General features: G+C 37.2%; 1 protein-coding gene across 1 annotated transcript; it reads right to left on the bottom strand.

Moving 5' to 3' along the window:
• Positions 1 to 21,349: 21,349 nt before the first annotated feature.
• LOC150087546 (uncharacterized) lies at positions 21,350 to 37,141 on the bottom strand. Its single transcript, XM_090371250.1, has 4 exons — positions 37,007 to 37,141; positions 35,224 to 35,448; positions 30,947 to 31,736; positions 21,350 to 22,250 (listed from the first exon to the last, which is right to left on the bottom strand). Exons 1-4 carry the CDS (start codon positions 37,055 to 37,057, stop codon positions 21,937 to 21,939), a joined length of 1,380 nt encoding a protein of 459 aa, XP_090227376.1. The 5' UTR covers positions 37,058 to 37,141; the 3' UTR covers positions 21,350 to 21,936.
• Between the last annotated feature and the right edge of the window lie 30,869 nt (positions 37,142 to 68,010).

The following is a 68,010-nucleotide window of genomic DNA, read 5'->3' as shown; positions in this document are numbered from 1 at the left end:
CTTTCCCTTACGTAAAGGTCCGATCTGGTTTGTCCTGCTCTTCTTGGCATTTATATATGTGAAGAATTCTTTATCCCCCCTCTTTGCTCTGTTTGGTAGGGCTTTCTCATAAACTGCCTTTGCCTGTCGAACCTTTTCTGTGGCTCTATTACACATCACCTTGTAGCTGTTATAGGCTTCAGTACTTTTTATTGCTCTGTAACGTTTCCATGCCACCTTTTTCTGCTCAAGTATTGTGGCAACTTCACTATTCATCCAACTTGGAACCCACTCGTGGAGTATTTTTTTAATGGTATATACGCATTCAAGGCATCGGTGATTAAGAAATATTGTTCAAGGTTTAGGCCTAAACGGTTATCTAATGAACTAATGAGACTCGTAACAGAAAAGAAAAATGCATGGGATGCATATAAATTATCAAGCGACTCAGAAGCCTATGGCAGATATAAACTAGTCTGTAATCAGGTCAAAAAGGAGGTTAGGCAGGTGAAGGCAGATTTCGAGAAATCCTTGGCAAAAGATGCTACGAAAAACAGCAAGGATTTCTTTACTTATATAAACTCTAAAAGGAAGGGGATGAATCTGATTGGTCCATTTGACATTGATGGTTCGACTGTTGATGATCCTGCTCAGCTAGCAAACAAAACTGAATGAGTATTTTGCATAAACATTCACGCATGAGAAATTATTAAGGTTTGAAAATGGCAGAAGGTTATCAAATTGTAGCAGGATTCTTGATGATTTTGTAATAACTGAGAGCAAAGTGGAGGAGAAATTGTTGAAGTTAAACATAAGAAAAGCACCTGGAGTGGATGGGATCTATCCAGTTATATTAAAGGCGGCAAAGCAACTAAGCAAACCCTTAGCCATAATTATGAGAGCATCCTTGGACTCAGGGGAGGTTTCCACGTGCAAATCTATCCCCAATTCACAAAGGGGGATCGAAGGGTGACACGAGTAATTACGGACCAGTTAGTTTAACTTCTGTTCCGGGTAAAATAATGGAGTCACTGGTTAAAGATACATTGAAGGATCATCTAGACAAGACTGCAGCAATAATTCAGACACAGGATGGGTTTGTTAAGGAAAATCTTGTCCGACAAATTTGATAGGATATTATGATGTGGTTACAAAGGAACTGGATGCAAAAAATAATTTTGATATCATATATTTGGATTTCAGGAAAGCTTTTGACACTGTTGCGCATGGAAGACTATTGTACAAATTGGAGCAGAATGGTATTAAGGGTAAGTTGCTACAATGGATAAAAGGATGGTTAAGTGGGAGAAGGCAGAGGGTGGTAATCAATAGGCGCTGCTCTCCGTGAACTAATGTTATTAGTGGAGTCCCACAGGGTTCGGTGTTGGGTCCACAGTTGTTTTGTATATTTATCAATGATATTGATGAAGGTATCTCAGGCTTAATGTCGAAGTTTTCAGATGATACAAAGGTTGGCAGGGTTGTTAATGACAGTAATGGCAGTGTACTACTGCAATAGGATCTATATAATTTGGGCAAATGGGCTAAGAAGTGGCAACTAAATTTTTAACCTTGACAAATGCAAAGTACTGCATATGGATAGAAGTAACCCCAGAGAAATGTACCAACTGTGTGGTACCACACTTAAGGTGGTATAAAATGAAAAACACCTGGGAGTAATTGTGCAGTCAGATATGAAGTTTTCTGAGCAATGCAGACAGGCTGCCAGGGCAGGTCATGGTGTTTTGTCAATGATATATAGGAATTTTGCTAACAGGGAAAAGGAAGTGATTGTCCCTCTGTATAAGGCAATGATCAGGCCACGGCTTTAAGCACTGTGTACAGGTCTGGAGGCCTCATTTTAGGAAGGATGTAGATTTACTTGTGCGTGTACAGAGAAGGGCAACAAGATTGGTGAGGGGAATGAAGGGATCCTCTTACCAAGATAGGCGTAAGTTCTGCAAATAGCAGTGGCTGGAGACTAGGCACCTGCGCGGTGATCTCATTGAGGTGTATAAGGCCTTGAATGGGATGAGCACGCTGAATTCTGATGGGATCCTTCCACTTATTCAGATTGCGAACATAAGGGGGCATAAATTCAAATTAAGAAAGGACAGATGTAGAATAGATGTGCGGAAATTTGCCTTTAGCCAGCGGGTGGTTAATTGCTGGAATAAACTTCCATCCGTCGTTGTGGAAGTTGATAGATTGAATAAATTTAAGGAGGAACTCGACAGGTATTTGGAGGGAATGGTGTGACTTTTTTTTTTTGTCTGATGCTGCATAATCCCTACACTTGCTTTGTTTCATCACATGCCACTACTACTATTACTGCTTGAACTGCTACTACTACTACTACTACTATTTTTACATACTTTGCCAAAGATTTCTCATAATCTGCCTTAGCTTGCCTGACAGCCTTATTGACAGACTACTCTATATCTACCATAGGCTTCTGTATCACCTGATAATTGCATCTACATTCACACATGAGGAGTTATTCAGGAAGGGGAATGTCGTAGGTGAAGTAAACATTGGCAGTGAGCTAGATAATTTTGTAATAACTGACAGGAAAGTGTAGGAGAAATTGTTGAGGATAAACATAAAAAAGGCACCTGGGGTGGATGGGACCTATACGGTTATATTAAAGGAGGCAGCAAAGGAATTACGCAAACCCCTAGCCATAATTATGAGAGCTTCTTTGGACTCAGGGGAAGTACCCACAGACTGGAGATGTGTAAATGTAACCCCAATTCACAAAGGGGCCTCAAAGGCTGACACAAGTAATTATAGCCCTGTTAGCTTAACTTCTATTCCAGGAAAATTAATGGAGGCACTGGTTAAAGAAGCATAGCAGGATCATCTAGACAAGAATTCAGTTATAGCTCAGACACAGCATGGTTTTGTTAAGGGAAGGTCTTGCCTGACCAATTTGATTGAATACTATGATGTAGTCAGAAAAGAACTGGATGCGGGGAATAACTTTGATATTATATATTTGGATCTTAGAAAGGCTTTTGATACTGTTGCACATGGAAGACTGCTGCACAAATTGGAGCAGCGTGGCAGCGTTGAGCAGTGTCAATGGACACTGCTCAACGTGGACTAATGTTATTACTGGAGTTCCTCAGGGTTCAGTGTTGGGTCCGTTGTTGTTTTCTGTATTTATAAATGATATTAATGATGGTATATCAAGCTTAATGTCCAAGTTTGCAGACGATACAAAGGTTGACAGGTTTGTTAAGGACACTACTGATGCTATGCTGCTGCAACAGGATCTGAAAAGGTTGAGCAGATGGGCTGAGAGGTGGCAAATGAAGTTTAACATTGACAAATGTAAAATACTACATATGGGAAACAGTAACAGCAGAGCAACGTATCAACTCTGCAGTACTACACTGACAGTGGTAGAGAATGAAAAGGACGTGGGGTAATTGTGCAAGGAGATATGAAGTTCTCTGAGCAGTGCAGACGAGCTGCAAGAGTAGCTCATGGTGCCTTGTCAATGATATACAGGAATTTTTCTAGCAGGGATAGGGAGGTGATTATTCCCTTGTATAAGGCAATGGTTAGGCCACACCTTGAGTACTGTATATAGGTCTGGAGGCCTCATTTCAAGAAGGATATAGAGCTGCTGGAACGAGTACAGAGAAGGGCAACAAGATTAGTGAATGGAACAAAGGGTTGCGCTTACGAAGAAAGGCTTAAGTTTTGTAAATTACAGAGTCTGGAGATTAGGCACTGGCGAGGTGATTTGATAGAGGTGTATACGTCCTTGAATGGTTTGAGCATGCTCATTGCCGATGGGATTCTTAATGTTGCTCAGAATAATCACCTGAGAGGGCATAAATTCAAATTGAGGAAAGACAGATGTAGGATAGATGTGCGGAAATTTGCCTTTAGTCAGCGGGTAGTTGGTTGGCGGAACAGACTTCCATCACTTGTTGTTGAAGTTGATAGCCTAAACAAATTTAAGGCTCAGCTGGACAGGTATTTCGAACGAATGGAGGGGTGAAATGGGAGTGGTGTTTTTTTTTTTTTCTTTTGACCGATGCTGAATAAGCTTGCTTTCTTGCATCATATGCCTCTACTAGTGCTAATGCTAAAGCTAATTAGTTCATGTGACATCTATTTAGGTGTAATCCTTGAACAGTATTTCTTAGTTGGTATGAAAAGCCTAGTAGCTTATATGTTTATTTCATTGAATACTTCCCCTTTAGAATTTGCTGATGGTCATGTCATCAGTTGGTCCTGCTGCATAGAATTTCAAAACTGTCCAAGACTACTCTAGTCATCTTTACTAAAGTAAAAACTCTTCCATTTACCCCTGATGGTAGTTACAACTTTAAGTAAATTTTACATCAATACACTATGATCACTGCCACCTAGTACTTCTTTTATCTGCAGATTCTTAATGCAAAAATAATCACTGCTGATAATCAGATGAAGATTATTACTCTCTCTTCTTGCCCCTCTAATATGCTGCTGTAGAAAACATTCATTCAATAAATCTACAAAAGTCTTGCTAGTGTGTGTGAGACTAACCGAAAAATTCCAGTCAATATCTGAAAAGTTAAAAACCGCCATTATAAGACATTCTAATTCACTTGCTCTATTTCTCTGTACAGTTGATCGTCGTGTCATCTTAATTAGGCCTATAACACATTCATACTGTTATTTTTGTTTTCCTGGTGCACACCAAAATGACTCAACATTGCACTGTCCGCCTATGTTAACTGAATGCACTGCTTTAGATTTTATGTGCTTCTTAACTAAGAACGTAAATCCCTCCTCTCTCTTCTTCCTCTATACATTGTACTCCCCTTAGTAACACCACGTCTCTGATATGTCCACATCTGCATTTAATTACTTGATCACGCTTCAAATTCATCAAATTTATTAATTTTGCTTATAGCATTGGTGTACATTTACCTGTTATTTAATTACCCTAACACAGTCCATATATTTACCTGTTTCATGATGACCCATGGCAAGTCTTGTGATCCCCAGTCTACTGTACGTTCAACATAAACATCACTGTCACTTCTGCTTGTGAATATTGTTAATCTGTTAAAATAAACTGAAGTTGATGGAAGTAGTAGTTCACATTTCAAGGAAAACTAAGTTTTTGACATTGCCATGTATGAAGGTATATTAAATTATAATTTTATCATAGATGGCAGTGCTACAGGTAGCACGAGGTACTTACGACTAGTAATGCATATGAGGTAAATTTGAAGCATTTTGTAAGATTTTTAACCTGTAAGCTTAAAAAATAAACATGTTTTTATCATATTTTGAATTTCTTATTTCCGTGGTTCAAAGCATTATATCCATGCTTTTGTGCATTAAGCATTTGCAAATTATTTTAAAGAATGTGACGTATGTCTTCAAGATCCCAGGGGCTCACATCTGGTGAGCTTGGGCTTGGCACACGCAGGATCCTCAGCTGGATATCATCATCTTTCTCTTTCTTGGTGATTCCCTTCTACTTCTCTCTCAGGGTAATCGGGGAATTTTTTTTGGCTGGTGCAGCATAAGCCTTAGGCTTCCTTGCACCATATAGCTAATAATAATAATAATAATAATAATAATATTAAAACTCGTGCAATGAAAGCTTAGTTATTGACAGTTTAAAATTTCGTGGCGTTGATAATAAATTTTATTGTATTAAATTATAATATACTTTTTTATTATAATAAACTTATTACTGAGATCTACTTTTGTGATGAATTTTATGATTACTGGTTGTACATATTTTTTTTTTTTTTTTGTATTAATGTTTATTTTTTATGGCAATATACACTACTAATTATCACCAGTTGGATATTTTAAGATTAACAATTATTTTAACAATACAATTAGAAGTTTTAAAGCATCAGAAACAATGTACAGTAAATACTCGATTTTATGGACCTATATTAGTGAATTTAAAAAAAAAATGTGACTAGCAACCAAGTGTATCTTAGTGTGTATATGAAATAGGGGTTGAAAATGTGAAATAGAGGAAACTGGGAGCTCATGAGTCATGGTAGCCAACATCAAGTATCAGGTGTTTTTATGGATACGCTTGTTGTCATATTGTTAAGTGCTGTCAGTTTTCCTTGTTTCTTTATTATAACCTCATTTACAGTGTATCATTATGGGTCCCAAAAAAATGGTGGAATAAAGTTTTTCCAAACACCAGTATATGGTCACAGCAAATGGTTTTCTACTAATTATATATCAACCATTAAAGACAAAGTAAATACAAAAAATAAAAAAAAAACATGGATAAAAGCAAGTCACTGGGACAGGAAGTTTCCAGTAAGTTTCATTGACAATTATATTATTAAAAGATTGAAATAATATATAGATAATTAAATCAAAGCTAAATGAATACTGCCACCAAATTTCTTTAATGTTTAAATTTATTTCATTGTTTCTAATACACACATGTACAGAGTAACTGTTTAAAATTTCAATTATGTGGGGTACAAATGGTCTTGAAAAATTGATTTAACAGATATTTGGCATTAACAGACACCCCTTCCCCATTTTTACCTTACAGTTATTAGTATAAGTGTATTTTTCAGGTTGGTAGTTTCTAAAGCTTGTGAATTGTTACTTATTTTTAAGTTAACCAATATAGACCAGTGGTATTCAACTTTCTTTATTGTATTATACCTTTATATAACTTTTCTGCAAACTTTATTTCCCCTGAATATATTTTTGAGATAATACACATTGATAACATTTATGAATTAACCTGAAACTTAATTAACACAAATTTAACAAACAGATATTAAAAAGTTGCATTGTTTCAGTAATGCAGACTTCACATGCCAGTGTCTTGGTAAAAAGGGGTTCCTCCTTCTCCCCTCCCTCCCAGCAGTATGTTTTTTTTACTGGTCTGAATACCACTGATACACACTCAGTGATCACCAAATTGTGACCACCTACCTAATACCATGTTTGGTCACTGTTTTTATGGATAAGAGCTGCTATTCACCTAGGCATCAACTCCACTAGATGTCTTAAGACTTCCATAGGGATCTGCAACCATGCTGCCTGTAAGGCTTTTTTCCACAGTGTTGGAATAGATGATGGCTGAATGTCCATATGCCTCACTTCCCTTTCCAAAATATTCTACAGGCATTCAATTGGATTAAGGTCAGATGAATTTGGAGGCCAATCAAGATGGCTGATATGTTATACTGTTTCTCGAGCCACTTGTGCATAGTGCGAGCCCAATGACATGGCACATTATCGTCTTCAGATATACCATCTCTGTCTGGGAAAGAATGCAGTATGGCAGGGTACACATGCTTTCATAAGAGCTACTAGTGCACCCATTAGTGATTGCTTAATATGGAGCATGTTTTGTTAGCAAGAACTAAGACCCCCTGGTGCGTTTGGATGAATGTTTCACTAGTGAGGCATTGGCAAGTTGTACTAGGTATTTGGACTCATTTCCAGTCTTTCAGTATGTTTTTGACTCCGCAGCATTCACCATCGATGATGATCAACAGTGAGAGAGGATGTCTCTTGTGAAATTTCATACGTCTTACTGTGCAGTGCGTTGTCGTTTAGGATATTGTTCTTCCATTTCCCATTTTTTATTGTAGTGTCAACTGCAATACAATCACCATACAGTTTACCTGCTTGAGCCCATACAATGCACTGCACCCAGCTGTGCTCTGCAGTACAATGACCTCACGGTGACCTGCTTGAGCCTGCACAACGCACTGCACCCTTTGCTTGCCAGGAACATCTGCCTTGTGTAATCCTTTACATTTCTATCAATTGGAGATAGTTTGACCTATTTGACACCATTCTTTGTACACCTTAACCACAGTAGATCTTTAGCAACTGGCAAGATGTGCCATTTCCAATACAGAAGGATCTGATGCATGAGCTCCCAAAATCATGCACTTTTGAAACTCCATGATATCTACATCATGTAATTTTTATTTTATTGCTTTTACCTTGCATGACCAGATGCAGTTACCACTAGCCTAGTGTACAAAGCTGTTTGGCTTTTAACACTGCGAGCTGTACGGAATTAGGCCATTATGGATGGGTTGGACACAGTTCAGTGATCACTGGGTGTAGATAGTTAACAGGAGTGCACAGTGCTTGTAGAGTAGTGTTTTGGGTGTGACATAAGCACTGGGAAATCAAAAATGAGAGTAGGTGTGTGTTTGTCATAGGCCTAATGACTCTAATGAGTACACCGAACAACTATGCAGAGAAATAGAGTGGACCAGTAAATCAGAATGTCTTATAATTGGGGATTTTAACTTTCCAGATTTAGACTGGAGCCTATTGGTGGTTGGTCGCAGACTAGCAAGACTTTTGTGATTTATTAGATCGCAGTTTTCTACAGTAGCATGTTAGAGGGAGTAATACTCTTGATCTGATTATCAGCAGTGATTATTCAAGCATTAATAATCTGCAGATAAAAGAACCACCAGGTGGCAGTGATTATAGTGTATTGATTTGGGATTTACTTAAAGATGTAACTACCTTCAAGGATAAAGGGAAGGGTTTCTGCTTTTGTAAATGTGACTACAGTAGTCTCAGACATTTTTTTAAATTCTATACGGCGGGACCAACTGATGATGTTACCATCAGCAAATTCTAAATTGGAAGCATTTAAGCAGTTAATCATGGAAGATACTAGGCTTTTCATACCAACTAAGAAATACTCCTTAAGGTATAGGCCTAAATGGATGGCAGATGAACTGATGAGACTTTGTGGTGATTGTCCCTCTGTATAAGGCAATGGTCAGGTCATGCCTTGAGTACTGCATACAGGTCTGGAGGCCTCATTTTAGGAAGGATGTAGATTTGCTTGAGCATATACAGAGAAGGGCAACAAGATTGGTGAGGGGAATGAAGGGATCCTCTTACCAAGAGAGGCTTAAGTTCTGCAAATTGTAGTGGCTGGACACTAGGCACCTGTGAGGTGATCTGATTGAGGTGTATAAGGCCTTGAATGGGTTGAGTATGCTGAATTCTGATGGGATTCTTCCACTTGTTCAGATTACAAACCTAAGGGGGCATAAATTCAAATTGAGGAAAGACAGATGTACAATAGATGTGCAGAAATTTGCCTTTAGCCAGTGGGTGGTTAATTGTTGGAACAAACTTCCATCTGTCATTGTGGAAGTTGATAGGTTAAATAAATTTAAGGAAGAACTGGAAAAACATTTAGAGAGAATTGTTTGGTAATTGTTTTTTTTTTTTTTTTTGATGCTGCATAAGCTCATATACTTGCTTTATTGCATCACATGCCACTACTACTACTACTTGTGACAGCTAAGAAAAATGCATGGGATGCCTATAAATTATCAGACAACAAGTCTATGGTAGATATAAAATAGTCTGTAATCAAGTCACAAAGAAACAAAGAAATAATGCAAATAAAAACAGCAAACACTGCCCTACTTACATAAGCACTAGAAGGAAGGGGATGAATCAAATTGGTCCACTTGATATCGATGGTTCGATTGTTGGTGATCCTGCTTAGGTTACTGACAAACTTGAGTGATTATTTTGATATACCGTATTTCCCCATGTATAAGACATCTTTTTTCGAAAAATTTGGGGTCTAAAAACTGGGTGCGTCCTATACAGTGGTTGTAGATTTTTTTACTTGCATTTCCTACTTTTTCACCCTTGTTGTCTTTGTGCTCATTGTTTCGCACTTGTTACCGGTATATTAGGTTACATTTTGCTACGTTCTGCCCAGAAATGGCTCAGAAAAGATTTTCGTACAGTGCTGAATTCAAGTTAAAAGTGATCCAGTTTGCAAAAGTGAATGGAAATCGTGCTGCTGAACGTAATTTTGGTCCTCCTCCAACTGAGAAAACAATCCGAGACTGGCTATGGGAAGAAGAAACCGTATTGAAAATGCCACTTCAGAAGGCCATTAAATAAGTCAGCAAAATGGCCTAATTTAGAGAGGGAATTGAAGATATAGATTGAGGAGCAAAGGGCAATTGGAATTCCTGTGTCCACAAAGATGGTTCAGCATGAGGCAAGAAGAATTGCTGATGAAAAATAAGTTACTGATTTCAAAGGAGGACACAATTGGTGCTTCAGATTCATGAAACTGAATGGACTAAGCATGCATACACACACCAGACTTGCCCAAAAGATGCCTGAAAGCTATGAGCAGAAGGTCCTTGAATTTCATCGTTTTGTCATTCAATGTTGGAAGACACATCAGTTTGAGTTGGGACAGATTGCAAATATGGACAAAGTCCCCCTTCAATTTGATGTCCCAAGTAACAGAACTATTGATAAGAAGGTGGTGAAAACTGTAACTGTGAAGACAAGTGGACATGAAAAGAGCCATTATACAGTTCTAGCTTGTTGTGCCGACGGAACCAAGCTGCCTCCTATGCTGATTTTCAAACGCAAAACAATGCCAAAAGAAGACATTCCTCGAGGAGTGATTGTCCACGTTCATGACAAGGGTTGGATGGATCAGGATGGGATGAAGATCTGGTTTGAGAAAGTTTGGAGCAGGAGACCATGTGGGCTCTTACGCAAACCTGCCCTATTGGTGCTTGATCAGTTCAGGGCATACATAACAAAAAATACAAAGAAGATTGCTGCAGAGCAAAAAACAAAACTTGCCGTCATACCTTGACATCCCAGCTCCAACCACTTGATGTCAGCATTAACAAACCCTTCAAAGGTGACATGAGAGACGAATGGAACCAATGGATGAAGTCTTCTGGGGACAATTTGACACCAGCAGGAAGAGTGAAGAAACCAACTATAGGAGAAGTTTGTACCTGGGTGAAAAGATCCTGGGGTAATATCAAGATTGAGATCATTGTCAAGTCATTTAAGAAGTGTGGCATTTGAAATGCCATAGATGGAACTGAGGATGGGGCAATATATGAAGACAGTCATTCGTGATCAGACACAGATGAGGACAAGCTAATGGATGGGAGCTTTGACAGTGATGAGTTGTATGAATTTTATGGTGAATAAAACTTGAGTTCAATAACTTTATGTAATACATTTTTTTTTTTCAAATTTTGGGCCCCAAAATTAAGGTGCGTCTTATACATGGGGAAATATGGTACATTCACATATGAGGAATTCTGTAGGGAAGGGGAATGATTTTTATAATTCTCATGACTAGAAGTCATATGGATTGGGATCATTTCTCCATGAGCCCTTTGGAGGGTTTATATTATTTATTCATCTTATTTTGATTCTTAATTTTTTTCTTTTTTGAGATAAACAGCAAGAAGCAGTTGAAAATTAGAAACTTTAAAACATTTTATTGTTAATTGTGTCACTATTTTGGATGATAAAACAAAAATCTTTTGTTCTTATTATATGAACAACATAGCCTCTGATTGTTAACCACTCTTCTCACTTTCAAATCACCAGCAGACTTTGACAGCTTCTTGTGGATAATACTTCCATCGCTGAACATTAGAAATAGGAGACCATTTAAGCCAAATTGCTATGGTCGAGAAGTTGGTGACATCTAAGGGCATCCAAAATTCTGTGGAAAATTAATACAGCATGCTATTTTTTTTAAATCCAAAATGAAGCCTTAAAGATTATTTTGCAGCTTTATTTTTCCAATTAAAAAGTAATGATGCAGATTAGGGGTGCTCATTTGAAGATTAAAAAATCACTAACTAGGAGTATTATAAAGTTTGGCAGAAGAATTTATTTATTTAGCTTTTATTTAATTATCTATATATTATTTCACGTGCTTAATAATATAATTAGCAATGAAACTTCTTGTCTTGGTGATATACTTTCATCCATATGGTTTTTCTTTTTGTATGTTATGGTCTACAGTAAGGAGGGGAAAAATATATAAGTAATGTCTAGTAAAATGAATAAAAAGTGTAATCTGTGCACAATTTTACCTGTAACATAAATAATTTATCCTACTGTGGAAACACCTAAAAATAAGTTTCCCAAATGAAAACCACCAGAGATTGGGAATTATGGCATTAAAGCAACTGAACAACAGTCTTTAATTGTTAACTGTTCTTCTCACCTTCAAATCACCAGCAGACTTTGACAACCTCTTATGGACAATACCTCCATCACTATCATCTTGTGAACGTTAGAAATAAGAGGGGACCATTTGTGGTCCTCTGTCTCCTGTCATTTAGCCAACTAGCTATCTAGCATGGGATCTTACCAGTAACTCCAACTTCTTCCAGTTAGTAGCTTTCCAAAAAGCGATGGTATAAAAAGCTTTACTGAAGTCTAGATATATAATGTCATAATTGTTATGTACATCCAACTGTTAAATGACTACATCAGTAATTTAACAGATTGGTCGGGCATGACCTTCCTATAATGAACATGTGCTTGGATCTGTTAAAGATACCATCCTTGTTGAGATGGGCCTGAATTGTATCCTTAACTGTACACTCTATGATCTGCCTTACTACAGAAGTCACTTGCTGGCCTGTAGTTACCCAACTCCTCTTTAGTTCCACGTTTTTTGAATTGCAAGACATTAGCATTTCTCCAAACCAAGAAGGGTCTTCCCAAAGTATGATACCCTTTTTAACATTCCTAATAGTTTGATATACTCACGTGCAACATTTTTAATTATAACAATATATACCATCTTCCTTCTGGAGACTTACTCTTCTTTAGTGTAAGTAGCATTTTCTAAAAAATGCTTCTTTAAGATTACACTAGCCAACACAATTTTTACGTCCAAAGACTTAAATGCTGTTTTTAACCAATTTTTATACGTAGATTTCGAAAATCACCATGATAGTTTCACATCACATCACAGTTATTAAATATGGAGGAGTTATGTTTTACCAAAATATACCAGTTTCACATAATCTAGCCAGTAATGTATGACATACTGATTTATTTTAACAGATATAAGCTAATTCTCTTAATTTTAGCAATCAATTCCGGTTTTAGTTTTCTTGTTATAAACATAATGAGACTTCTACCTATGGTTTTTAGGTTCAAATTCTGATGCAGCAATTTACAATTTGAAGAGAGCACACTTAGCATTTTTGGTGAGGATTTTTGTAGGCTGTGCCAAAGTTTTCAAAGTATTAACTGATCATGACATGTTCTCAGGATTGTAAATCTATCTTTCAAACATAATATTTTTTTACACTTGCATTACAAACTTGGAATTATACATACATATCCCTTTATTTTGACACTAAATGTTGGTACATCTTTTGTTGTAGATGTAAATAATAAAAAATATTTTTTGTTGGCTAGTGTTATTATTATATTAGTATTATGTATGTGGGAAGAACAGACAGGACAGCAGAGCTGGAGAGGTTATACTCTTAGTTAAGAAGCATATTAAATCTAAGGCAGTGCATCGAGTTGACATGGGTGACAAGTGCAGTGTTAAGTCAGTTTGGTGTGATGTAAGCACAGGGAAAACAAAATTTAAGTTTGGAGTGTTTTATAGGCCTAATGAGTGTGGTGAGTATACCAAACAGCTATGGAGAGAAATAGAGTGGGCCAGCAAATCAGAACGTCTCATAATGGGGGATTTTAACTTTCCAGATGTTGACTGGAATTTGTGGATTGGTCACTCACACACACACACACCAGCAAGACTTTTGTAGATTTATTGGATCACTGTTTTCTACAGCAGCAGGTTAGAGAGGCAACAAGAGGAAGCAGTACTCTTGATCTTGTTATCAGCAATGATTCTTCATATATTAAGAATCTGCAGGTAAAAGACCTACAGGTGGCAGTTATCACAGTGTACTGATGTGGGATTTAATTAACAACATAACTACTGTCAAGGGTAAAGGGATAGGCTTTTGCTTTCATAAGGGTGACTACAGTGGTCTCAGACAGTTTTTAAATTCCATGCGGTGTTACCAACAGCAAATTCTAAGTGGGAAGTATTCAAGGAAGTAATCAAAGAAGCCACTAGGTTTTTCACCAACAAAGAAATACTGTTCAAAGCTTAGACTTAAATGGATGTCAGATGAACTATTGAGCAATGTGACACAGAAAAAGTTCGTGGGATGTATCTAAATTATTAGGTGATGCAGAAGCTATGGTAGATAAAACTAATCTGTAATCAAGTCACAAAAAAGGTTAAGCAAACTAAGACAGATTATGAGAAGTCTCTGGCAAAGAAAAACAGCAAAGACTGTTTTTCTTTGCTTATATTAACAGTAGAAGGAAGGGGTTGAATCACATTGGACCACCTGACATCTATGGGTTGATGACTGTTCAATTTGTGGACAAATTGAATGCATGTCTTGCATCTACATTCACACATGAGGAATTCTTTTGAGAAGGGGAAACTATCCAATTATATTAAGGGAGAGAGCAAAGGATGTTTGGTTTGGTTTTTTTTAGGAGCATTAGCAACTAAGGCCATTTGCTCCGGGATATGCAGTGGTCATTCCCTGATCTTTCCACATCCTCCGTATTTGGTGGTCACGGGCGCGAACCCCGGTCTAATCAAGAAGCGTGTGCTACACACTGCTGCTCCTGCCCACGGAGGTGCCGCAAAGGATGTAAACAAATCCTTAGCCATAATTATGAGATTATCCTTGGATTCAGGGGAGGTCCCTATGGTATGGAGATGTGTGAATGTATCCCCAATTCATAAAGTAGGATCAAAAGGTGATGTAATTATGGACTTGTTAGCTTAACGTCTGTTCCAGGGAAAATAATGAAATCACTGGTTAAAGAAGTAGTGCAGTGTACTGATTGCAGGGCCCTCAGGACAGACATGCAATTTTATTGCAATCACAGCATGGATTTGTTAAGGGGCTGTCTTGTCTAACCAATCTGATAGGTTATTCTGATGCAGTGACCAAAGAACTGGATACAAAAAATAATTTTGACATCATATACTTGCATTTCAGGAAGGCTTTAGATACTGTTGTACATAAAAGACTGCTATATAATATCGGTGTAAATACACCACAGCTTACCCATAAGTTTAACTACATATGTAGCTAAACTTATGGGTAAACTGCAGTGTATTTACATCAATATGATATAGTTAATCTAAAACCCATAACGTATTACGCCTTGAGCATTTAGTCTTCAAAATAAAAGACTGCTGTATACAAACTGAGAAACGTGCCATTAAGGGCAAGTTACTGCTTTGAATAAAGGGATGGTTAAGTGGAAGAAGGCAGAGAGTAGTTATCAATGGTCACTGCTCTTCGTGGACTAATGTTATTAGTGGAGTTCTCCAGGGTTCAGTGCTGGGCCTTTGTTTTTCAATATTTATCAGTGATATTGATGAAGGTATATCAAGCTTAATGTCTAAGTTTGCAGATGATAGAAAGGTTGGCAGGGTGGTTGACCTGTTGTCAAAATTGCAGTCAACAAATCACTTTTAATTTGATTAATTATTTTATAATCTCAGTTTCATTCAGATTGTAATACAGTAACTGAAGAGTTTTCTTCAATTACATTGTTTTTAAGATGTATTATTCAATATTTTGTAGTTAGCATTTTCTAAAATTTTTTTCTCAAAGTCTTCACTAATAGAGATGGGATGAAAAAAATAACCAAAAGTAATTAGGGTGAGCTACTGCAACAAGATCTAGGAAAATTGGGTTGATGGGCTGAGAAATGGCAGTTGAAGTTCAAAATTGACAAATGCAGGGGACTGCACGTGGGTAGTAGTAACTCCAGAGTAACTTATCAACTGTGTGGCACTACACTAAGGATAGTGGAGAATGAAAAAGATCTGGGGGTAATTGTGCAGTCAGACATGAAATTCTCTGAACAGTGCAGCCAGGACAGTTCATGGGATTTTGTCAATGATATACAGAAACTTTGCTAGCAGGGATAAGGGATTATCCTTTTGTATAAGGCCATGGTTAGACTGCATCTTAAGTACTGCATACAGATCTGGAGGCCTCATTTTAGGAAGGATGTAGAACTGTTGGAACAGGTGTAGTGAATTGAACAAAAGGGTGCTGTTACATAGAAAGGCTCCAGTTCTGCAAATTGCAGCGTCTTTGAACTAGGCACTTGTGGGAAGATCTGATTGAGATACGTAAAGCATTAAATGGATTGGGCAAGCTTAGACCAGGGTTCAAGCCCGTGACTAACAAATACGGAGGATGCGGAAAGGTCAGGGAGTGACCACCGCATATCCCCGGAGCAATATGGCCTTAGTTATTGCTAATGCTCCTTAAAACCAAATAACAAACAAACATGAGCAGGGCATAAATTCAAGTTTAGGAAGGATAGTTGCAGAATAGATGTGCGGAAGTTTGCCTTCAGCTAGTGGGTGGTTGAGCGTTGGAACAGGCTTCCATCTGTTGTGGAAGTGCTGAATAAATTCAAGGAAGAACTAGACAAATTCTTGAAAGGTATGGATTACTGATGCTCTATAATCTGGGAGTGAATATAGAACTTCCCTGCTTTATTCATATCACTAATGCTTTCTTGTATTCAGTTTTCACCTATCTTTCCCCACCAGTAGTTTCTTTATGTTAAGCTTGAATTATAGTTTTTGTGAAATACTCAGAGGCTCACATCTGGTGAGTATGGGCTTGGCACACTCAGGGTCCTGAGCTGGATATTATCATTCTTCTCTTTCTTGGTGTTTCTCTTTGACTCTTTCTCTCTCTTAGGGTAACTTGGGAATTTTTTTTTTTGGCTGGTGCAGCATAAGCCTCAGGCTTCCTTGCACCATATAGCTAATAATAATAATGTTGGACAGTGAATGGATGCTGACTGCTTGCAGCAGGTGTTCAAACTGGTTGTGGATAGAGAAGGATTTACAAATGCTATATCAGAAGAATAGTGCCTGTGCTAGTATTTGTAGAAGAAAGGCATGTAGTAGAAACTGAACATCTACAATAGAGTGGATCCTGACTACCCTCTTTTGAATGGAGTCAAGAAGCTTTAAAGAGGATTTGGGGTCATCATCTCAGATGTGAGACTGTCTTTAACTGACCCATGCTTTTTTTTTTTTTTTGATGCAAAACTTCCTTGGGGGCACCTCAACTGAGTAAATCAGTATGCAGAAAGTCTGCTTCCTTGCATCATTTCACCGTGTTAATACTTTATTTGTGCCAAAAATGTGTGAACAAAGGCATGCTGATGAAGGGCAAACGATTCATGCACTTGAAGTCATTGGTCACAACCAGTGGCTTCTTCCTGCACTGAATTAACACAAACAGCTTTTCAGAAAAATAATTTTCTTATTGAAGGGTGTAAGAAATGTATAACAGAGAAAAATATTCAGATAAATAAGCTGATGTTTAAACTCAAAATTAATTAGCCTTAAATGCCATTTGCTCTTCATGAGAAACAAAACCTGTTGTCAAAATTGCAGTCAACAAATCACTTAATTTGATTCAGAATCTTAATTCTTTTATAATCTCAGTTTCATTCAGATTATATAATACGGTAACTGAAAGTTTTCTTCAATTGTATTATTCAATATTTTGTAGTTAGCATTTTCTAAAATTTTTTATCAAGGTCTTTGCTAATAGAGATGGGATGAAAATATACCAATTTTCAGTTTTGAGTAATTAGTCAAACTCTTTTTCTGTCCTTTCTCCATCTTAATGTAAATTTATTTTATCAGTATGTTTCTTCTTCTTGTGCATGCTTTCACTGAAGTATGCACTTTATCCACTTTTGGAGTGATTTTACTCATTGAAGCCTTTCTATGTTCGTTATTAGGATTCTTTCATTCAAATGCATGGCACATCCCACCTAATACCAAAATAGTAACCTAGGTGGCTGCAATAATTTCCTTGATTTGGTCAAGTCATTCTTCCTAGCCTTTTTCAGTCTTGGATCCCCTTTTCTTTCTTTGGTTAACCATTTGTAAAAGAATAAGAGAAGTTTACCTCAACATATGTAGAACACTTCCACGATACTCTCCAGAAGTGAAAACGAATAAAATATTAACACAAAATGATTACAGTAAAAAAAATCAGTTGAACACAAAAAATATTTTGTGTTCAATTGATTTGTTTTTCAATTTATTTTTTTACTGTAATCATTTTGCATTAATGTTTTAATTTCTGGAGAGTATCATATGAAAGTGTTCTATGTATCACATTGACGTAAACTTCTCTTATTATTTTACAAATATTGAAATCAACATAGAACATATTGAGCATCATAGCTCTGGTTTATACTATCTAGCGTAACCATTATACCTCCAAATTAAGTCTCAAAAACTTGGCTCTCAGAATTAATGACAGGTGAGATCTTTTTGTAGACCACAGTTTGTCACTAGGCTAGATAGTCACTTGGCATTTTTTTAGGAATATTAGTGTAACCCTGTCATTGAGGTTTTTGACCATGGTATAAACTTATATAGTTTATTGAGACAATACTAATTGGTTCTGGCCATGCTTATAAAGCATAAGCCATAAAAAAAAAAAAAAATTCCACATCACCTGTCATCCCCTCCAGTAACTTGTCTAGTTCTTCCTTGAATTAATAAAACTAATCTCTACACTACCATTGCCTTGTACAATGGGAGAATTCCCCCTCCTTATCCCTGCTAGTAAAAGTTCCTGTACATCGTCCCAGAAGTCTATCTGCATTGCTTAGAGAACTTTATATCTGACTGCACCATCACCCCCAGGCCTATTTCATTTTCCAATACTTTGTAGTGCAACACAATTGGTATATTAATCTGGGCTTAATGCTACCCATATGCATATTCAATGTTAAACATCAACTGCCATTTATCAGCCCTTCTATCAAATTATTTTAGGTTTTGTTGCAGAAAAATTTAGGGAGCTAAAGGATTTTGTAATAACTGAGAGTAAAGTGTAGGAGAAATTGAAGTTAAACATATGAAAGGCACCTGTACTGGATGGGATCTATCCAGTTATATTAAAGGAGGCAGCAAAGGAAGTAAGCACACCCTTAGCCATGACTATGAGAGCATCCATGGACTCAGGGGATGTCCCCACAGACTGGAGATGGGCAAATGTATCCCCAATTCACAAAGGGTGACAAGTAATTACAGACCTGTTAGTTAACTTCTGTTCCGGGGAAAATAATGGAGTCTGGTTAAAGAAGCCCTGCAGGGGATCATCTAGACAAGACCACAGTTATAATTCATACACATAGGTTTGTTAAGGGGAAGTCTTGTCTGACCAAATTGACTGGATACTATGATGTGGTCACAAAGGAACTGGATGCAAAAAAATAATTTTGATGTCATGTTTTTTTGGATTTTAGGAAGGCTTTTGATACTGTTGCACATGGAAGACTACTGTACAAATTGGGGCAGTATGACATTAAGGACAAATTACTGCTATGGATAAAGAGAGAAGGCAGAGTGGTAATCAATGGACACCACTCTTTGTGGAATAATGTATTAGTGGAGTTCCCCAGGGTTCAGTCGATTGTTGTTTTCTGTGTTTCTCAATGGTGTTGATGAAGGTATATCAGGCTTAATGTACAGGTTTGTAGATGATATGAAGATTGGCAGCATTGTTAATGACAGTACACTACTTAAACAGGATCTAGAATAGTGCAGATGGGTTGAGGTGGCAAATGCAAAGTACTGCATATGGGTAACAGTAATCTCAGAGTAGCATATCAGCTGTGCAATACTATACTCAGGGAAGTGGAGAATGAAAATGAAAGACCTGGGGGTAACAGTGCAGACAGGCTGCAAGAGTAGCTCATGAGATTTTGTCAATGATATACAAGAATTTTGCTAGCAGGGATAAGGAAGTGATTATCCCTTTGTATAAGGCAATGGTCAGGCCACACCTGCAGTACTGCATACAGGTCTGGAGGCCTCATTTTAGGAAGGACGTAGAGCTGCTGGAACAAGTACAGAGGAGGGCAACAAGATTGGAGAGTGGAACATGGGGTTTCTTTTGCCAGGAAAGGCTAAATTCTGTAAATTGCAGTTTCTTGAGACTAGGCACCTGCGACATAATCTGATTTAGGTTTATAAGGCCTTGAATGGTTTGAGCATGCTCAATGCTGATGGGATTCTTCCTGTTGCTCAGATTACATGCCCGAGGGAGAATAAATTTAAATTGAGGAAACAATTGTAGTGCAGAAATGTGTGTTTAGCCTGCAGGTGATAGATTGCTGGAACAACAAGCTTCCATCTGTTATTGTGGAAGTTGACAGCTTAAATAAATTCAAGACAAATGTTTGGAGTCGATGGGTGGGGGAAATGGGAAGTTTTTTTTGGCTGATGCTGTATATAAACTTGCTCTTTTGCATCATATGCCTCTACTAATGCTGACTAGTATCATTCGTCACCCTGCCAATCTTTGTAAGTATCATCTGCAAACTTGGACATTAAGCCTGATATGTCTTTATCAATATATACAGAAAACAGTTGGTCAATACGGAATCCTGGAGGACTCCACTAATAACATTAGTCATGAAGGGTAGTGTCCACTGATTACCACTGTCTTCCACCCAGCTGTTCCTTTATGCATAGCAGTAACTTGCCTTTAATGCTGCACTGCTCTATTTTTGCAACAGTATAAAATACGGTATTTTGCTCTTACAAAACCGAAGTATATGATGTATAAATTAATAATATAAAAAATAAAATAAATTAATATAAAAAATGAATTATTGTGTGTACTCTATTATAGTTAAAATAATAGCATTAAAAAATCAACAGGCTCTTGTTGACAATAAATTAGTGAGCCTAAAAATAGGCACACTAATTTATTGCCTATTTTTAGATTATAAAATGCCATAGGTTGTGGACATCACCAGCATCATAGTATAAAGTTTACACATACGTTGTTGCTGGTGGTGATGTCTCTGCCCTGTTCTGTTATGAACCATCAACTACATTTGGCCTGAAGAGAAGCAGAAATGGCATAGTTTTGGCCAAGCTTCCAAGACAAGAAAATTGAGTATATTGGGTCAAGGGCTTTGTTTTACTCTAATAAGTTTTCAATGAAAGCAATGCTGTAGAAACACTAGTTACCCCTTATTTAAAATACACACACTGAAGTGATCTTGCTTTACAAGTTCCACATGTTTCTTGTAACACACACATAGTAACTTTCTTCAAATGGTCTTAATATCCCCAACCAGTTAACTATGGTAATGTTCCTTCTGCACTTTGGCATTCCAGTTTTAATTAAATTTTCCAGCATTGGTAAATCTATAGCTTAGCTTTCTTAAATGCCAAAACTTAATGTTTAAACATCAAGTGAAAACAGTGATGCTAACATACAAGGCTTCAAGTTTCTCATATTTTCTTCAGTCTGAATGCAAACCTTTCCAAATTTATACTTTGGTGACATGAGACTTGTCTTGCCATGAAAGCTCAATGAAGAAGATAAAACACTTATGAAATTAAAATTTTACTACAGAAACCAACAATGTCTGCTGCATTTTGGAAATAAAGTATTTTAAAGAACACAATACACAGATATTCTTATACAACATTAATTTAATTTACGGCACAACAAATTATGTACACTTCTACGGCTCCAAACATGCAACGTACTTGATAAATGCAAGTGACATTCATCTCACTTCAGCTGTTCCAAATCTATGAAGCTAATGAAATCTTAAATAAGCACCGGGAAAGGAATGGAAAATTATTTCTCATTGCCTCAAACATGAAAAAATATGGTATTCTCATGACATCAAGAGAAAGAAAAGTAGCAAATGAAAGAAAAACTTAAGATCGCTCACTAATGTAAATTATAATCCATTTGTCAGTGTCTTTTTAATTTATCAAAGTCAATATTTCAACTCTGATAAAAGATATTTCATAATTTATTCAAATTATTGCTGTTATTTGAAGTCAGCATTTTGATAAATTAAATATTAGATTATGCAGAGGAGGAGTAAAACTGGGTTTGAGAGCAAACATTAATAAGTTAAAGAAATGATAGCTGCTCCTGCCAGAAATACAGTATTATTCACACATTAACATAAACAGTTCAGTATGCAACTTTTATATATGTACAATAAAATCACAGCTGGTGTTTAGTGACTTTTCTAAATGACAGTTTATGTTGTGGCTGGGAGAAGAAACACTGGAGTAGTTGATGTGCTGAGACAAGTATCAGTTCCAGACACTGGGAAACAGTCCATATTTAGGCTTCCTGGATTACTTTCTCCAGATTTCCAAAACAATCCCTTCTTATTATTTGAATGGCGTTTCACATGTTTTGCAAGATGATCACTTCTCATGAACCTTCTATTACACTCAGCACAAACAAATTTTTTCTCTCCAGTATGTGTGCGTTTATGCCTTGACAGTTCATCTGACCTGGAGAATTTTCTATTGCAGTTCTCCCATGTACATACAAATGGCTTCTCTCCTGAAAAATAAAATAAAAATGGATTTATCACTTAAAACAGTACACAAAAATATTAACTTCTATTAGTTTTTTTTTTTTTTTTTTTTTTAACTGCTGTAAGGACATTCAAGGAACAGCTATTAAAGAGGATTTTTCAAAAATTAAGAATCACTTAAAGTCACTAGTAATATTATTCATGCTAATTAAATAAAATGTAAAAAATCTGGAACTTAAATGAAACTATAAACTCTCAGCAGGTGCATTACAACTCTAGTATAAAAATCTTTCCCCGTAACAAAAATAGGCCAGTTAATCTTACCTCCAAGAAAGGTGCTATGATATTATAGTTCTCAAGAAAGCAATTTATATGAGCAGCCATGTAATTATTGCAGTTCTTTTCCTATTTTATAAGTCTCTTCAGTATGTAATGCTACTGCCAGTATACAATTTTCTTTGAAGTTTTGTTTATTTTGGTTTTTAGGAGCATTAGTAACTAAGGCCATATTGCTCCAGGAATATGCGGTAGCCATTCCCTGACCTTTCCGCATCCTCCGTATTTGGTGGTGACAGGCTCGAACCCCGGTCTAATCAAGAAGCATGTGCTACGCACTGTTCCTCCTTCCCACCTGGCTATGGAGGCACCTTGCCAAGTGCATAAATAGTTTTTTTTTTTTTTTTTTTCAAAAACAATCCCATCAGGAATACATTCACTTTTTTCCTTGAGTGACCAAGATTTCATTTCTGTTTGGCACTAAGTTTTATAAGTTTTTGATGCAGCCACCAATAGATAATTTTTCTTGGAATTTTGTTATTCAAGCAAGTTTCTAACAACTGTCTTTTTCAAAAAAAAATTTTTTGTGAAAAAATTTTTTGCACACATCATAAAGATGGTGCAGTTCTTTCCCCTAGAAAGAGTTTTTTGTAGCTGATACTATAATAGATATGCTTTTCAAAAAGTATTAACTCTGATGAAGTTTTTTTACAGAAATCACATCCATCACTTCTTAGTAAGTCAGTTTCTTCAATGCAAGACCATCTTCAATGAAATGCAAATCTATTGCACACAATTAAAAAAAAAAGTAACTATGGCAAATTGGTTGTTTAAAACATGAGAATCTCTCATGCAGAGAAACTCTGAATCTAATTTTTCATGTTTTACAGTAAATTCATTTTTTTCAGTAAAAGCTGTACCCATATCAATTTCAAAAAATTGATATGATTATTTCGCAGTAGACATTTTTTTGCCCTAATGATGACATGTCAATATTAGATCAGATTACACTAAATTTATTTCATTCTTGATCACATTTTTCTTGTTTGCTTGACAATTAATGAGAATTTAATTGTAGAATTTCTGATTCAGAAATTAAACAGTTCTTTGAAGGCAGGTGGAATTTTAGCTAAGTGGATAAGGTGGTAGAAACAAAAAAGCTAGATTCTGTCAGGATCTAATAGATGCCATATACCTGCTGTTGGGTATATGGCATCTATTAGATGCCATATACCCAACAGCACTATCCACTTTTTCTTTTCTATGATTGGATCTGGGTGTTGAATGAATTCAACATCCTGTATTCAACAAGTGTGTGAAAATAACTCCTTTTATACTGCAATTTATTTTTGTTCTTTCATCAGTGTTTTCCAACTGTTCATCTGCATCTTATATAAGAAGATGCAAGTCCTTGTGGTAACCAGACAAGTTGGGAACAGACTATGCATCTATATATATGTGTTCAATACATCTTGGGGAAGTCCTACTCCCTTGAAACTGGCTAACAACACCAATTGAAGGACTTTAGAAATTCTTCAGTCAACAGCAACAGTCAATGGGCTGAACACTTGAGGTTTAACATTGACAAATGCAAGGTACTGCATATGGGTAGCAGTAACCCCAGAGTAATTTATTAAATGTGTACTACACTTGGGTAGTGGAGAATGAAAAAGACCTGGGGTTAATTGTGCAGTCAGATATGGAAATTCTCTGAGCAGTGCAGACATGCAGCCAGGACAGATCATGGTGTTTTTTCAATATACAGAAACTTTGCTAGTAGGGATAAGGAGGTGATTATCCCTTTGTATTAAAGCCGTGGTTCAGCTGCATCTTAAGTAGAAGTCTGGAGGCCTCACTTTAGGAAGGAGAACTGCTGGAATGGGTGCAGAAAAGGGCAACCAGACTGGTGAAGGGAGCAAAAGGATGCTCTTACATAGAAAGATCTCAGTTCTGTAAACTATCGTCTCAAGATGACACCTGCAGGGCGATCTGATCATTAAAGCCTTGAATGGATTGAGTAAACTATATGTTAAGGGCATTCTTTTTTTTTTTTATGAAAAACTCCAAACATGAAAGGTATCAAAACCTATAGTACTTAGTACCGTGCATGGGTTGAAGGAGAAGTATGGGGGGAGGGGGATGCCGGAAACTTTGCTCTAGAGACTAAACATGGGTTTCACCACTTCAAGCCTCCAATAAGTAAAGTGGTGGTATTTCACCGGTTGATGAAAGTCATCTACCACCTACTTGCTGATCTACCACCTACTTGCTGAGACTACACACAAGAGGGCATAAATTCAAGTTGAGGAAGGATGGTTGCTAGATAGATGTGCAGAAGTTTGCCTTCAGCCAGCAGGTGGCTGATTGTTGGAATAGGCTTCCATCTGTTGTTGTGGAAGTGGTTGTTTGAATAAATTCAAGGAAGAACTAGACAAGTTCTTGGAGGGTACAGATGGGTGAACTGTGTATTTTTTTTTTTTTTTTGCTGATCTATATAAGCCAAAAATAGTAATAGTATGGCAGATTATACCTTCTTGCATAACCTGCCATACTATTACTACTAATATAATAAACCAAGCCTCTCCAAACAAATGTGGTAAAACCACTGTGCCATCAGGGAGGATACATTTTTGTTTAAACAAAACTAACCACTATAAATTGCTTTCATATATTTTTATATTATTCGCCATAAAAAGATTTAAGTGATAAGCTATTAATCATTTAATGTTTTGTTGAGAAAACAAAGATAACATGGCACAAGATAGTTACAAATATGAAGGAATTGATTTTACAAGTAGAACCAGACTGTGAAAAAATAAATTTGAATTGTACAATGGCAAAAAATTTTGGATAAATGAAAAATCATGTCACAAAATATTCTGGTTTTCCTGCCCTTTTTAGGCTTAGGCATGTTAGGAACTATCTGAATTAAGATGTAAAAATACAGAAACTTTGGGTGGATTGGGCAAAAAAAGACCCCAAAAATGTACTGGTAGGCAATGGATATATCTGGCATGAAATATTCAATACTTATTTCATGCCAGAATATTTTATTTGTATATAAGGAAAACAGAATATAGCTAAATAGTGGCTCAGTTACATGGTTCATTATCTTGATTATTCAAAAGTATTCACCTGTAATAACTAGACACTACTGGCAGCACCAGAGAATTGAGGAAGCATTTCTACTGGGATAGATACACAAGATGATCGCCCATTTTTGTGCCAAAGTTCTTGGAACATAGCAGTTCTTAATTCTACCCCTTATCCTTCTTGGGGAAATGATAGTTGAGTCAAATCCCATGACTATTACAAATTCACCTCTGATTTATCCAATTATATGGAAATTTAGCATCAGAATAGGGACCTGTTCTCTCAAAGAATGACAACACACAAAAGTCTTTACAAATTCACATCCTTGTCTACACGAATGCTTAAATTCTTTGGTAATCGGCACACAATTATAGCAGTTCACAGTCCCACTCAACTTAAAAAGGTGGCTTTGTCTGAGCAGTCATTGTCATGGACAAATCCCCTGGTAATCCTCATTGACATTCCTTTGAAGCCACTCATAAACCTTCATATGCTAATTGGGATAGTCATCAGTCATGACATACAATGGCTTATGGATACCAATGAGCAGATTTCAGTATGCAAGGTACACCTGCCCTGCTGTTTTCAGTTTCATGGGCATATTCTTCCTTCAGACATTTTAGTAATTGCATGCTCGTAACAGTATGGCAGCACTGTATCTGTTGAGGTCCCAGAATGTCCTTTGTGCACATCTCATACCATACACCTCAAAATAACAAATTCTTGTAACTACTGATAAGCTCTGCTGCATATTCACTTCATTATCTCTACATTTTTTTTTTTTTTTTTTTTTTTTATGAAAACCCCAAACACGAAAGGTATCAAAACCTATAGTACTCAGTACCGTGCATGGGTTGAAGGAGAAGTATGGGGGAGGGGGGTGCCGGAAACTTTGCTCTAGAGACTAAACATGGGTTTCACCACTTCAAGCCTCCAATAAGCAAAGTGGTGGTATTTCACACATTTCAGATTTCCAGTACAATTTTAAAATTGCCTTGCATTGCTTGAATATCAAGCGAATCTGCCATTTTTTTTTGTCAAGGTTTGAGCCTTGGTCAACAGCACAGTTCAGCTAAATCCATCAGTTAACTGCATACCACATGGAAAAACCTTTGGTGTTATATTAGCATATAATATACTGATTTCTTTATTTATGAACAAAATATAATGTAATGAAATGTATATGCATCTTTTTTTTTTGAGATGCCCTGCATGTGTACAAATTTAACCCAATTTAAGATTTTAGTTTAAATCTTTGACACTATCAAAGAAAAGTGTTTAACATGGTATGGACATGTAAAACGGATGCAAGAAACCAGATAGCCAAAGGTTATCCTGGAATGGATACCTCCTGGAAGGAGGAGAAGAGGAAGACCTAGGAGGACACTGATGGATGGAGTACGGGAGTGCGTGACAACCTGAGGCTTAACCAACCAAGACACCTTGAACCGCACTTTATGGCAGGAAAAAATTCCTACCAAAAAATAACTTGTAGGCTGAGGAAACCCATTGTAAATGGAAACACTCCTCTTGAAGAAATTTAAATCCATGTGCATAGTTAACAATTACAGGATATTAATGCATCAGCAGTAGGCTATTTTTAAAAAGGTTTGCATTATTTGTTTAACACCAGCTTTATCACACTATGATTATGCTGAAGAAGAAAAAAAAATGTAAGCAAATTAGAAAATTGATTTAAAGAATTATTTTAATTTTACTGGTTATAGATAATCTATGATATGTTAAAGTATCTCATCATGTGATATGGGTTATTAACTTTAGTGTGTTCTTTTATGAAAAAAAAAGAAAGCACAAACATTGTACTTTAATAGATTAACAATTGTGTATTAATCACAATTAATACAAGCATGTACAAAGGATACTAGGAAAGTTTTGCAATATGATGCAACAATGAATCACAGGAAGCTGCTTGTTGAGACATGTTCATACGTGCATAGTAGCCGCCGCGCCAAGTCGATGGGCTCAGTTATTCATTAGTAGTGAGAGTGTAAAGTGCTTGCGATGGCATCGTGGTCACGAAATGAGATAAGGACAGTTTTGAGGTATAATTTCGTGCGTGGTTTAACCATAGACCAGTGCTTAGAAGAAATGACTCTTGCACTAGATGATGATTGTCCACATCGTACAACGATATTCAGGTGGTATAGAGAATTCCAAAGGGGAAATTTCACTCTGGAGGATTCTGAGAGGCCGGGAAGGCCACGAACATCAGTTACGGAGGAAAACGTTACTGCTGTGAGGAAAATGCTTGACGAAAACAGGCGAGTGACCTACCAACAGATAGAGGATACTTTGGGCCTAAATGCACCAGCAATTCGTTCGATTCTGCAAGATCATTTGCACGTGAAGAAACTTTGTTCTCTCTAGGTGCCGCATCAACTGACTGAAGAGCAGATGACACGACGTGTGACTTGGTGCCGGGAGATGTTAAAAAAGTTTGATAAGGGACAATCTCGGTATGTGAACAACATCGTGACAGGTGACGAGACTTAGCTGTACTATTACGATCTGCCGACCAAGGCTCAAAACAAAGTTTGGGTCTTTGATGATGACGACACACCCGTAATTGTCAGAAAATCCCGATCTGTAAAGAAGAAAATGATAGCTGTATTTTTCAAATCGAGTGGAATTGTGGAACGTGTCGTTTTGGACACGCAGAAGACAGTCACAGCTAAGTGGTATACTGAACAATGCCTGCCTAAAGTCATTGGATCTATGAAGAACCTGCGGCCAAAGTCAAGAATGGACACCTGGTACCTCCATCACGAAAATGCTCCAGCTCACCGCGCCAAAGCCTGCACCGAATATTTGACCACGACAGAAACTTCTCGAGCACCCTCCCTACAGTTCAGACCTTGCTCCCTGTGACTTTGCACTGTTCCCGCATGTGAAAATGAAGCTAAAAGGGAGGCGGTTTTCCAGTGATGAGGACCTTCTACGGGCTTGGGACGAGTGTGCTTTACTCCCTAGTGAAACTTGGCAGAACTGGTTTAAAGATTGGTTTCGGAGGATGGAGAGGTGTATTGAATGTAGAGGAAATTACTTTGAAAAAATTAAATAAACAAAGCTGCATTGCAAAACTTTCCTAGTACCCTTTGTATTAACGTTCATAATATAACAAAAAACAGTTATGGTTGTAAATGATACTAAAAAATAGATACAGATTTCATATGGTCTTGTAACTATGGTATTATATTCTAGCATTATGTGGAAATAACACCACTGGTCTATATCAGAACCCATCAAATTATGACAATGTTTCCAAAAGTTGCCAACTAGAGACTGCCCTAAATGGTATCCCAGAACAATTTCACTTAGCATTGCCATATTGAATCATATACAGTTAATTTCAATGAACTCTATGGTTAGAAAGTGCCACAAACCAACAGTATTTGGCACAAGAGCTAATTAGGAAGCCAACAATCACCAATCTGTAAAAATATTAGCTTCATATGGAGACATAAAACGTAATATTTGAGTATGAAGCTTCAGGTTACAAAATAGACGGGGTGGGGGATGCTAAACTAGCCATCCACCTGGACTTTGTTATTCTTGAATTTCAGCAATTTGTTATGCTCATCCAATCATTTCCAACAAGATGGCATGTCTCTGCTCATCTTGACAGTGATATGACTGTCATTTCAGTGATCACAGTCATGTCAATGATGCCCATCTTTTTTCAGCAATGACTAAAAAAAGATGGGCATCAAGTGCTGTAGCAAACAAAAACAGTAAGCTCTATGCTTTCAAATGATAGACACTAAGCCAAAAATTTGCTAAAACCATGCAACATGAAATTTGAAAGAAAAATTAAAATACCAAATTTTAAGCAAGAACAAATACCAGACTTTTTCCATTCTTCATACATGAATTCATATTCACTGTGTTGGAATATGTACCAATGCTGAGTGCTAGCAATATTTTTGAAAATTTTATTACTGTATTAAAAGAATATGTATGTATAATTCTATAGTGGCATCAGTATTAATCCTTCAGGCAATACTTTGTTCATAATCTGACAAAACCAAGGGTAGCCATACAAAATTTGTATACTAGTAATTCTCAAACTTATTACCTCATGCTGTTTGTTGGCTAAATTCTGCCATTTTCCTCACCATAGTTAACTGGAATACAGAATCTAAAGGAAAACTTTGGATATCGTGATATTAAGGTAGCAGCAAGTAACCAAAGATTTCATTCTCATTTCCCTATTAATGCTAATTGGAGAATATTTTTTTTTGCTAAAGTCCAGGCATTTCCCACTCAATACACACACTCCCTTTCACATATGTCTAGCATTCCATAGATATGCTATTCACTGCAATGATTTAATTAAATTCAAGAACCAAGTGAGTAATCCTACTTCTTGAGAAGTCTGTATGCTACAAAAGGGGAACAGGAAAAAAGTTCTGGATTCAAAAAAAGAACTAGCAAAACATGCATACGAGTATAAAATAAGGTTAAACTTTTTTTTTTTTTTCCCAGAAAAATAAAATAACCAATACATAGATACATGTACTACATCACATGTAGAATACACTTTCAAGAAGCAGGATTACCCACTAGGGTTCTATGTCTAATGAAGTCATCAGAATGAACAGCATATAATGGCAGTTCCTTCTAACTGTATTAGGCTGCAGGCAATCAAAGAACTAGTATAGGTTTGGAACATTATGCTTTTGAATAAATTTGTTTTATTTTGGAGTAGTTAATTAAAGTAATTTAATGTCAGTTCTAAAGTTCTGATATGTTTAAAAGTTTGCAGGTGGCTTATTATGTTCAAATGCACCAGGTGACATGTCATGTTTTGGTTTTCAGGTATAGTAACATCTCACTGAGCAGTGTGTTATTAATCAAGTCCTAATAGGGTCAAAACCCAATGAAATGCAGTTAACAATGTACCTAAGCACCTGAAATTATATAACCAGAAATACCTATTCTCAACAACAGACCCATGTTTCTAGAAACAGTCAGCCTCTAATACTTATAAAACCATGAATGGAATAAATGCCACTATGCTATTCAGACATTTTTTTATTCAGTACAGAATGACAACCACACAATTTTGAATTGGTGTTACCTATGCTTTGCCGCAATTAATTATTAAATTAAAATGGCCATTGTAGTGATAAGGTTTTGTGTTATAGACACAAAGGTTAACGCCTATAATGCTAACCTTATTCAATAGGCACCATAATCAAAATCGGGTCAACAACATACTGGATATGAATTTTATAAATAGAGCTCAGAAAATAATTCCTAAGAATACAGATAAAATACAATTTCTAAACATACTGGTTTAAAATAAAGTATAATGGTAACATTTTCTTACCTGTATGAGTCCTAACGTGAGCCTTCAGGTGTGAGCTTTTGAAGTATGTTTTCATGCAATTTGAATATGTACAGTGGTATGTTCTTCTTCTGATATCTGTGACTTCACATGGTTTAGGAGCTGTTGCAAGGATAATAGGAGTTGAAGCAAATAGCTTTGGTGGTTTATCACTAATCAGTTCTTTTCCTCTTGAAGTTAAGACAGTTCCTGTGACAACTGGTGTGGAAGTTGTAACCACAAGCTGAACAACTGAAGTACTTCCATTTGTGACTGGTAGAAAGGCAGCAGTACTTGTAGGCACCTGAGTCAAAATGAGAGCTTGAGTTGGAATGCCTGCATGCTCCATATTGCTAACCTGAGTTACTGCAGGAACTGTTGGAATCATGGGTATTACAGTTTGGGCAGTGATTTTTGGTGCAATTGCAACTGGCTTTGTGGCCTGTGTAGTATTTGTTAATGAATTTGATCCACCTTCAACTGTTAGAGGTAGAATAGTTGCAATGGGTACAGTTCGCGTTGCAACAGAGGTAGACATTGTTGACTGAGCCGTAGTTGTGATGGGGAGACTAACAACGGGAGAGATTCCGGGTTGCCGCGTTGGGAGTTGCATCCGAGCAGATTCTTTATTTGCAGAAAGAAATTCCATTTCTGATGAAGTATCCACTTCAGACTCCCTGCTACAACTTTCTTCAGAAACATTTTGTAGCTTTGGTGCCTTCACAATTACAGATACTGGCATTCCCGTGACATGTGGATTGGGAGTTGGAGGTGGTGTGTTGGTAAGTAAAAGCTGCAAAATGTTTAAAAAAAGAAAGAAAACCTAATTACACACCTACATAGCAAAATTTGTATTGAAATAAATTATAGGTTGTACTAAAATTTAAATCCTTATTTCTTTAAAATAATTATAGTACATATTTCATAAATTTTTAAATTCTAAATATCAACAATATACATGCTTCAATTCAAATACAACTTTTAGCAATGAAGAAAAGCAAGAACAGTTTTACATCTGACAGACACTGTGCAGGTGATTTATTTATTTTTTTAATTTAAATTTATCATCTGGAAACTATAATTCATCCAACCCATCCACACTAAAGGTTGGGTGGGGCCAAATTATGAGTAACATTACACCAATGGCATATAATTTGGCTCATTTTGATTGCTGTGTGTGTGTGTGTGTGTGTGTGTGTGTGTGTGTGTATTTTCCTAACTGCTTTTTTCAAGGGGCAGGGGTTGCTGCATAAAAAGCTGGAAATTGAAAGTGTACAGAAAATGAGTGAAAAATGCATACAGCACAAGAATTTCATATAACAATGTGGAACAAATTATGTTAATTAATAGAATTTTTAATTTGACATTGAAGCAAATTATTACATTTTTATGATAAAAAAAGGCAGATGCCACAAACAGATGTTCTATTTAGAGGATAACTGATGGAGGATTAAAAGTAAGTAAACTACATTCCAGACTCCATTTAGCCTCTAAACTATTAAACTTAATTTTGAAGAAAATTTAGCCTGCCCATATTTCAAATAAATGTAAAGAAAGCAATTTGTATTAGCATTTCACAGGATAAATTAACAACTTATAGAACAAGAATCTAGAGTAATATTTGTTTGCTGTCATTATCCCTTTGCTTATGATCAATAAACTGTCAGAACTGTTGCTAGTTTTCTAAGAGTTTAGTATTCTCCAGAGCATCTCAATCTACTCAATTATAGATTAATCAATCTGTCAAGAAAGCCACTACATCATAGATTGTCATCATAGTTAAATTATTTACCTGCCTCTGTATTAGATGGTGCAGTGATATAGACTGAATGGAGAATGACAAACTGATTGATCATTATGCAATGACAATAAACAGTTGCATAACATTAGTATATATTTTGTAAAAATATTTACTAATGTTCCCTTTTCTAAAATGCATCCATATAAGTTGTCTTCTGTAATTCCTTAATACTCCTTTTCCTTTTGTTACACTAGATATCAAGTTATTTGCTGTTATATGGAACATCACTCACTACAAGAAATTCCATGCACTAATTCTAACTTTTTTTTCTTGTACAAAGAAAAAATGCTTTCAATTCCAACACAAAGAATAGTTTTGTAAAAATATTTGTTTTTCTTCTCTAGAAATGCATTCTTAGTTGAAGTGGGTCCTCACACTGAGCTAAATCTTTTTTTTTTTTGTTGCACCTTATTTTAAATCAGTTTGTAATTCCACTTCAGGAAATGCATGTGTGCATCATGGAATAGTTTGTTTAGGGATTTATTAGGTGCATCAGCAACTATGGCCATAGTGCACCAATGGACTAGACAATTGAAAATGAACCAACACCTATTGAAAGAGGAAATCTCTCAATAGGGCTGTGTCAAGACTTATGCACCTGAATACAAACAAGAAAAAAAATGACACACAACTGTCCTTCCCAAAATATGGAAAAGCATGTTTGTTTTGTTGCTACTGTCACCCCAACCATGAAAAGGTGTGCATTCATTGTGCCACCCCTAAGAGCTGTTTGCAACAACTACTAGAATAGGACTAGCATTATATCTAGTAGAGTGTTTCAATTAATTGGCCAGCTGGTAGGCTATATACAAGGTGCCCCTTTGATCTTATTCAAAGATTTAGATTATTTTTTTTAATAGTGAAACTATAATGCAAGATACACCTCTCTGACCACATTGGGTTCAGTGAGGTGTAGTTTTGAGTATAAAATAGCAATAAAAATGGAAGAGGGCAAGTGCCTTAACACAAATAGTTAAAAAATCAAAATGCCATCTCACAATAGAAGTGCCATTACTTTTTTTCCCTATTATAATCATTCTCTGCATTATATTAATTTGTACAATGATGAGTCTGTCATTAATTATTTTAATTTATTAAATTTCTATCAGTTCAGTCATTTTTATAATTGTAATAAAGGTTATTTCCTCAATTTTATACAAGCCCTTTTAAAAATTTCAGAAAAAAAATGGGGTGGGGGGAATAATAAGTAATACTTCAATCTGCACAAAACAGAGGATAAATCACTGAAGACAGTTAAAAACTATTCTCCATGAGTTTAACAACTTTACACATATGCAAAGACTTAGATCTGCCTGGAACTGTTGGAGAAACTATCTGCAATCACCTAGTCAATATCACAGAATAATTTTTTTTGTAGTAATTTGGAAGAATTCATTTTTAATTCATTTTTTTTATTTTTGCTTTTATTTGCTGCTAGCTGAAAATATATGAAACTGCTCTTTTATTCAGCACACCAATATCATTTCAAAGAAATCACAGTTGTAAATCTTATGATATATTAAAGTATTCTTTGAAGCCATTGCTTGCTATCTGAATTAGGGGATGAGAAATAGTATACAAGTTTATGCAACTGAAGGCTTATCAAACTCCAGAAAAAATTTGGTTTTTATCCCAACACCTAGTAGGCATATATATAAAGCATTGCGCATACACAATTCACATGCTTTGTGTATGTATAGCTGGAAGTATACATTTGTTAAAAAAAAAGTCATTAATATTGTTTGTTAATTATATGAATAATTTTTTGTGTGTTTCTTGATACATTAACTTTTTTCCTGTTATCTAAGGAATTACTGCACTGTTTATAGTTCAAATTTCCTGCTTGTTTTTGAAAAAAAATATTCCATTATTTATTTTCATTTTAATAATCCAAATTTGTTATAACCAGTGAGTGTTTGGGTAATGTGGTAGTGAAAATTAATCCTGCACTTGCAGCCTTCAAAATTCCATGCTATCTTTATTTTCTATTAAAATTTTGCCCTATGGGTCTATTATCCTGCTTTGCTTTCCCTTCAGATGTCTGTTTAGCCAATCTTGTCCTTTCAAATAACAGTACTGTCTTTTTTTTTTTTTTTCCTAAGTTTATTTTCCTCACTTATCGTTGATTACATTTTAATAATAATAAAAATTAATCATTAATATACTAGTGGAAGCTTTTGGTCATTGATCAGATATTCTGAAAAGGAAAAAAAAAAAAAAAATTAAATTATGGTATATCCAACTTTGCTACATTCTTTGTTTGGATTTAGATTTTTATTTTGAAATCAAACACCACAGTAACAACTCACCTAGAATAAAAAGGCTGGAATCTACCAGTATTAAGTAATGGAAAAAAAAAAATTTAATTTTTGTCACCATAAATATTATGCCAAACCAAATATTTAATGTTACCATAACTGACTCACATGGAAAAAAATTGTGATGATAAGAGATAAGATTATAGTAATATGAAACTCACCCTTGCAAGTTCTGATCCCTTCTTAGAACCACACCTTGCATTAATTTCCTCAAGTTCATCTTCTGAATGCAGTGGAGTAATGTCGGCATTATGTGATAATGAAGAATTGGAAATCTGACAGTTTTGGGCAGAGGATTGACGGCTGATTGATAACAAGGTTTCCACAGCATCCAAATCTATACGTCCAAGAAACTGTCCATCTTGACTAGAGGCCATAGAATCTTCCTATTACAGATAAGATACATATTTCAGCTGACAAATTTATGATGCCAAGGAATTGAAGAATAAATATTAAAATATTGTTCAAGAGGTTACTGAGCAAAGTTGTTTATGTCTTTGAAGATATTTAAAATCTCTTAAGTTTATGTTTAATCTTGAATGAGTACAAACTGTGATTATCTACTTCCCTTCTCATCCCCCCCAACTTCTTATCAGTAGCAGTTTATCAAATGTCCAGAGAGCATATGATCACATGGTTGTTGTTGTTGTGAAGAGAAAAGCACTAAGCTTATGATAAAGTGTGCAAAAATAGCATCTTGCAAAAGCTGACCTCAGTCTGCAAAGATCTAGTTGCAGTGCTTTTTCAGGTCCTGTGTTGGTAAGTTGAATTGCATGCAACCATAATTGAAGTGTTTAGAAGCCCTCCTTACTATATATCATTTATATACTGTATTTAATACAATTTAAATGCAGTACTTACAAGCTACGTTATTTTATTTTATATCTGCATAACAAACCAACACTTATCGTTTGTAATTAGTTTTATATTTATCCTTCAGAGCTATTTAAAAATAACATTTCTTTGGTAAATGCATGCCAAACTGCAAATTTTCATTAAAAAACAATATAAAAAGTTGCATTTCCGTTTCTTATACATCTACATTATGTTACAAATAAAAACTAACAATCAAAATTGAAATTCAGACTCTAATTAATATAATACGCTGATATAAGTTTTTTAAAACATAACAAAACACACATTAAACTTAAAATTCTGCTTGAAAATTTCAGCCATTGAAACAGCTTTAGAATTTCTTTTCGTAGTCTGATTGCCCTCTCGTGCCAAATTTTTATTTCCTGATCATTAATTAATAAACAATTTAATAGTATGGTAGTGCGACTTTCATCTTACTTTTCGTACTAACTACACTTTTAAAGACAAGTGTCAATAGACACACCTACTAAATTAACAGTAAGTATCCTTTCAATTAACGATATGAAATGCCACACATTAAGAAACAAAAATCATAAGCTAAGAATAAAAACACTTAGTTAAACCTTTCAATGGCGGTTTTATTCTGTCAGATTATTCCATTTACTCTTTACCTATTAAAGTACTTGCTTAGTATTAAAAAAAAAAAAAAAAAATATATATATATATATATATATATATATTTGATTACTGCATTTCCAACAATTTCTTTTTAATTGGATCAAAAGAACATGTAGTATAAGAAGTGTTTTGATTTCAGGATATTAATTGACTCAGGCCACCGATAAACAGAGGTATCAATTTGTTCTAACACACTTGCAAACAATATCACTTATAACAATAGCTACACTAAATAGAAAGAGAATTGCCTTTTTGGAGAATTTATTAAGTTTTTTTTTCTAATTATTTTGGAGAGTCACGCGGACATTTACTGCATCGTGAAATTCCATTAGAGGTTTAAATAGCAAGCCAATAAGACCAAAATAAAACACGAGAAACTGCATGCAAGAAAGGGAACAGCGGGAAATGTCTATTACTGGAGATTTGAATCCGTGAAGTTCCTATACTTACAGTAAATAAATGCGGGGGGGTGTTTGGAGGAGAAAGAGTGTAGGTACTCATTTCTTGACACCGTTCTCTCTCTGTATCGCTATCAAACTTAACTAAAAGCTTTCAGATGCTCCGCAGCCCTCTTTTATTTGAAATGCATAGGGTGTGTGACGGATGATTCGAAATGGCAGTGTGGGTATGACCAGTTCAGCCAATACCAACACTCGGCCTCTGAGGGCACGGTTGAAGAAGCCAATGAACGTCGGCTGTTCACGTGCCGGGTGCATGTCGGTGGAGCTGTTGTGCACGTGGACTAGGAATGACAGTTGCATGTGTAAGCATATGATACAGGGTGGAAAGTAGCATGATTGCTCGCACGTAAGCCAACCTACTCGGCATGGCCCACTGCATGATAGTTACGCTGAACAGTGGACCTCGTCTTAACTGTAAACATCCTCTTATGTGGATTACGTGTTTCGTCGGGTTTTAGGCGCCACTGTTTACTGCTTGAAATGGCGATGCTTCTTTTTCTTTAATTAGGGCTTAAAAGAAAACAACTTATCATCTTTCTTTTAGTTTGCATATTAAAATATGGAAAACCTTTAAACAAGAGTGAAAGAAACTCAAGTATAATGGAAAAATATTATTACGAAATGTAAATCCATACAAATCTGTAAACCTAAGATTTGCAATATTGTTTTATATTTTATTTCTTTCTGAGATTCTAATATCTACTGAGGAATATTGGTGTACTTTCATTCTGAATTCAAATTATGCCAGTAAAAGCTTTTTATGGGTGTCCCACGCCCAATTTTTATGGTGGTCCGTACCACCTTTCAATGCTAATACTTTGCAAATATATTTAATTAAATATTATATTATTTTTGTGTGCGAATCATCTCACCTTAGGACTGGCGCTGCGAGTCAATATTTGCAGCCCTCTTGAGATTTTATTTCAGGTAAACGTTTATATATTTCGTACGAAATTATAACATCTTTGTATGTGTGAAATTTAAAAATTATAAAGTCTGAGACAGTAAAATACATGCTTCTGAAATTAATTTCAGAAATGCTTAGAATACTGCATTTAATGTGAATTAGTTTTACAGCTCGAAAGATTTGCACGTTAGTTGTGTGGCTTGCAGTACAGTATATGGCTTTTAGGTTATTGTTTTGTTCCATTGTTTTTTATTTCTTACAGTTTTGGTTAGTGTTCAGTTTTATTGATTTTGAATAAGTGCACGGCACAGGACAACGTGTCTGTATATACCTTTTAAGGCATACTCCGCCCAGGCTTTGTGCAGATTTGTTCACTATGTCAAGTGCAGTGAGCAGCGCAGGAAGTGACGTCACGATGTCGTGTGAGGTAAATGTAGAATGGTAACGTGCTTTTAAAGAGTTTACTTTTTTGGGTGGGAATCTTCAGTTTTTCCATTTTGGAATGATCGAAATTTTGTTTTTTGTTTATTGCTTTGTGATAAGAAACCGTTACAGCTTCAGTAGTAAAGCATTTCTGTTCATTAAAAAAAAAACTTCATTACACAGTAATTATCCCATAAAAACAATGTATTGCTAAAACCTCTCATATTGTAAGAGATTTTAAAAAATATATGTGTGTTGTGTGAACTCGGCGGATTTAAATTGAATGGCTTCCTTTTTTTTTTAGAGTAATGTCACAATAGTTCTTATTGAATTAACAGAAGCTTTACTAGCAATTTTAACGCCTGTGGCCAGGATTTTTGACGCCTATCAGAAATGCGCTTTTGTTTTCATAAATGTAATTAAATTATAATTGTATCTATAAAGTGACACTTTTAATGTAAAAACTACAGTTATTTTTTATTACAGCTGATTATAATAATCATTATGATGATTTTAAAATAAAATATTGATTCAGTTATTGTCTTTAATTCCATTCGGCGCCTGTGGTCGGGGCCATCCTCGACATATCATACTTTCGCCTCTATGATTTAAAAAATAGTTCATTTTTTAATTAAAATATTAGTATTTGCATTAGCAATGGCCACATGGTGCAATGAAGCCTATGGCTCATGCTGCACCAACCAAAAAATAAATAAAATAAAATAATAAGAAAATTTTAAAAATATAGATAATTAATAAGAGAAAAGGAAATAGACAACCAATTCGTTTCCCTCCTCCCGTAGGTTATTATCCAGCTGACCTCTGAATTCCCCAAACTGTCAACCTCTACCACCCATGCAGTTAACTTATTCCAGTAATTTATAACTCGCTAGCTAAAAAAATACTTCCTGGAATCAGGTCTAAACATTCTTCCCCCGTAACTTGAAATTATGGCCCCTAGTTCTAGAATAATTTATAACCGTGAAAATTTCGTCCTTATTCATTTTGCTTATGCTTCTCAGAGCCTTAAACACCTCAATCAAGTCTCCTCTAAGGCGTCTAGTTTCCAAGCTCTGCAACCCACATTCGCAGTCTCCTCATATGGACGCCCTTTTGCGGATCTCACCAGGCCAGTTACTGGTCTTTAGTTGCAGTCTCTATACTTGAACACAGTATTACAAGTATAAAATTGGGTTGAAGTAGTGTCAGTGTATTGTACCATGTCCATAAATTGCATGTGTGCACCAGTTTGTAGGAGAAAAAAAAAACGTAGGCCCCGCTTTCGATTTTCATATTACCGTACTCGAAACCAGCTTTTTCTCGCTTGAAATTAAAAGTGAATGAGATTTGAATCTATAAGTTTCAACAAGAGTGACAAGTAACGAATCCACTTAGCACGGAAGAGTTTTAAAGGTTGTCGAACCGTAGGAGTGGACTGGGGTTGGATCCAGTTCATCTGAACTGTTGAAATCAATCCTAAGCATTTAATGAAAGAATTGTAGTTATTCGGCGTATATTAAATATTAGTGATGTTTAATGATGCAAAATAATTTGTCTAAACCTTCATTCTTTAAGAATATTCAAAGTATCCACTTCCGCAATACCAGATGGAAGTTTATTCCAAAAATCGATTACACTCTGGCAGAAAGCAAATTTTCAACCAGTCTTTTCCAATTTATGTATTGTATTAAGTTTGATATAAGCCTTTAGTTTACTCAATAAATCTATAGCTTTAACATTTCAATCAGGTGACCTCCCAGGTGCCTAGTTTCCAAACGCTTCAGTTTAGAGAACTCTTCTTTCTTGGTAAGAGACTTGAGTTCAATAAAAAAAAAATATATATATATATATAACATACCATTAGTATGTTGCCTTTTCCAACAGCCTTCCTAAAATGAAGCTTCTATACCTGTTGCCTGACCACACACAACGGAAAATCATCTATTTCTTGCTGCTAAAATTTTTGTATATTATTGGCAACCCCATGAGCTACCCTAGCAGCCTATCTGCACTGTTCAGGGAACTTGATCGCTGCTAACTCATTTTTAATTCTCTGCTATCTTGTATGTTATTCTGGGACTATTAAACCTAATCGCCGCTTTCTTTTCAGCCTATCTGACTAATTTCCTTAGATCTTGTTACACTGCTCGACAAAATTAACAGAACACGTAGAAAACGTGGTGTAACTCGTGCAGCTTGCGATGAAGCAGGACAAAATTTTGGTGTAGCATAGAATAACGATGAAATGAGGAGACAGCAATGAACTTCGGATAGGTATAAGGGTTGTATAAGAATTACCCAACAGGCGATGAACCAAGGGTATCTGTAAGATTCACCTTAGGTGACCGAGAAGTTGGCTGTCGGTGTTCAATGAGACTCCCACTGGTGTCCCACACATGTTCGATCGGATTTAAGTGTGGTGATATTGTGCTAACCACAACAGTCGTTGGATATCTTCAGTATGAAGATATTCCTTCGCCACTTGATTTTTGTGTGCAGTGGCATTGTCGTGCATGGAAAAATCTGGATCGACTGTACCTCTAAAAAAGTGGTACATAGAGTTCGATGATCTGTTCTCAGTACCTTTGGGTAGTTACGGTACCCTATCAAAAACATGAAGAGAGGTGCGGCCGTTGATCATTATAACGCCCTATACGAGAATACCGCCTCCATCGTAAGTGTCCCTTTCTCTGATGTAGGGATGGTATCGCATTCCTGGTTGTCTTCAGATAAAATAACGGCTAGAATCTGTTGGTAGGCTTATCAGAAAATAGAACTGTATCCCATTTTCAGGGCTCCAAGTGACGTGACATGTTCATGGCATCAGTTTCGACGAGCTCTGCGGTGGTTTGGGATTGATGGGATAAAAACCACAGGCTTACTTGCGTAGAGCCCACTTGAACTGCGCCTTCTTAACACAGTCTAGTTGGAAATGTTTTCACCTGTGGCTGCAGCAACTTCAAGAGGCAGTTGATGACAGGACATCGTAGGATTCCGTATCCCTGTTAGAGCCAGATAGTGGTCTGTTCTGCTTGATGTAGCACTCGGGCGACCTTGGACAGGTCTTCTTGTAATGGTTCTTCTCCCTCCTGAAACTGCTTCCATGGTGCCGAAACGACACTGCATGGCACATTAAGCCAAGGTGCCACCTGCGACTGCCCAAGTCGTCCAATATCCTGCCATCTCAAAGACTCATATAAACGAGAACGACTTGCCATCCTGATTAGTGGAGGTGTGGCTATCTCACTGAGCAAGCCAAAAAAAAAAAAAAAAGGAATGAAATGATGTGATTGCAACCCATGTTTTTTATATAATTTGGGTTGCATATATAAAAAAAACCATGGGTTGCAATGTGATTGCAACTCATGTTTTTTATATAAACATGGATTGCAACCCATGTTTTTTGAATAATTTACATAATGTGCGGCTCTGTAAGATGGTAGATCGAAACTTGATATGTCTTCATCAATATCCTTAATAAATATTAAAAACAATGAGTAGCTCAGCACTGAACGCTGAGGGACCAATTAATAACATTAGACTGAAGAGCATTGACCATTAATAAATGCTCTCTCTTCTGCCATTCAACCATTTCTCTATCCATAGCGGTAACTTGCCTCTTATGCCACACTGTTCCAATTTGTACAGCCGACTTTCGTGTGGAACAGCATCAAAACGATTACTGAAATTGTATAGGAGGCCACAATTATTTCTCTTTTCTTGGAATAGAATTAAAGCATGTCTGCAATTGAGAGATCTGAATCGATGGGTGCTCTTATAATTTTGGCCAATGGTTTGGTTCTCTTACCCTTTTATTGCTTTATTTGATGTAATTAGAATTTTAGCTTTTTTTTTTTTTTTTTTGCTTTTAGCTTCAATTAATCTTCCACCTTCCCTCAGGTTTCACAAAATTTTAGCTCCCAGATAAAATTAGGTATAGTATTTCTGATATCGCCATCCATAAAATTCTTGGATCAATAATTGTGCTATTCATATCTAGTCAGGAGTTGCTTCCAATTTGTTAATAAGGAACTCGCTCGAGAAGAATTTCAGCTGTTACTCTTGACTAAAATAATGAATTTTATGAAGTTGATTTTTAACAAGGAGCTCGAATAATCCCCAAAAACGTAACAAGAGGCTCACCCGAACCCCTTCCAGCACACCTCTGAATCCAGTTGACCAAATGGTCCAGCTCTCTCATTCTAGTGTTAACACAAGCAAAGAATTTTTTTTATTTTTCTTAGCCGAAGATTTCGCGTAATGTTCCCTTTTTTGATTTGATTGCAAAAAAGACTAACTCATATTTGCTGTAAGCGTCTGTGTCCTCTGATAATTTATAATCATCCCATGCACTTTTCTTCACATTGGTCTCATCATTTCATCTGGCATCCATTTACAGTCCTGAACGTATTTCTTCGTTGGTATATAAGAGTACCTGGGCTTCTTCCCAGGTAGAATTTGTAACTCTTAGCTTCCTTAGGTTCCATTGAAAATAAGTTAAATAAATCCATCATGCACAAAGAGTTACTGCTCGATTGTCACATCAAGTGGTATTTTTTCCTCTTGTTGCCTCTGTATTATACTGGTGTCGGAAAGAGCTATCAAAAAAGATCCAAAAGTGATCTACTACCATGTGAGTGACCACTTTGCAGATTCCAAGTCAATATTTGATGGGTTAAAATCCCTTATTATATGTCATCCTGATTTAACTGGCCCACTCAGTGGCGTAGCTACCATGTAGGCAAGCAAGGCAATTGCCTCCGAACCCTTTAGGGTCCCGGCGTCTTTGGCTGTCTCCTGTTTTTGTAATTTTCATTAATTCAGTAGGGGCCCAAACATGTTTGCCTCCGGGCTCGAAAAAGGGTAGCTACGCTAGTGGGCCCACTCCATTTGTCTGTCGTAGCCTAGTGGTCAGGCGCGCGGGTGCCTAAGTACACGTGCCTTGAGTGACTGGGGTTCAAGCCCGTGAATACGGTGCTGTTTCTTGTATTCAATCTATCATGCGAACTTCTCTGACCGTTTTGGTCGTCCCGGAGTATAAACAGAAAATTTATTAAATTTTATAGTTCTTCATACTCATCGCAGCTACTTGGCTATGTTCCTCTCATTTTTGTTTTCCCAGTAAACTGACTCAACATTTACATTTCTGTAAAATCTTTGTGTGCTTCTTAACCAAGAACATTACTCCTGGGCTGTCTTTCCTTTCTGTACACATTGTACTCACTATATTCAAATTCTGTATCCCCCGAGCGGCACTATGTTTCTGGTATCACTATAATATTGTATTTGATGATTCAACCAATACTTCTTACTCATAAACTTTATTTATTATCCTCCTTAGCATTAGTGTGCAAGCAAGTATATTTGTGCCAGTTTTTACTTTTAGTAACCCTAACACAGTTCATATATTTGCTTTTTTCACGAGAATCCCCCACACTTTACTTTCCAGGCTGCAACATGTCCTAATAGAAGCAATGCCAGAATCGATTTCGCCTCTGCGTACCCTATCCGAAACCAGCTAAGTCTCTCTTAACAAGGCCATAAAAAGTTAATTAATGAGATTTGAACCTATAAGTTTCGACAGGGTGGCAAGTGACAAATCCTCTTAGCGTAGAAAAGTTTTAACTATAAGTTTGTTAAACTACACTGCTAGACAAAATTAACAGAACACGTAGAAAGCGTGATGTTACTCGTACAGCTTGCCATGAAGCGAGACAAAATTTGGTATGATGGTATACCATAGAATAACGATGAATATTAACACATTATTGAATAAGAACATAAGGATATTTAATATATCGTGCCCAGCCTTATGAAAACCCCAGACTATCTGCAACCCACGTGCAGACGGCTGTTGCAAACTTCGTCGGAATATGGCATCCACTGTGGCTGACCATCGTTTACGTTTTAACAGGATTCTGTTGCATAGTTGCTTACTATATTTAGTGAATTACTAGTACACTGTATGTAAAATGCTGTGGGGCTGTGTTGCCTTATTCTAGCTTGTAAACTCGAATATTTCCCAGCCATATTGGTTGCATTATCATAACTTTGCCTTCCCTGTGCATTTTTCGATATCTATGGATAACTCAGATAACTTGACTAAAATGATTTTTTCAAGATATTCTGCACTGTGATAATCCACGGGAATTAAAACTAAGAACCTTTCTTTAATTTTACCATCTTTTAGCACTAACGGATCAATGTGACTTATGTCGGGTGTAGAGTCGATTACCATTGAAAAGTATATATCTTGTTTCACTTCATATATTAAAGTGGGCCCTCGTGGGTAGCATAGTTGGTAGGATCGCCATCCTCCTCACACCGGGTGGAAAAGACCTGAGTTGGAGTCCCGTCGATAATGTGAGGATCTTTATAGGAGTTTTTCACAACGTCTGGGTTAGTCGGTCTCAGGCAAGGTAGCGTGGTTTTTTCTCCCGAAAACGAATTTTTCTTCCTTCAAACAGAAAATCGACCATAGGGCACGTAATTTAGAGACAGTATACACGGAGCAGTAGTATGGCCTTAGTCGCTGATGCTCCTAAAACCCTGCATGGTGTCTTGTCAACGATATGCAGGAATTTTTCTAGCAGGGATAAGGAGGTGATTATATGCCGTGGTCAACCCCTGTTATACTTTAAGCACCCTATTAGAGAATTAGGAGATAATGATTTTCCTTTATCTTGGAAATTCATCTGTTGTTTCGCAGAAATGAGTTTTCCACACTTTCAGTAAATTTCACCTGTCTCTGTTTAAATGGTAGGTACAGGTGGGCCCTAGTTTGGATCAGGGTGTTTAAAAAAAAGAAATCGCTTTAAAAAATTTGAGATTACATTGTCCCCCTCGAGGCCCGAGGCTTGCACCTCATGTGCCTGTTCATAAGTACGGCCCAGGGAGACAGCGAGCAACTTCGGACAGATAAGGGACAATTATAGGGGTTATATAAGAATTACCAAAAAAGATCACATTACAGAAGTCGATTCAAGATGCTCAAAAATATGGTCGCATGACATCAGTACGGCGTATGATCTCCTCCAACAGCTAAAACATGCCTGGCAACGGTGAACCATGCTCGATATAAGGGTATCTACAGGAGTCTGTGGCAACAAATGCCATTTTTCCACCAGCGCTGACCAAGTGACTAAATTATACAATACATGTAGTACTTAATATCAGAATTGTACAATACATTAATAACTTGTAATCTGCTTAAGACTTAATAAATAAACGAAAAAAAATGTTATACTGCTGCGTTTAAAGCATAACATCATATTTACATTAGCACAGATATTCACAGCAGAACAGTATACAGAATACGATATAATACAGAGTAAAAGCGTAAAAGTTCATTTTTACAGTTTTCAGCAGTCTGTTTCTTCTGTGGGAGTAGAGTGGAGTAGGTAAGACATATCCAGGAGAGTGTTTCCAGATGAGGTCGGGATTCCTGTCAGCTACTCTATCAAGGTTCTTAGTGCTATTTATTTTTTCTTACATCTGTATCTGCAGGTAGCAGTTTTAGAGAACTTCTTTTCTGTATGTTTTTCTTGTGCAGAGTTTTTCAGGGTTGATTTTTAGGGTATTAAATAGCTTTAGAGTGTTTACTGGAAAGAATCTTCCCAGACTATCCAACTACGTAAATGTGGGCTTCAGTTGTTGTTCCTTTTTTTTTTTTTTTTTATGAAAACCCCAACACGAAAGGTATCAAAACCTATAGTACTTAGTACCGTGCATGGGTTGAAGGAGAAGTATGGGGGGAGGGGGATGCCGGAAACTTTGCTCTAGAGACTGCTTACCTGCAACTCCTCTTTGTTTTTCTTCGGGTGTTACTATCCACTCTCGGGCTTTCGGAGAATCCAACCGTCCCGATAAGATCTGAACAAGTGTCATTGTATTCTTTGTAGTGATCGTTTGTTCCCAGGGCGTGACTTCTAAATTGGAGTCTTGAGATGGTAAAAGGCTTAGCTGAAATTCTGTTCAGCCATCTTAAGAGCCAATATTCTATTCCTAGAAAAGCCTTGATAGTTCTTTCGGGAGCTGAAGACCAGATTTGTGACGCATACAGAGGAATAGGGATAACACATCTATTGATATACTGAATCATTAAATTGGGGTTTCTAATACCGGTGAGCTCCTGCCTGGTTGTCCAGAGCGCCGCGTATGTTTTCCTACGGATGTAAGCATAGTGCGGAAGGAAGTTCAGTCCTTCGTCCCACTTGAGTCCAAGATCAACGTGTGACTGAACCTTTTGGACAAGGATGTCGTTCACGTATATTCTTATTTTTTGTTTGGATTTATTTTATTTGTGAAGGTCACTTGCGCAGTCTTGTCTTCATTTAGGTGTAGCCCGATAGAGTCGAGGTATTTTTGTAGTTCTTTTATTTTGGCGTTAGCCACTTGGTTGCAGTAGTTGGCAGATTTCTGGTCTTCTGAGGTAATAAAAAATATCATATCGTCAGCATATGTGATGAATTGCTTCCTGTTTTGAGCTAAGAAGGGTTCGAGGGCTATGGCAAACAGTGTGGCGGACAATACGCCGGCTTGTGGGACTCCTTTATCGACTTGGTACGTAGCGCACACATTCCCGTTTGTTACTGTGATTTGTCTGCTCAGAAGAGTGTTCGTTAAAAAATGGAGGACATTTCCCGTAATGAGGAAGTAGTCCCTCAGAATAACTATTAGAGCTGGGATGGATATGTTGTCGAATGCGGCTGCCACATCTAGAAAAACAACATCCAGTTGCTGCTTGTTATTTAGCGCTTGCTGGATCCTTAGTAGTGTTCCCATGAGGTTGGTGATGGTCGATCTCTGAGGAAGTACTGAGTGCAGGTATTCAGGTCTGTGTTTGAAGCAGTGTTGGATGATGATGTCCAGAATGTTTTTTCGAAGAATTTTTGGAAAGAGCATCCAACAGCGATTGGTCTGAAGTCTTTTACAGATTTAGGGTTTTTTATTTTGGGGATAGGTTTTACGTAATAGCTTTTCCACACCTTCGGGAAATCCTCTTCCACCATTATTCTCTGAAATAGATGTAATAATATATCGATGATGAAACAGCTACAGATTTTAATCATAAAAAGTGGGAATTTGTCTGGCCCGATTGTAGCTTTATTTGGGAGACTGTTGATTGCTCTTTTTAAGTTGTCTCTGCTGATACTGATATCCTTCAATTATTCGTTATTAGTCACAGTTTTATTAGTGTTCCTAATTCTTTAATTTTCTTGATTACATCCTGCATTTTGTTAATGTTATCTTCACTTAACTTGATTTTCCTTGAGGGGTGTTCCAAACTTAGCTTCAGCCCAATCCATAAAGGTTTTCTCAGTCATTTTATGCATGTAGCTTTTTTTTGTTGGCAATTCTTTTGCCCTTTTTTAATTTTGTTATAATCATTTCTACCTGTTTCATAGCCTTCGTGAAACATGCTCTTTCATGCTTGTACCGGATGTGATCCTCTGGATGCCCTGTTCTTTTCCATTTCCTGTACAGGTTTTGTTTATTTTTGAAAATTACTTTTAATTGTGGGCTGAACCAAGGGTTTGCCCTCTCTGACACTTTTAGTTCCTTAGAAGCTCCTTCTTGCGCTATATGTAAAAGTGAATGCGAGAATGTTGTTAAGGCAGCATCGGTGCTTAGGAGGTATAGGTTTTGCCAGTTGTATTCGGTAAGGTGTTTTAGAATGACGTAATTTTTGATATATTTTGTTGAGAAGATTAATTTTGTTATACTTTTCGAATGCCAACCAGATTGTCGGATGTCTCGTTGTCTTCTTAATGTGGCTTCAAATGTGAGTGGTCGGTGATCTGACGCGAATTTCATAACGTTCTCCTTCAACCTTATATCTGAAGTGTTGTAGTAAATCAAGTCCAGGCACTAAGTTCCTCTTGTTGCTGGTGTATTCAATTGGTTCATAGTTAAGGCTCGCAATATAGTGATCATGCTGGTCACGGCACTCGGATATCTTCAGCTTCAAGATTCTCTCCACCACTTGAGCTGTACGTGTAGTGGCGTTATCGTGCATGAAAACAAAACCTGAGCCAACCGCACCCCTAAAAAGTCTCACATAGGGTTCAAGGATCTGTTCTCGATAGCTTTGGCAGTTACGGTATCCCTATCAAAAACACGAAGAGGGATGCGGCCGTTGATCTTTATTCCACCCCATACGAGAACACCGCCTCCACCGTAAGTGTCCCTTTCTCTGATGTAGGGCTGGTACCGTATCTTCAGACAAAATAACGTCTAAAATCTGTTTGTAAGCTAAAACGGGACTCATCAAAGAACAGAACTGTGCCCCATTTGTGCTCCAAGGACCATGTTCATATCACCAGTTTATATTTGTGTTAACTGGTGAAATGAACATGTGACTTGGAGCCCTGACATTATATAAATTTTATTTTATTTATATTATGTTATTTATACACTGTCCAGCCAAAATATGATCATCCCTCTTTTTTTTTTTTAGCAATTGGGAGTTCATTCCTCATCTGGTGGCACACATGTCACATTGAGAACGGTAACTGCACGTTCATGGCATGTGAACTACTTGATCGTCGTGGGCAAGGATCTGACTGACTTTGAAAAAGGGATGATTGGAGAGTATTGGTCGAAGGGTGGTAGTGTTACAGAAACTGTTTTGTGGGCCGATCACATAGTAGAGTGCTGTAGTTAAGTTTTTACAAGCGTGGACGGATTTAAGACAGAGTGGCTGTCCCCGGGCCAATGATGGGCGCCCACGCCTCACCGGTATTCGTGGTGAATTGTTCGTTGTTGTAGAGTTAACTTGAACAGGATTAACACCAGTAACTTGAACGTTACTTTCGCATCATAATAATGAATCATTTTTGGACTAACTGTTGACGTGTGACGAAAGATGACATGTCAGTAACATCAAATGATTACATCATTGGTTAGTGTTCCTCCCTGAAGCGTCAATGATTTACCTCCCCAGTCTAACTATCCTCTGTTACTGAAACGAGGGCAATACCAGATTAAAGAATTAAAATCGGCACAATTTAAGGCTGTTAATTTACTTTGCTTCTCCCCCCTCCTGGTAATTGGTGCTTTTCATCCCGCAAAACTTACAAACCAATCAACGACAAAAATTTAAAAACACTGATTGATACTGATACGCTTCGGTTTAAATAGTTAATGAAACATTTTAAAATAGTTTTTTATTCCTTAAAAAAATAAATTTTGTGTGTTTATTTCGGCTAACTTCCTCTTGAAGGAAAGGGGAGAGCTTATATCGTCGTTTTATGAAGAAACTGATAAAGCTACTTTTCTTCTTTCCAAAAGGAATTCTAATTGTCTTCCTAGGCCAATTAAAAATATGTCTCTCATGGCCTTACCACTCTTGCATACTAATTGCTATTTCATAAGTATTGTACTACAACTACCAGACCATTGAAGAGAATTCCAATTAATTTATTTATGTCTTCAGAGATTTCGAAATTTGTACTCATCCCCAGGACATCTGAATCAGAGGAAGGAAGATATTTCATGCGTCATACAAATCAATGTCATTCTAAATGTTACTTATAAAAATTTGTACGTATAGCATGTAAATAATGACTTTATTTTTTTCAAGACAAGATTTTATTTTATAGCATTTTATTGTATAGATATTCCTGTATATTGTATAGAAATTAAACTGGCCAATAAATTTTAAGGTTTTAATTTTGGTGAGCTGAATCCAAATTTTAAATCAGATATTGCCTCATCCACAGATTTTGATAGGTTATGCTTGCTGAAAATTTTAATGAAATTTTAACAAGTATTAAAATCAATGGCAAAAAAATAATCAGTTTTTTGTTTGATTTTAATTCTACAATGATCAGGCGCCTTCCTAATTAATTCCCAGTTATGGTCTTCCAGCATATCTTCGCAAAGTAGCAAAGTGTTTATAATTGCGATGTTTTTCATGCTGGATGGAAAAGGCCCGGGTTCGAATCCCATTATTGATGCGAGTAACTTGTATGGGTTTTTTTCACTCCGTGGCCGAGTTAGTCGGCCTCAGGAGAGGACAGCTAGGTTTCAGCCCCTCACCGAAATATCCGGTTTTTCGTTTAAAACCCAGTCAGATTAGGGCCACCCAAGACTGAACGTCGGTGTGTTATGCCTATGGATTCCACATTATTATGTTCATAAATTACGTGTATTCTCCCTGTCGGTTTGCCTGTTTTGGTGGATGAAAAACTAGAGTTTCGAGGGAAAAAAATCCTTGCTATCCACGCCTGAGTCGACGAACAACTAAGGAGTGAAAAAAACCAATAAAAGTTCCCCATATCACTGACGGTGGTTCTAACCCAGTTCTTCCAGCTAGTGTGGTGAGGACGACCGACCAACGAGAGTACATACACAATTTACAGATATACGAGTAGATAGGTAATTCTCCTGGCTCTAATATGACAGTTTTATAGTCTGCCTGCATACAGGGCTTCCATCTTCCTCAGTAACTTTTCTCCAAGGCAGTAAGTCGTAATTACAGATGCATACAGATACTTCATCGCCTTAGTTACTTTGGCGTTAAACACTTACCCACCTCACAGTATCAATATCCTGGTGAAAACTTTCACAATGTTCAATATTATCTGGATAAAAATCTAAATCGAAATGGAGGAAGATTTTATAGTTTTCTGTTCTTTTGCTGCCCAAAATTTTTCGAAAACATTCTTGAAGGATTTTTACTGTTCCATTTCGAAAGGATTTAATACTCTTTCAAAATGTTCATAACTCTCATTCCTCTGATCTGCGGACCAACGGATTCTTTGATTTTGGCATCACTAATGCGTGGAAACATTAGTGTTAAATATTGAAAGTCATGTTCATTCCTGTCCACAGCTTTTACAAAATTCTTCATTACATCCCACTTTATATGAAGGTTGCTAAGAATATATGTTCGATCAACTAGTAGTTTACAGATCGAAGTTTTCTTTCGAGAAACAAGATTCATGCGAGGCCAAAATTTGGCTCGATTTTCCCACTCGAACCAAAAAGCAACAATATTTTATAGAGCCAACAGCATCACCGATTGGTATTGATGGATGTATATTTTTATTGCTGAGTAGCACACCTTTTAGACTTAATTTCGAAGAGACGATGAAAAACCTGCATTATACTGGATTTTGTTCTTTTTCAAGAATACCGTAGCCCAGTGATCAGAAGTGAAAGTGCATAGCACGCGTTCCTTAAGTGGACCGGGGTTCAAGCCCGTGACTACTAAATACGATAAATATTTGTATTGACGATTTATTGTAAACTCTACTGACTTGGTTGTCGTGCCGGACTATAAACAGAAATTTTAAATATCAGTTAGTCCATCAGCATCATTACTGTAGCAAAGTAAATCTTCCATAGCAAAATATGAAGAACGTTTTTTGTCGTCTATGAAATACAGATGTAATTGTAATTTTTTGCAGTAAATTCCATTCCTTCAGCGTAGACCCCCCCAAAAGCTGTGCCATAGATATTACTCTATCATTCCTCCTGACAATCCCAAACCTTCTTCGATTTCCACCCATCACTGCAGTGGTTGCAATCATGGAAAAATGATGTTAATTGAACAACTATGAGAGTTTACATAGGTAAAGAGTTCTTTACCTATGTAAATTCTAGAAGGAAAAGGATGAATCAGATTGGTCCACTGGATATTGATGGTTGAACTGTTGATGATCCTGCTCAGGTGGCTAACAAACTAAATGAGTATTTTGCATCTACATTCACACATGAGGAGTTATTCAGGGAGGGGAATGCCAGAGGTGAATTAAACACTGACTGTGAGCTAGAGAATCTTGTAATAACTGAGAGTAAAGTGGAGGAGAAATTGTTGAAGATAAAGATAAAAAAAGGAAACCGGGTGGATGGAATCTATCTAGTCATATTAAAGGAGGCAGCAAAGGAAGTAAGAAAACCCTTAGCCATAATTATGAGAGCTTCTTTGGACTCAGGGAAAGTACCCATGGGCTGCAGATGTGCAAATGTGACCTCAATTCACAAAGGAGGATCAAAGGGCGACACAAGTAATTACAGCCTGTTAGTTTAACTTCTGTTCCAGGGAAATTAATGGAGGCACTGGTTAAAGAAGCACTGCAGGATCATTTAGACAAGAATTCAGTTATAGCTCAGACACAGCATGGTTTTGTTAAGGGGAAGTCTTGCCTGACCAATTTGAATGGATACTATGATGTAGTCACAAAAGAACTGGATGCAGGGAATAACTGTGATATCATATATTTGGATCTTAGAAAGGTTTTTGATACTGTTGCACATGGAAGATTGCTGAACAAATTGGAGCAGTGTGGCATTGGAGACAAATTTCTGCTATGGATAAAGGGATGGTTGAGTGAAAGAAGACAGAGAGTGATAATCACTGGACACTGCTCATCGTGGAGTAATGTCATTAGTGGAGTCCCTCAGGGTTTAATGTTGGTTCCATTGTTGTTTTCTGTATTTATAAATGATATTGATGATGGTATATCAAGCTTAATGTCCAAGTTTCCAGACGATATGAAGGTTGACAGGGTTGTTAAGGACACTATTGACAGTACGCTGCTTCAACAGGATCTAGAAAAGTTGAGCAGATGGGCTGAGGGGTGGCAAATGAAGTTTAGCGTTGACAAATGTAAAGTACTACATATGGGAAGCAGTAACCCCAGAGTAACGTATCAACTCTGTGGTATTACACTGACATTGGTAGAGAATGAAAAGGACCTGGGGTAATTGTGCAGGCAGATATGAAGTTTTCTGAGCAATGCAGACGGTCTGCAAGAGTAGCTCATGGTGTCTTGTCAATGATATATAGGAATTTTTCTAGCAGGCATAAGGAGGTGATTATCCCCTTGTATAAGGCAATGGTCAGGCCACACCTTGAGTACTGTATACAGGTATGGAGTCCTCATTTTAAGAAGGATGGAGAACTGTTGGAACGAGTACGGAGAAGGGCAACAAGATTAGTAAATGGAACAAGGGTTGCTCTTACGAAGAAAGGCTTAAGTTTTGCAGATTACAGTGTTTGAAGACTAGGCACCTGCGAGGTAATCTGATTGATGTGTATAAAGCTTTGAATGGTTTGATCATGCTCAATGCTGATGGAATTCTTCCTCTTGCTCAGAATAATCACCTGAGAGGGATTAAGTTCAAATTGAGGAAAAACAGTTGTAGGATAGATGTGCGGAAGTTTGCGTTTAGCGAGCTGGTATTTGGTCGGTGGAACAGGCTTCCATCCTTTGTTGTGGAAGTTGATAGCCTAAATAAATTTAAGCCTGAGCTGGACAGGTATTTGGAACGAACAGAGGGGTGAAATGGGAGCGTTTTTTTTTTTTGGCTGATGCTGCATAAGCTTGCTTTCTTGCATCATATGCCTCTACTAATGCTAATGCTAATCAGAAGTACTCGACGTTCTGGTATACCAGTCAGACACTTTTTACGGCACTGATTCCATGTAGTACTAGTAGTATGTCGTATAACAATTCCGCATCCCACTTCCCCCATTCTCAAACCTAGCAATTGCGGTCACCATGACATCCATGGTGACCAATGAATCGTCCAATATCATAATAGCCTGAGGTTGATTGTATGGGGTGCCCTGCAAGTTGGCGTTATATAAAGCACGCTTGAACCACAGTCAGCTGAAACGCGTATACTTTTGTACACTCGCATTTTTTTGGTTTTTTTTTTTTTTTTGTAAACCCCAAACACGAGAGGTATTACAACCTATAGTACTTAGTACCGTGCTTGGGTTGCAGGTTGAGAAGACGAAAGAAGATATTTGTTGACATTGGACTTGAACTTCTGTAGACTGCAATTTTCAGGAAATACGTATGAAGGAAGGTTGTTCCAGAAAACGGCAGTTGAATGAATAAACAAGGAAGATGAAAAGTTGGTTCTTTGAATTTGAAGTTGGGCAGTAAATGGATGTTGGCTGCTGGCGCCACGTGTTCGGACAGTTTTGAAAGGGAAAGCGGGAATTATAGAAGCCAATTCAGAAGAACAGTGCCCATGGAAGTATCTGTAGAAGAGGCATGCAGCAGAAACAGTACGTCTATGAGACAGCGAATGGGGAGACTCTGTTATATATGAATCATTAGTTAACCTAACTGCCCTCTTCTGAATGGAATCAAGAAGCCTGAGAGAGGTTTTGGGGGCACCATCCCACATGTGGGAACAATATTCGATGGCAGGGCGGATTTGCGATTTATACACAGTGAGCAGCTGTTTGGAAGAACAGTAACGCCGAGAGCGAAAGAGAAAACCAAGTTTTTTAGATGCAGAGGAAGCAATATTTGTAATGTTCTTGTGCCAAGAGAGATTAGAAGTCAGGGTAATCCCCAAAAGAGATATATCATTTCGCCTAGAAATCGGAGTGTCACTAAAGATAAGCATAGGACCAGAAGAATCCTTTTTGCGAGATATAAGACAAGACTGAGTTTTAGAAGGGTTGAAATCAACTAAGTTGTCTTTGCCCCACTGGAGAATTACCTGAAGATCGGTATTTAAGGAATTGGTAGCAGATTTTCGAGAAGTTGAAGCTGATTGAGCAGGACGAGGTTTCTCAAAATGGAAAGTGGAATGCAGTGTGCTATCATCGGCAAAACTATGGATAGGATTTCCAGTCAATAGAAGAAGGTCATTAATATACAAGAGGAAAAGAGTGGGAGAAAGAACTGAACCTTGGGGGACACCGGCATTAGTGGAAAAGTTAGAAGACAGACAGCCATCTACCATCACCCTCAGTGAGCGATCAGAGAGAAAACTGGATAACCAATCACTAAAAACAGTTGGCAAACCTCAAGTTGGAAGCTTGTTTAGAAGACATTTATGCCAAACACGATCGAAAGCCTTTGAGATGTCAAGAGCAGCTACTTGTGTTTCACCGAACCTTTCCATTTAATTAGTCCATAAATGGGTAACATAAGCCAGAATATCACCAGTGGATCAACACTGACGGAATCCATACTGGCGATCGTTGATCAGACGAAAGGTTTCTAGGTAGTTTAAGAGTTGGCGGTTAATTGATTTCTCTATTACTTTAGAAAGAATAGAAGTAATTGCAATAGGACGATAATTGGATGGGAGGGATTTGTCATCCTCTTTAGGAACTGGCTGGATATGAGCAAATTTCCAAGCAGAAGAAAAAACACCTTTGGAATAAGAAAGTGAAAAAAGGCGGCAAAGAACAGGAGTAAGTTCAGGAACACAGATTTTGAGAACAAGTGGAGAAATACCATCGGGAGATGGAGCTTTCTTAGCATCAAGATTCGTCAAAATCATTCTGACATCCTTTTGACTGAAGACCACAGGAGGCACTGAATGGAGCGTGTTGGGAATGGTGGGAGGTGTTTTACCAAGATCATTAATATATGTGTTGGAAGAAAAATGGGATGCTAGCAGGTCAGCTTTATCCTTGGCTGAAGTGACAACAGAATCATTTGGTTTGGACAGAGGTGGGAGCAGAGATGGGCAAAAGTTGCGGCCAATAGCTTTGGCAAGAGACCAGAATGCTCGGCTGCCGTTAGGGCAAGAAGCAAGTTTTCTACTCGTAGCCTGTTCAAACTCTAGTTTGGACTGATTAATAACTGCTTTACAATTGTTACGAGCTTTGGTGTAGGCAGAAAATGAAATATCCCATTTTGCATTCTTGTAATGCCAAACAACACGAAGTTGGGAATTGCCATGAGATAAAGGTTCCATTGAAGAAGAGACAATCACCAAGTTGTGATCTGAAGTGCCTAATGGACCTCTCACTTCGACCGTGTACTTAGAAGGGTTGTTTGTGAGAAAAAGATCAAGCGTATGATTAGGATTGTCCGGTATTCTTGTAGGTAAATGAACAATCTGTGCTAGGTCATTAGTAATTGCAAAAGCCTCAGCATCTCGACCAGCTGGGTCGGTGTTACTAGAAAACGGAAGCCAGGTGGTGTTGTGAACATTAAAATCACTAAGGAAAATTACCTCACTGTTAGGAAAGTTGGACTGGAGAAAGTCAAGTTGCAAAGATAGGAAGTCAAAGAGCTCCAAGTGATTAGTGGAGTTGGGAGAACGGTAGAGACAACAGATGAATTTGACACAATGAGGTAGAGGGATTTTAAATCAGAGAAGATCAAAGAGAGGAGATTCCAAATTACCAAGTCTCTGACAGGGAATATCAGAACGGACAAATGCACAAGTACCACCTTTGAGGAAAAAGGAATCCTACATCGAATAATTTGGGCATCTGAGATGAGCAGTAGTTGAATCAACCGATAACTGAGATTCTGTCAGAAAAGGTACATTGGGTTTGGCAGACTGCAAGTGGAAATGGACATCGTTGAGATTAGAATTAAGACCACGTATATTTGGGAAATGAATTAGGAAGTGCTTGGGAGGTTTAGATCTTTTAGTAAATAAGCTTGCTCTATTAGTTTGACAATTCATGGTGTATTCAATAGTAAGAAAAAGTGGGTGGGATGTGCTGTATGAAGTAATGAAATTTTTGGATAATTTTTGGATATGGCGTACACATGGTAAGAATATACCCAGTTCCTCGACATAACGTGGCCTCGAAAATGCCCCCCCCCCCACATACACACTACTCTTACTCCCTCCAGTCACTATCTGGCAGAGTAGAGGTAGCAAGATTATACACTAGCTGATCCGGAAGCCTCCTAGAGAGTTACCAATAGGTTCGGTCCGGTGTACTAACTAGCGGACGGCCTGCGATAACCGTTTTAGAGCTGTACCCTCGAAATGTAAGGAATATTGGATCTCGCCACGATGTTCATCATAACCTCAAAAGTCATCAATCATACTGCATAATGGAAGAGATAGGGAAGGGTTGACCGGAACTTAGCTCTAGAGACTAAACATGGATTCCACCACTTCAAGCCTCCAATAAGCAAAGTGGTGGTATTGCACCGGTTGATGAGAGTCATCTACCACCTAGTACTGCCTGGTAACATAGAGGGGCGGCTTTCCTGCATGTGGTGTGGGCACCACACCTCGACCTCTGCTTACGTTGGTACACACCTGGGCGTTTGACCATATTTTATGATTTTAGCGATAACAAATAAGATAATTAGCACTGAGACGTGACTCACTCAAGTTTAAAGTCCAAATGGACGTTTCCAACGGCTTATTTTAGTATATCCCTGTCCTCAGCTGGAAGCTAACTTTTGACATTTGGCGCCCAGATCTTGAACAGATTTGTTGACGCCTACTCATACCTAATGCCATTCCCTTAAAGTTACCCTATCGTTCCTCATGATAATTCAATTTCTCATCGTAATTTTAGGAAGGTTTTTGAGATTACTTTATATCTTTAGATATTTCTTGAATACCCATGTCCTGCTCAGAACAAAGCAAAGAAAAACGGATGTCCGTGTTGCTTTAGTAGAGATTTATATATACACTGGTGTGCAAAATTTTAGGACCCGTCAGGTTTTCACCTGTAGTTTCTCATATAGTGGAATGGATATGGGAAAAGCATACCAAAGGAACCTCGTGCGGCATAGAAATGATGAAGCAAACAACACCGACACAACAATGGAAACAAAACGACTTTATTCAAAAATGGAAACATAGCACTGGCTGCCATGATACAGATGCATCACTGCCAAAGATGGAACAAAGGGAAGACGTGTCCTCAGTAGGAGATATGGCCAGCCCTAATGTCGATGCCGGCTTTGCCCCGCCTGTCCATACTTAGAACAATGTTGTTGATAAGTTCTTACGGTAACATCGTCCATTCCTCTGTCAGCGCCATCTTCAACTGGTGGACATTTTCTGGTGGGTGTGGACGTGCCGCTAGGCGTCTCCCCAGAGCATCCCATATGTGTTCGATGGGATTTAGATCGATGAGAACGGGCAGGCCAATTTATACGAACAATGTCCTCACTTTCTAAAAGCATATCAACAGCTGCAGTGCGATGGCGGGCGTTATCATCCATAAACACGAAATCAAGGCTAATGGCACCTCGAAAAAGACGCACATGGGGAAGGATTACCTAAGTACAGTAGCGTGCACCGGTTACAGTACCGCCTTCGAATATGTGGAGTTGTGTACTTTCATCCAAGATAACGCCTCCCCAGACGAGAACACCTCAACCGCCATATCGATCCTTTTCAGTGATGTTTGCGGGGTGATACCGTGTGCGAACCTCACGCCAAATTAGCTGACGTCCAGAATCGCTGCTGAGACTTTGTAGATGATTGAACGTTGTAGATGATTCTAAAATATTTTAGAAAGTGGTATTATTGTTTAAGTATTATGGAAGATTGCAGACGATTCTAATGTTCAAAGGGTCTGTAAAAAAACAAGGTATTTCATTTAAAGAATTAGTATTAGTATTAGTATTAGTAACGGCCGTATGGTGCAAGAAAGCCTATGGCTTATGCTGCACCAGCCGAAAAAAAAAAAAAAAAAAAAAATCCGAACAAAACAATGATAAAAACAAAAATTAAATAAATAATAATAATTAATAAATAAATAAAAATAATAAAATGAAATTAAAAATTAAATAAAAAGGAAATTAATCCTATCATCCTATGCGCTTCCCTTACCCGAAAGTACTATCCAGATGACCTTTGAATTTCCCCAAACTGTCGGCCTCTACCACCCATGAAGGCAACTTATTCCAGTAATTTATAACTCGCTGGCTAAAATAAAACTTCCTGCAGTCCAATCTAAACATTTCCCCGCGTAACTTGAATTTATGTCCCCTAGTTCTAGCATCATTTATAATCTTGAAAATTTTGTCCTCATTCATTTTACTGATGCCTCTCAGAGCCTTAAACACCTCAATCAAATCTCCTCTAAGGTGTCTAGTTTCCAAACTCTGCAACCCACATATTCGAAGTCTTTCTTCATACGGACGCCCTTTTGCCGATCTCACCAGGCGAGTTACCCTTCTTTGCACCCTTTCAAGAAGCTCGATGTCTTTCTTTAGGTGCGGTCTCCATACTTGAACACAGTATTCCAAGTGTGGTCTAACATAGGCCTTATATAATGGGATTATCACGTCCCTATCTCTACTTGCAAAAGTTCGATAGATCATCGATAGGACACCATGGGCCTTCCTTGCAACCTGTTTACAATGCTCAGAGAATTTCATGTCTGACCGTATCGTAACACCCAAGTCCCTTTCCTCCAGTACTGGGTTTAGTTGAACTCCACCAAGTGAATAAGTTATTTTGGGATTACTGTTTCCCAGGTGTAATACCTTACACTTTGTTGGATTAAAGCACAGCTGCCATTTTTCTGACCATTCTTGAAGTCTATCTAGGTCTCGCTGAAGAAGCTCAGCTTGACAGTGATCATTAACTACTCTACCAATTTTAACATCATCTGCAAATTTAGACATCACGCCCTCTATCCCTTCATCAATGTCGTTTATGAAAATTAAAAACAACAGTGGTCCTAATACTGATCCTTGGGGAACCCCACTTCTTACATCAACCCAATCTGAGGAATAGCCATTTATCACAACCCTCTTCCTCCTGCCCTGAAGCCATCCTTCTATCCATCTAAGGATTTTTCCAGTGATTCCAACCTGTTCCAGCTTATAAAGCAACCGCTCATGTGGGACTGAGTCAAAAGCTTTGCTGAAATCTAAATAAACAATGTCGAAATTATTCCCTAAATCCAGCTCGTGAGTGACCCTTTCGAAATAGCGAACCAGATTTGTTAAACATGATTTTCCCTTTACAAAACCATGCTGAGTATCCTTGAGAATTTCAATTTGATCCAAATGATCCTGAATTCCACCCTTGATCAATGCCTCCATGATTTTCCCTACTACTGAAGTCAGACTGACAGGTCGATAATTTCCCACTTCACTTTTAGAGCCACCCTTATGTATGGGAGATACATTTGCACTTTTCCAATCCAAGGGAATCTCCCCAGAGTCTAGTGATGCTCGCATAACCAGCCTCAGTGGTTCAATGCACTCGCTTGCCGCCTCTCTCAAGATTATAGGGTATATTCCATCAACTCCAGGAGCCTTACTAGTCTGTAGGCTTGAAAGTTTTTTCATTAAATAATCTTGCGAAATTTCAATATCATTAATTACATATTTTTTAACTTCGCTCCCACAATTTCCCATTGCCACAAAAGGCTTTTCATTTGTAAATATCGATGCAAAATAACTGTTGAGTTCATCTGCAACGGCAGCTGGTGTATTTATTACTATCCCCTTTCCCTTACGTAAAGGTCCGATCTGGTTTGTCCTGCTCTTCTTGGCATTTATATATGTGAAGAATTCTTTATCCCCCCTCTTTGCTCTGTTTGCTAGTGATTTCTCATAAACTGCCTTTGTCTGTCGAACCTTTTCTGTGGCTCTATTACACATCACCTTGTAGCTGTTATAGGCTTCAGTACTTTTTATTGCTCTGTAACGTTTCCATGCCACCTTTTTCTGCTCAAGTAATGTGGCAACTTCACTATTCATCCAACTTGGAACCCTTCTCGTGGAGTATTTTTTTAATGGTATATACGCATTCAAGGCATCGGTGATTAATGTTTTAAAAGCGTACCACAGTTCAAATGTATTCATTCTCTGCGCGATATCTACCCAGTTAATAGAGGCCATGTAGTACCTTAAGGCATCGTAATTTCCTTTTCTGAAATTAAAACCCATTCCTTTGCCTTTTACTTCTGCTACCTCTCTCGTCATCATCCACCGTAGAACTCCGTGATCACTTCCTGCTACTGGTTCCTCTACTGTCAGCCCTGTTATGTCATCTGATCCATGTGTGATGATGAGGTCTAGGATATTCTTTTCTCTAGTACTTTCCCTGACATGTTGATACAAATATTTGAATTACAAACTACCATTCGACGATTCAAAGAGATTGGCAGTTTAAAGGACAAACCAAGATCAGGACGAATTCGCGTAACAACAGAAGCAAGATAAGACTATTGCACTGAATTCTGAACGCAATCGACGACTTAATGCATCTGAAATCCGAGTTGAGTTCAATGGAACAGAGAAACTCTGGTGTCTACATCCACTGTAAAACTTCGGTTTAAACAAGTAGGACTTCATGGTCGTGTAGCGATTGGAAAAACCCTCATTAAAACTGGAAAATCGAAATAAACGGTTGGCTTGGGTTAGGAACCATGAATATTGGATAAAATTGAAGAGTGGAAAAACGTACTCTGTACAGATTAATCCGAATTTGAAATTTTTGGATCCAAGCGGAGAGTTTATGTGAGACGAACAACTGAAAAAAAAAATGGTGCCACATTGTTTATTGGCTACAGTCAAGCACGGTGGTTATACCATCGTGATATGGAGTCGCTTCTGTTTTTTTTTTTTTTTTTTTGGAGGGAGTGTCATCGTCAGAATTGAAGGAATTTTAAGAAAAGATGTCTATAAAAACATTCTTCAGCATCATGCAGTATCCTCTGGATTTCGACTTTGTAAGAAATTTTATGTTACAACAATGCAATTACTAAAAGCAAAACTCAAGCTGTGCAGGGACTTTCTAGTAAGTATACAACAGGGTTGGGAGGCATTGCAAAGTATGATGTGACTACCCCCAATTGCCTGACTTAAATCAAATAGAGCTGTTATGGAAGCATCTACACCGTCAAGTCCATGAAGTCTGCCCATCTTTACAAAATTTATGGGAATTGCCACTTGGAATAATGTTAGTTAGATGGCTCTTATAAAATTAATTTCAATAATTTTTGATGTATATTTTTCAATGCTTAATAAAAAAGTCTTAAAATATTAAAAATCTTTGTAGCATGTTGTTTGTAAGATGCATATCTTACAAATATAATAGAAATATTCGTTTTGCTAAAATAAATCCAGGAAGGGCAATGGAAAGTGAGCATTAATTCCCGCGCATTAAGTTAAAGATAGTAAGTCTTAAGATTGGATATTTAGTTTTAATGTAAATAATGTTAAAGTTTGAAGAAACACTGGATTTGGGGATGGGAAAGTTATAGACGTGTATGTTAAATAGCGGCCAAATGGAAACAAGTAATTTCGAGTAATATAAGAGAGCAAACAGGGACAGCGGTCAGCACTAGGGAGGGGGTGCCATTTGATAACAGGCGTGAAAGGGTTGCTGAGGGAAATAACAATAGGACCGTGAAACTGGATTACGAAGCATCTCCTTTGATCTAAGCCACCGTTAGGAAGTAAACAGGAAATGAGTGGACGTCCAGTGTTCGCATAAAAATAAAACGGCTTCAGGGTGACTGATATTTTGGAAAGTTGGCCATATTTAGCAGAGAAGGTGTGAACAACATGAAACTGAGTGTTTTGGAGGTGACTGGCAAACATGAAAAGGGTCATACTGCCGTGTGAAAAAAAAAAAAAGATTTCTAGTGAAGGGTTGGTTTGTGCGCTAGGGAGACGGCTGTGGTGAAATGTTTTAGCAAATAGGAAGGAATGAAAAATTAAAGAGTATAGGTTGCGAGTCCTTGGGGGTGGCGTTCCAAACTTGAGGGAAAAAGAAAAGTTCGGGGGGAGTAATTGAGCAAGTGTCCACTCTGTATCTGACTTCTGTGTGGTCTAAGGGGAGAAGGTCGTGAGTTTGCGGGTTGAAGTGGAAGTAGATTTTTTGGTGGTTGCAGTTCACATTCGTGGTGGCAAGATGAAGAAGAAAAAGGAAACCTTTTTCTTCCTTGGAAGTAGCGGCCATTCCGGAACGTAAGTCTGTTCCTGTTTTTTTTTTTTTTTTTTTTTCTCGAATCCTGAACTCAAGGACTCATAAGCCAGCTCTGTAAGGAACTGAGTGGCAGTCCTTTTAAAAAAAGAACATTCCTGTTGTATTAGGCAAGTTAGTTACTCAGGTTTAGATAAATTATTATGAATGTTAATGATTATGAAATAACGTAAGGGTGGTAAAGGGGATGACTAAGATGATAACTAGAGAGTAATTAAGGTAGAATGGGTGATCTATAGTGAACATTGCTGAGGTAAAAGGACATCAGTTGCAATTCACTTCACTTCATGCGTTAAAAGTTAGTTAAATATATATAGAAAGAGTAATAAGAGTTGAAATGAGTTTTACTGATGTAGGTGATAAAAATTGGTAATGGAAGAGAATGATTAAGTAATAATTGATAGTAATTTTTTGTGAATTGCAGTCAGATTTGCGTTTGTGGGGTGGGATTGTGACTTCAGTAAGGTGGAAGTCAAAACTCAACAAGAAAAACAAGCAAGCCAAATAATAATCCCCCCCCTCACATGTTGTTTTATATTAAACCTTACATTATCATAGCTCATTTCAAAAAAATAATAATAAAAATAACGTAAACTGATGTTATACATTGTGATTCGAAACTTTAGGGGGGGGGGCAGTGTATATATACTTTTTTTTTATGTATATCCTTACGGTTTATTGCAACTTAAGCTAAACATAAATGTTACCTGCTAGGGTTGTTCAGTTAAAACACGTTCCACTCTTGGCAGTTCTCAGCAGGATGGGAGATACCGACTGCGTACGCTTGAACCAACACATCGACATGCCACCCCTCATAATAAAACCTGCTTCCTTTCGTTTGTTCAGTTGAGAAATACATAATATTTCAAAAAACGAAAAACAAAAACGGTGTATCCATAACACATCATCGTGCACTGATTCAATTTTAATTTCCAAAAGGCAGGAATGACAAAAAATTTATACCAGAATGTATCTACTCAATATTCTACTCCTACACGTTGCTAACCCGATTGAGTCCTTCAAAAGAAGCGCTGGGAGGCAAAAAAAAAAAGAGCTTTAAATGGAAATTGTTGCAATCCGGACCTTGACCTCAAAAGGGCTGTCGAAAAATGAATCTGCCAACGGCCGAATGAATTTTCTGCTGCTAGTGGCGAATTCATTCGCCTTAAAGTATTAGGTCATCCCAACATATTGTTGTTTCTGGATGACCTGATGTTTTAGGAGAACTTACCATCCAAAGTTTTTTTTGTTAGTTGTTAAACCCGAGGCGGGATTCGAACCCGTGACCTTTGAGTTGCAAGGCAGGCACTTTACCCACCCGGCTCAATCAAAAGTAGTGTTTGTTTTTTTTTTTTTTTTTTTGCATTACCAAACTGTCTCCTATTTATACTGGTGTACTTCAGATTTAATAGAATTTTTCTATGCTAATTTAGGTGGGGAAAAAAACTAGTGATCATTCTGCTTGTACATTTTAAGAAGAAGAGAGAATTATACCTCAAGTTGCTTTTATCCTTTTTTGTTTGCAGAAAAGGAACTAAGACTATGAAACAAACATTTCAGGGAGAAAAGCCTTGTGAGTTTCGACTGAAACTAAGTAACATGGCATTGTGGGAAAAACCCACAAAAATTCCTCCCATCTGTCGCATTTAAATCCGTCTTTCCCACACAGTATGACTGACAGCAATCTTAACGTTGTGCGACCCCCAAAAGTGACCAGTGCACCCACACGAAATGGCGTTCTATGACGAAGTAGTCCATGAACTATCCAGATTTTATTTTACATACCAAATTACAACTTACTTTTGTGAAATGGGACAAAAAATCCATAAAATTTATTTTTTATATTTAAAAGTTTTATTTCGTAAAACTGCCTCTCGAGTAACTGTCCGTTATGTCTGTACATAAATCTAAATAATAAAACAAAACGCCAAAGGGTCACTTCCGGATCTTTCTTAGTGTAACTGGAGACTGTAATTTTGACCTGCACATGTTTCCAAAATAAAGAAGAAATTCTGTGTGCACTGGTTTTAATCAAGCCCTCCTATTTTGAATCTATACCTTGCAACTTTACTACTGAGCAGTGATTACAAAACTTCTTTGAGATAATTCACCTGTCCTTGTCTCAGGTACTCAACAGATAGAAAACATGTACTGAGACCAAACCTTCAAAATTGGAAACCAGTTCTCTATTGATCTGCACTCCAGCCATCCTGAAACTTGACCTAGCTATGCACTCAACCAGTTTCTCAGCAAAATTAAACTTAACTTGCCTTTATAACTTGTATTGTAGCTTATGTAAGAGCTGGCCAATGATGTAGCTCTTACGTAACTGTCTGATTGAACATCCAGAAAAGTCCGCAGAAAATACCATTTTTATTTTTACACTTAACTACACAGCATAAACATACATTTTGGCAATGTTTCCTCTACTGAAATTCTACGAATTTTTTCATCTAAAAATCATACCTTTGTTCTTTAAAGTACATTCTAAGGCAGGAAACGTGGTGACAAAACTACCATACTGCCAGGTCCACCCTAAAAAAAGAGAAATTTAATTAATTTACACATCCGTTTTAGCACACCTTCAGAGTTAAGTGTGATAAAATTCTTAATGTCTTGTGTTCGTCGTCATAAATTTTCCCAAATCCAGACGGGTGTGAGCAGTGCTTCTCTTGCACATAATTTCACAGACACTTTAATGGCAAGTTTCCTGTTCCCACTGTAAAACTTATTCGCAGAAATGGTCATTGACGATTTGGCTCAGTGGAACAAATGATGACCGATCCCGTCGATGTCAAAAAAAAAAACAAACAAAAAAAAACGGTCAACTTATTCTTCACAAATCCACATCAGCCTCAATGCACGACAATTTCCAACAATGAGCAATATGTCTATGATCTCCACCCTCTGCATTCTTCGGATCAAGTCTCCTGCAATTTCTTCTTATTCTCACAACCAAAATTTTATATTGAAAGGGGATAAATTCATGACATCTCAGAGATTCATGAAAAACGGCAAGACGTAAAGGAATCTAAAAATGTTTCCAACAAGAGTAGCGTTGCCATATTCGCTGTATCAAGCCCAAGGAAGCATGGTAGTGATAGTAAACAATACTCAACTTTTCAAAAAATGCAGTCCTCCAGCCAGCTTTTGCAGTCCTCGTACGTTGTATTGAACAAGAAAGGCAGAATGATTGTTTTTAGCCCGTTGTATATTTAACATCTGTAAATTTTTTATATTCTACAAGTAGTTAGTTTGTTCGAGGGATGAAAAGCTTGATTTAGCGCTTGGTCATTGTGTAACAAAGTCCAAAACGCTCCTGCCATCCCGACTGGTTGGTATAGGTTTGTGTGTGTATCAGCGACTAACTGTGTTAAGTACACGGACTTTCGAAATACCAAGCCCAAACCACAGAGTGGTTAACACCATAGTAACTGTGAGACAAGCTGATGATGTATTGAAAATATCGATAATACTCGTAGTACGTGGGTCATTCATAAATAACAGGAAAGTAGAAAAATTGGTGAGATATCCCAATGCGGATACCATTTCCATGAATGCCCGATATGAAAGAACATCAGCAAATATCTATAATCTTATTATGCTGAAATATCTCTTAATTTGAAAAAAAAATTAGTCTAGGCTCTCGAAAGTTGATTTTTAAGAGCGTAGAGGTGGGGAAGATTTACACAAAAAGCGTAGGAGCTTCACCTGAACCATTCTGCCTGGATATCCTCATTGAATATTTATTAAACGCTTTCAGTGTGCAATGACGTCAATGATAGGTGTTTTCAACCGGAAAGTCACTGACTGGATTTTCTCACGCACAGGTCACCCACGTATCTGGCGAGGCGATTCATAAGTAACTAAGTGCTAAGAGGGGGGAGGGGGAGACCAATTTGTTGTTACTAGCAAAAGAGCCAGTTCAATTCAACGGATTGGGCTGGGTAGTTCAGAATCTGAGCAAAGGAAGCTAAGACTATGTTATTAATAATAATACGAGAGCTATTCATAAAAGGATAATTATAAATACAAAATGGCGAAGTTATTTTAAATATTTTTGAAATAGTAATTTTACTGTTCTAATACAGTTTACTTGGAACCCAACAAAACGTTGGTTCCCAAGATTGCTGTCATTAGAACAAAAACTCGAAGAAAGAAATTCCTCTGGTAGTGCCAGAGTTTGAACAAACATTTTTCATAACTTTTTGACAAAGCAAGAATAAATGAAACCTGGCTACTCCGTTACGATCCATTAACAGCAACACTCAAGCACTAAAGAAACAAAGATGGTGCTGTCTACTGGTAAATTGTAGTTATAGTCAAGTGGTCAACGCCTTTTGGTTGACTGAGGTTTTAGTTCACGAACGCAAAATACGTTTAATGATAAGATTCTTGCTAACATAACGTAAATTCCTTTGACTTGTGTGGTCTTTCTGCAGTATAAACAGCCTTCTTTGACATTACTGGAACGGTATACAAGCTTGTTGTCTACCCAGTACAACAGCTACTATGTTCCTGTTCTTAAGATCCACCAAGAACATATCTTGCTGAAACAGCCTACTCCATGTCGATGGCTGGCTGGACTTTCCTTCACAACAATGAGCTCCCTCGTCATGGATTTTTCGGCTTTCTCAATTTTAAAAGAGAGATATTGATAATATGATTATTTCTTGTATAGTTCATTTGTGCAATATTCTGTTTAAAATCCAAGAACCTCTAAGAAGATTGTTTCAGATGATAAATTTATAAAATATCAGAAATCATTGCTGTGTTAATTGAGGTTGAAATCACTGCATTTTCTGGCTGAGATTTTAATTAAATTATTGCTAGAAACAGTATGGGCCCCTTAATTTAAGGTCAATTATCGAGGGTAGGGATAGGTAGCGATAATTTTAAGAAACAAAAAAGAAGTTAACTTACCAAATTGTAAAGATTGAACATTTGGAGTTAAAAACACAGTTTAAAAGAAAATCGCAATAATTGGTCTTGACCACACAGGTCCAGACCAA

The sequence above is a fragment of the Mastigoproctus giganteus genome, chromosome 4 (genome assembly GCF_048544385.1).
Source record: "Mastigoproctus giganteus isolate SK-2022 chromosome 4, ASM4854438v1, whole genome shotgun sequence".
Taxonomy (NCBI): domain Eukaryota; kingdom Metazoa; phylum Arthropoda; class Arachnida; order Uropygi; family Thelyphonidae; genus Mastigoproctus; species Mastigoproctus giganteus.
This window is presented reverse-complemented; position numbering and strand designations above follow the sequence as displayed.

Bases quoted from the DNA above. Each gene is read 5' to 3' on its own strand.
- LOC150087546 (XM_090371250.1), bottom strand. From the start codon at position 37,057: ATGAGTACCTACACTCTTTCTCCTCCAAACACCCCCCCGCATTTATTT. The intron at 35,449-37,006 runs GTAAGTATAGGA...TATCTGTAATAG, and splicing joins CCCCCCCGCATTTATTTACT to GAAGATTCTATGGCCTCTAG. The intron at 31,737-35,223 runs GTGAGTTTCATA...AACATTTTGCAG, and splicing joins AGGGATCAGAACTTGCAAGG to CTTTTACTTACCAACACACC.